Genomic DNA, 67,460 nt, shown 5'->3' with positions numbered 1-67,460 from the left:
TTTAGATATGAAAAAACAATCATTAAAACCAATGAAATTAATATCAGAGGATCAAGTGGAAAGCTTAAACTGCATAAATCACTCATTATTTTTCCAGGATTTCTAGTACTTCTGTCCCACTATAGCTTGGCAAAGTTGATAGGGCATTCAAAAGATGAATGCTTTTCATTTTTTTAAGAATCCAAGTTTTTTTCTGCAAGTGTCAAAATATCTGGGGGCTGCTGATGGGACACAGCTCTGCAGGGGAGGGATGGCCAGGGTACAGAAAGGACCCAGCACCGTGCTGGCTGCTCCGGGACCCCCCAGATCCACGCAGGCAGAGTCAGCTCAGGGGGGCTCGTAGGTTTTAGGGCACTTTTCAAAGCTGCTGTTGCTCCTGCATTATGGTCCCTTTTGCAGATTTTTCTATGTACCCAGCTAAAAATCAGTAGGTTTGTATTTTTTATTTAAAATGACTGTTTTCATCTCCCAGCCATTCAAACCTCTCTTTTGTTCCATGATGTGGTGGGTTTTTGTTTGGGGTTGGGTTGGTTTTGGGTTTTTTTCCTTCCCCCCATCACTTTTCTCCCCAGAAGTGATGGGGAGGCAGACTGGAACCCAGCTGGGGGCTGGGAAAAGGGGGGACCTGTGGGGTGAGGGTGCCCCAACGGGACCCTCCACGCAGGGATTTCTCCGCTCTTTGCAAAGAGATGCCCCAAACCAGCCTCTTTCCCCAGGAAAGCCCAGTGCAAACCAAACAAAAAAAACCCCCATGCTCATTTTGGCTATTTGCAATTTATTTACGATTAGCCCCAAATTTCACAAAGATGACAGATTGAAGGGGGGAAAGCAATTCAATTAATTTGTAATCTTACATTTCATTAGAAAATGCAAGAATAATGATTGCATCCAGCAGGCGGGGGGGGAAATTATAAACGGAGATTTCCCCCTCCCAAATCAGATTATAAAATAAGCTTTTTTTAATTAAATTAGTTGATGTGCAGTTGATCAGAATAACCCCAGATTATGAGCGAAGTAAACAGAACTAACAAACAAATAGAAATAACAAAAGGACACCAAGTTAACGCCTCTTTTTTTTTTTTTTTTTTTTTCCTTGCAGCCGGGGGTGGGGGGGGAAGGGGGGGTGGGGGGAGGGGTCCCGAAGGGGGGTACGGCTGGGCTGGGGGGGCGGGGGGCAACTGGCTTGCAACAGGCGACCCGGGGCAAATCATTCGTTTGCAAACAGAGTTTTGCCGGCAGCTAAAAGATCCGTGTTGAACTCGTGGGCGCTGAGTTGTTTTAACCCGGGTTAAAGCCCCAAAACTGCAGAAAAAGGGGGGGGGGGGCGCTGAAATGTCTCCCCCGGGTTTAGCACCTTTGGCTAAAAGCGCAGAGCCCGGTCACACCGGCTCGTCCCTCGTTTTAAAAAAAATTATTGGCATACATTTTTTTAAAAAAATATTTTTTTCTCCTTCCCCCCTCCCCGCCCCGTTTGTCCCGGGTGGGTTTTGCTCCCCGACGGCTGGGCAGGGGCGAGCGCTGCTGCCGGCGCGGGTCGGGGGGGACACCCGTGAGAAAGTCCCGAATAACCCCGAATTCCCCCCAGACCTCCCCCGCCAAACTTCAGCTTCGTTTTCTGCCCTTTCCCCCATCAGTTTTCCATACCAACACATCGGCAAAAAACCTTCTTGGAATTGTCTCGATGACGGGTTTTTTTTTCCTCTAAAAATCGTTGAAGGCGAATTATCTCTTTCAAACCCCGGGGCTGGGGGGGTGGGGTGGGGGTGGTTTTGGGGTGACATCGGGTGGGTTTGGGTCTGGGCTCGGGTTTGTGCGGGAGGGAGGAGGACATCTCCCCTGCCACACGTTCAGACAAAGCCGTCTTGTTACCCGGGATTTGTCGGGTCAAGCAGGATCCCGTTTTAAGCCAGTTACTAAATGTAATTCTCCCACTTTGCCTCTCCATTTAGCAAACGAAAAAAATACTTTTACTACCGGGGGCAGAAATCGTAGCTATCATTTTCCCCCAGAAATTAAAAAAAAGGGGGATTTTACCCATGTTGTTACTACTCCCACTAATATTTCTTCATTTCTAGCATGAGCAATGTTGGAGGAATGCTTGGACATGTGAAAATGTCAGCATTTAATTAGAAATTAGTCTGATAAAATATTGTATTTTAAATTATAATTTTAAATGCCCACATTTAAAAAAAAAAAATTAACAAGGCTTTTACAGGGTCCTGAGCTGGTGGGAACCAATTTAGCTCTATTGCATAGCATCATCCCAGGGTATTTCCTATTATTCTTAGGAATTTGGATTGATTCTTTATTGTGAACTAAACATTTTCTTAGTGCTCCCTGAAAAAAAAAAATATCCTAAAGGAAAATGTATCAAAATAAGGCTGTTTTGAGACTTATTTAATGCAAATACAGAAATATGAAATCCCAGGTGTGTGGCTGAACAAGGGTTTTTAAACTTGGGTCCATCCTGCTGAAAACTAGTTTTGATTGCAAAACAGTCCTCGAAACTATCAGGTACAAAAGCGTAATCAGTTCCAAAGCTGGCTGAAATTTTCAGAATGCAATTAAAGCACAAGTATAACAAGTGCAGTGAGTTTTCACTTTTCAAAGACAAGTAGTGTCTTTTCACCCTCCCTGCTCGCCGGTTTTCTGAACCGGTGCAGCTTGCGCAGCAAAGCAATCGCTGCTCCAGGACTTGTGGAGCTGTTTAAATTGCAAACACTTTTCTTTCCAGTTAAGACAAGGGGAGAGAGAAAAAAATAAAATACTAAATGGGTTTTGAGAAAGCTTCTTGGAAAAATGCAAGTATTCCTGGGGATTCAGCTGGTCTTTGCTCCAGCCGGATTTAGCTGCTTAGAACAAGAAAAAATAGTGGTTACTTTTATCACACACCCCCAGCACCATGGGGGGCCTCTCGGAGGGATGGGTGACTTTCAAGAGGATGGGTGCTGGTGCCCACTCCCCCAGCCAGGGCAAGGTGATGGCCTTGGAGCTCTCTGAGTTGCCCTCTGCTCTCCAAGCATTTTAACCCAATTTCAGGCCACTCTCCTGGTGTTTCCCAGCTTTTGTTGGGTGTTTCCCCACTGCAAAGGGTTCTAAAAGCTTCAGCAGGCTTTGGGCAAAGGGTGGTGGTTTCCAGTTGTCTCTGGATACAGGTTTCACCTGGCACAAAGGGCTCCCGTGTCAGCCGTGGCCATGGGACAGCAGCAAAACTGTTACTGCCACTGCTGAGGATGAGGATGGTGGTTAAAAATCTCTCCAGCTAGGTGCAATCGTCCCCACTTTGCACAGAAGTGAGGCTGAAGGATCGTTAATGTATTTAACTTTTTATTTTTTTTTAAATGTGGAAGGCGAAGGTGGCCTTACAAGCCACCCCACTCCCTCCCCCCCCACCTCCCTCAATTCCCCCACCCTTGCGCGTGGGTACCGGCGACCAGCATTGTGCACTGCTCTCCAGCCCCGCTTGGCCTTTTGTCAGCCCCCTTTTCTGTGTCAATCAGATGGCTTTTGTCAGGTCCCAGACATGTTGTGTCCACACGCACACAAATATCCCCGCGCAGAGCGTGGGGAACGCGGCGCACATTCAGATCATGCACCGCACCCTCCCATGCACAAACGTGCATGCACGCGGGGTGCACACGCATACTAAGCAGTCGCTGTGTCCTCCTGGGGGTGGTCAGAATTTGGGGGCTGGGGTGGGAAGTGGTGAGGATGCCCGTTCTCCAGGCGATGTGGTGGGTGCCTGTGCATCCTCAGAGGCTCTATCCCACTGGGGGGCTGCTGGCACTTCCATCCCTTGCTTTAAGGGTGTTGGGTTCCCCCCCCCCCCCCCGTTGCTTTACTCCATCTGTGGCTTTGAGCTGGTTTTCTTCAGTTTTTCCCCCATGTTTCACAAGCCAGGGGGTGGCGTTTGATTGAGTCCTCAAGTTGTTGCTAGAAAATATATATTTCATATACATATATACGTGAGGTTTTGTGTAATTAGTGGTGACAGAAACCACAACTTAGGTTCAGGGTGGGGGGGATGCCCTGAGCACCCACCCCATGTGTCTTCATTCCCCCCCACCCCCCCCCCCCAACTCCTGGCTCATCTCCATCCTCAGCTGCCCGCGGTGCTGTTGGGACTCCAGCTTGCTGCAGCTCAGCGGGCAATTTTGGGCTACAACCCAGCATTTTGGGGACTCTACCAGGCTGGGCTGAGGACACACACAGCAGTGTGACAGCCCTGCTGAGGTGGGGCCGTTTCCCAGCTGGTCCCTCATAGCATGGTCCCCTCCATTTCCCTCGCTGAGAGGAGGCTTTTGCCTTGTCCCCATGGTGTGGCCATAACCCCAGGCTGGACTAGGCCTGGTGCCACCATAACCCCAGGCCGGACTAGGCCCAGCCAGGCTGCTCGGTCTCCTAGCAACCGCTTGGCTCTGATGGTGCCCGCAGGCCTTGGTAGTACCTACAGGCCCTGATGGCCCCACAAGCGTGGCAGGGAGAGCAATGGAGAGAGAGGAGGCAGGAGGACAGCATGGCTACGGGTTCTATATGTGGAAGAGCCTGCAGCAACAGCCGCTTTCCGCGGGCATCAACAAAATGGCGGCAGGGGCTCCCAAATGGCGGCGCCTGTCCTGCGGGGCCTGGTGGGGAAGGCGCCGGCGCGGTGCCAGGGCCGCTGCGGAGGGCACAATGACTGGCACATAACGGCCCCTCGCCGCGGCCGCCCCTCCACCGTGGCAGTGCCAGCTGTAGCCCCCCTCCCTCCGCCTTGGCACGGGCAGGCGGCCCCGCCATGGCCGCCTCTGAGGAGGATTAAGGCCGCAGTTGTGTCTCCCTCTTTCTTTCCCCCTCAGTGGCTGAGAACAGGAAACATGAACCTATCTGAGACTAATTGACTTGCAAATTAATCGTTTGTCCCTGTGCCTGATAATTAGTGCTAACGATTTTTACACCACCACCACCCCCCTTTTGCTCTCTCCTCCTCCTCTTTATTTTAAAGGGGGCTGTTTTGCCTTTCCCTTTCTTCCCCCTCTCCATTTTTTTTATCCAACCCCTGGCCCCAGTTCTTCCCTAAGCCTCCCCAGCTGCCCCTGCCTTGAGGTGGGGATGGCACCGGGTTTGGGGGCAAAGGGGCCTGGCGGGGCGACCGCCCTGTTCCAGCACCCACAGCTGCTTGTTTGCTTCCCACGACTCGGTGCCAGCCTCCATGTCTGCCCATGAAAGACAATAAATGGGGTTGGGAGAAGGGGGTCAGGAGTTAGGGGGGCAGTGGAGGGGCTGGGAGACAAGTGTCAGGAGTTTGGGGGGCCGTGGAGGGGCTGGGAGATGGGGGCGTGAGTTTGGGGGGCAGTGGAGGGGCTGGGAGACAACTGTCAGGAATCTGGGGGGCTGTGGAGGGGCTGGCAGATGGGTCAGGAATCTGGGGGGCTGTGGAGGGGTTGGGATATGGGGGAGCAGGGCTGCCTAGGGACAGGGCACCTCTTTGGAGGTGGCTGCAGATTCCTGCATTTCCAAACTTCCCAAATACCCAGGGAACAGGCTTAAGGAAAAAAAAAAATATTATTAAAAATCAGTGTAAAAGGAAGCAAAGGGTTGGGGGTTGTTTTCTCCAGTCTTCCCTCTTCCTCTGGCTTTATTCCAGGGATACATCTCGTTTTTACAAGTCGGAAGAGGTTTTTCTCATGAAGGAGGGCAGCTCAACGGGGATGTTTGAGGCTGGTGGTTGAAATCCCAAGCGTTGGTGCTTGTGGCTTTGTCCAAAAGCTTCGCCTCGAACTGGGGTGCTGCTGCTGGAGTACGGGGAGGTGGGGGCAAAGGGGGGGGTTTGTGGACGTTTTTGTGGTCTGGGGCCACGGGGTGCAGCCCAACGGGGTCTGTTTGTGCCTGAGCCTGGGAGCAGCTTAGGGTTGGCAGGAGGCAACGCGTTCAGTTCGTTGGTGATATGTAAATGTGAAAATGCGGTTTTGTTGAAATCGACACATTTCACAGGAATATTTCCCTGTCGGCTGTAGAACAGCCCTGCTAATACATTACTGCAATGCTTTTATTGAGAGCTGGTAACATAAAACACCGGAAAGTACCTTTACTTTGGTTGTTTTGTTTCCATAAACTTTTGCTGTGTATCATGTCTCTAGTGAGACCGTACCATGTAAATAATTGAAAATTGTGCACATAATTGTCATGTTTTGATGCAATTCAAACCAAAATGCCTTGATGCTCCTATACTGGAATACTTGAGAAATTCCATGTGGCAAATTTAATTTTTTCTTCCCTGTTAGGAGGAAAAGATGTCGTGGGGGGGGGTGGGGGTGCACTGGGGTAGAGGGGGGGACCCTTTGTGGTGTTGAGCCTCCCCTTTGGGTGGTTTGTGGGATGGGGTTTGCATCCTTGCAGTGCCAGGTGAGGCAGGAGATAAAGCAGCCCCTCTGCACCCACACTCAGGACCCCAACCAGCCTTCGGGCCGTGGCAGAGCCAAGGTTTGTTCCCCCTGTCCCCAACCGTGAGTCGGGCTGTGGGTGGGAGCCCCATACCCAGCCATCCCGCTGCTCCCCTCCAGACCCTTCTGCCTCTGGTGCCCAACCGTTGATAATTAAAGGGATCCTTTTCTTTGCAGCTCTCCTCCCCAAATGCTCCTGGTGCCTGACACAATTTGTCAGCCGTACCCCTGCTGTAATCCTATTTTTGCTCCCCCCATCCCCCCCCCCTCCGGCTTTGCATCCAGGGCTCTTTTTGCGTCTTGCTTTGCAGCTCCCGCTTCCCTCGGAGCCGGGAGTCTATAAACCCTGATGATGCTCTTAGACTCCACGCTCATGAACTCGGTCTGTTTGGTTTGACCAGAGTTAATTGCACACAAACTCCGGCCTGTCGGCACACAGGGGCTCTTTGTTCCCGCAAGAATCACTTGCCCTTCGGGGTCACTGCGGCCGCGACCTGCCATCCCCGAGGGTCGCCCCGTGACATGCACTGTCAATTTGATCCCTGCACCGTGGCGGAGGGTGGGACGCTGCAGGTTGCTGCGAGGAGAAAGCCGAAAAGGGGAGCGGGACGGGCAGGGGGAGGCATTGGTGGAGCCTTTTTGGGTCAGACTCATTGAAGTAATGCGATGATTAGCAATGATTGTTGAGCTTTATAGCTGGGGAGGGGGAGAGAGGGTGAAAGAGATGTTAGGGGTGGATTAACCCCCGTCAGACCTGTACAAGAGGTTTCCCAGATTAAATACAAGTTCAGTGGTCTGTAAACGCTCCCCTTTCACCGGGGTGCTTCGCCAGAGCAGCTCTGGAGTTAATGAAAGCTCGCAGCTTGCGTTCAGGGACCAGACTTTCATGGCATCTCAATTCCTGCTTGTGCTCGCTGGGCCCGCAGCCTCGCAAAGGGGGGGCTGGGCTTAATGCCCCTGAATTAACACCCCTGTGTCTTTAAAGACCTGAGCCCCCCAGTGCCAGACTAACTGGGTACTTGGTTCTTGTTAGCTTTCCGAGCCACTCAGAAGCATCCAGCGAACTTTTATTGGGCTGGTGGTCCCTCCAGCAGGCTTTGGGTGATGGTCCCACCTGTACCGTGCTGGCACCACGGGCACTGGACGTGGTTGTAGCGTGCCTGGCACTCCATGGCAGCAGAGACCCTGGGTGAAGGCTGGTGCTGCTCCGAGCTGAGTAAATCAGGCAGGGACAAGTGACTTTGCTCTCCTGCCGGCTCAGCTTTGCAGAGGGGCAGCGGGGTCTGATGGTGGTACCAGGGCAAGGAGCGCTGATGCTGGTGGAAGGCTGGAGACAGCACTGAGGGCTCGGTGGCCCCTGAGCAGGACTGGGACCTCCACGAAGACCTTTTTGGACCTGCTCCTTCACCCAGCTCTGCCCTTCGCTGCCGCTGGGGAAGGCAATCCCTTTCCTCTTCAGCATCTTTCAGGGTCCACCTGAGTGAGACCAAAAGATGAGTTACAACTCATTTCAGAGGGTGAACGGGCTGGCAGCAGCAATGGAAATGATGCCCTTCAAAGCTCCCCAGGGTAGCAGAGGACCCCTGGGTGCTGGGCAGTGCTGGGGGAGAATGTTCCCACCGACCATCTCATCCTCGGGTCCAGCGCACAGCTCGGGCAGGTGGGAATGTGTCCTGGAGGTGGGCAGCCCCGTGCAGACCCCTCTGTGCTGAGCTGGGCCGGCTGGCGAGACTCTGCCTCGAGGCGGTTTCCCAATCCTGCGCACCTGGTACTCTGTCAATGCAGCCACTTGGCTAAATGTGGGTCATTGTAGGAGGGTGCAGCCACTCGAGCAAACAAGCCTCAATTGCCCACTGATTGGGGTGGCTGAGAGCACCATCACTGAAATTTCTGAGGGGGGAGGCATTAATAATCCCCATTCTGTCTCTGCTCCCCTTGCCCCCTTGTTATTTCCCTCTTTGTGTCTTAATTTGGCCCATTATTATTATTTTATAAAAGGGCCTTTTCTCCACCCCCTCCCTCTTGAAGACACTCCTTAGACCGATGGGAAAATGGCAAGGAATAATTATGAAAAACATCAGTGGAGAGAGGGCCATCTGAGAGGGATTAAAGGATTACAATTAAAACTCATTTTAGGGAGGTGATGTGACATTAGCGTTTTCATTCTTCCCTCCCACCCCCCTTCCCCAAACACCCTCCAGGCTATCTGGGTCTAAGTTGATTAAATGACAAACTCCAGCTCAGAGGGAAACAACAACAAATTAAAAATAGAGTAAAATGAAAAACAACAACCCAAAAATGATTTACAAAATTAAGTGAAAATGAGGTCACTGAGAATTACTGAAAGTCTAGTGGCAGCTGGAAATGGGGTGGACAAAGCACCTGCTGCTAATAGCAGGTTTCTGATGGTGGGAGCATCTCCCCTCTGCCTGGTCCAGCCGGCAGGTGAAGATGTTTGAGCTCTCTCCTCCGGGATATGACCAGAGTGAGTTTTAGTTGGGCTGTGGAAATGCCTGCTTTTGGCAGATTGCATTGCAGGCTTGGTGCTCACCATCTTTTTGTGTTTGCCAGCCCTGCACCCTGCTGAGGTGAGACAGGGCTTTGCTTTGGGAGCCTGGTGCAGACCCCGTGCTCCTTTTTCAACAACCTAAAACAGCTTTGCAGCAGGAGGGCACGACCTGGGAGGTGCACCAGTGCAAAACCGGTGCTGGAGCAGCAGAGCCGTGCTAGCCCTTGTTTCTGCCTCGGCGCATCTTTTTCTGGCATGGCTCTGCGGCCCATTTTCTCAGCTCTTAGTGCTGCTCAAACTCATATTTTGCAGCTCCTACTAGTGGCTGGAGCCAGCCGGACCCTGCCTTGCCACTCGGACAGGCTTCGTGTTGGCTGCGGCACCATTCCCAGAGCTGGAGGTGTGCTCTGACTCTCCCTGAGTAAAGCAAAGCAGAGGGTGATGCCTACAGCACAGAAACCTTCCCTCTCTCCTCCTCATCCATCAAGACGCTCAAAGGTTTCTGCCCGTTAGAATCCTGACAGGGCTTCCGAGGATGGGAGCTTCTTATGGCGTCATTAAAATTCAGTGCCATCGTAAAATCAGGGGTGGTGGGAAAGGCAGAGTGCTCGGAGCAGGCTGCTGTGGGGAGCTGACGTTTCCAAATGGAAACCCACACCCAGCTGGGACTTTATTTTGGTAAAGGAAAACAAATTCTAGGGTGCTTGCTGGCCGTTTCAGCTAATGGTTATGAAGCCTGGGACGACGGGGATTTCCCTTTATAAGTCAAAAATGTCTGTAAATTAAATGATTCTGATGAAGTGGATGTCTAAAACAGCAGCCTCGCTGGAAAGGGGGCTGCCGGGAAGATGGGGAGGCAGAGGTGTGGGGCTCGGGCTTGGCAGTTCACGGTGCTTAGGAAGTTTTGGCTGCCGGCATCTGATCTGTAGGTACCTCGATAGCATCAGTGGGACCGAATCCACCCCCCTGCCCTGAACACACGGATCTTACTACATAAACTAAACCAACAAAAGCCTGCAAGCACACGGCCTGGGAATGCTCTTCCTCCTCATGCATGTGTTGGGCAGAGCACGCAGCTTTGGGCATGCAGGTCCGGAGCAGAGAGGAGCTTCTTTCTTCTGTCTCCTCCTCTTTCCCTGGCCGAAGGGGTCAGGCTGCAAAGCCAGCCTCTCCCCTTTTGCCTCCATCCCGCAGCCTGGCATAGCTGGGCATCTCATCACGTGGCTGCACACGTGGGCGCAAGCGCTCGTCATGTGAGATGCCATATAGTGTCTCATATTGGGAGGCAGGGAATGCTGCAAAAAGCTTAACGGAAGGGAAACTCCCCCTCCTCCCCACCCACCCCCCCCACCCCCACCCACCCCAGATCCAGCCTATTTTCTTTCCTCTCCTTTTGTTTCTGATTTCCGGAACTATGCGGCAAAGCAAAGCGTGGGGAGAAGAAAGAGGCTGAAGAGAGCTGGCATCTGGCAGGGAAAAGAACAAAATAGCAGAGCAGGGCTTTGCTAGGCAGGAGCAGCGAAGGTGGACGGTTTGCAGGGTCCTCTCTGCCTTGGTGGCGGCTACCACCCAGGACTTGAGCAAGCCTTGGGAAAATTTAGGGTCTAACCACGAGGCAGGCTCCCTGGCTGGTATAAACTGGCACAGGGCTTGCTAGTTTACTGCAGTAGAGGAGTCAGACCAGTGGCTGGAGTTTTAACCTGCTTGTGGCCATCTTCCTGGCTTCCCAAGTTGCCAGTATTCATCCCTTGGTCTCCCTCATGCCATAAGCTTCATTCCCCCGAGCATCCCAGCTCACCATCCCAGCAGTTAATTCCCTGAGGACATGCACTGCACCTCCAGCAAGGGCACCGAGAGGCTGGTGTGCAGCAATACAGCCCCATCCCCTGCTTTGTTTGCAGAAGAGAGGAGGTCGAGGTGGAGATGGTTCTCCTGTGGCCGCTTTCTCCAAGGCTGAAATGATCGAAGCGGTGCGCTTCTTTCCGCGATGTCCCTTTTACAGTCAGGGCTGGGAGATGCCTGAATATATTTTATTCCTGTTTTTCCCCCTGTCCCGGCCAGTACAGAAAGAGGTCTTTGCATACAGACCCAATGAAGATAATGTTAATTAGGTAAATTAATTAAGACCAAGATGCAGTGTTTTCCCCCTGAGGAGGAAATACAGTAAACTCCATTTTTGTGAGCTGTTTATTCAGCCAGGGGGGTCGAAGGAGAATAGCAGTGTCAAAGAAGCTGCCATTTTCAAGGTCCTTGTGTCCCTTCTGCACCGCCCTAGAAAGGGAACAAAACTCTGTTGACAGCAAAATCTCAGCAGGAGCCCCTGGGCTGGGGGGCACCGGGAAGCAAAGTGGAAAGGGTGCCAGGTTTCCGAGCGCCTGGAGGGAACAGGCTTTGGTCTCTGGCATTTCAATGGGCCGGGGAAAGCAAATCAGCCCTTTCAAGGCCAATCACGCTGTTCTGGAAGGCACACACTGGAGACAATGTGCCGTTGGCAGAGGGGCAGGGGGAAAGGGACTGGGTGGCCATGGCAAGGGTGAGGGGAGGAGGGCTACCAGGGGCCAAGAGCCGCTGCCGTGTTCCTGCTCCATCCATCCCACCTTCTCGGAGCCTTTTGAGAGGTGCTGGGACCTCCTTAGCCCAATGCATCAGGAATACCCCAAGGAGGCTGTTGGAGTGGGGGACATGGGGTATCTGTGGGTGTTTCTCTCTGTATTTTGTAGTGTCCTTTGAGATGCACGTGGCTCTTCCCTCTCCACCACGGCCTGCATGGTGAAGGAGCACTAATGCACCATGCTGGCTTGTGACCCTCTTCCCGCTCCGGCCTTTGGTTTCCCACTCTTTAATTCATCCCACTCTGAAAGCCTGTGACCAGGAGAACCTGATACCAGCCCACGCACTTGGTCCAGTGTCTTTCCCAGCCATGGCACATTTCTGAGCGGGTCAATACCCACCCTGAGACGTGCTGTGGGACGGGACAGGGTCGTGGCTGCTGTTGAGCATTGGTAGGTCCGGGTATTTTCAGGCTGTATCTCCTAGAGAGGAGCAGGACTCATTTTGCTGACTCTTTCACAGCCTCTCCCAGCCCAGCACTCTGCCCACAGCACCATCTCCCGTCGGCATCGCTCCGGCTCACAGGGGCAGTGCATCCTGGGAATTTCCTTCCCCTGTGCCAGAATACCTTCACCCCAAGCCCGATCGTGCAGATGATCTTCCATCGTCATATTTAACCCCCCCTCCCCATCACTGACCAAAGCCAGGATGAAAGCGGCGGGGTTTTTTGCCTCTTTCTTTCTTTTTTTTAATGGCGTTTCATTAGCCTCCAAATCAGACAGGCTAAACAATGGTGTTCTGTCAGCGATGGGCTTTCGTGCTGATTTCATCTCCTCTCTCATCCGTATGCAAACCAGCCTCCAGCAGGCTTTGGTCATGCCATGGAAACCGAGGTGCAGGCCCGGAATGGGGGTTCTCGGAGTGAGAAATCTCCTGTTCGCTTTTTCCCATTTGCATAATGCAACTTTTCTTCCCCCAGACACTGAGGCGCTTTGTTTATAGAGAGCCGAGAGAAAGGGGGATGCCAGGGACAGAGGAGGGACCGCGGGGAGGGGGGAAGCGCCCGGTGGGAGTGGGGAAGAGGAGGGCAGCTCTCGCAAAAGAAGAACAGGCAGAGAAAAGTGCGGGGTGACTGGAAGGGAATATATATGAGGATGGGGACTGGGAAATGGGGGCTGGGCCAGTTCCCCGTGATTCTGGGACCCGCGGACTCCTTTGGCCTCTCGGTACCAGCCAAACGGTGTCAGGGGGACTTGGCGGGGTGGAGGATCCAGCTGGGTGCCTGGATCTGCGCTGAATTAAAGCCGCTTGTCATGATAATGCCCCCCAGAGGAAGCAGGAGCCTTTTCAAGCCCTGCATGACATACCTCAAAGGGTTTTGTCCAAGAAGCCCCCAAGAACCTCAACTGGTTGAAACCGAAGGTTGTTTGGAGGAATAGTGACCTGCAGGGAAGGTGGCTAAGTGACAGCCAGCAGAGCGTAAGGACCCAGCTGTCCTGGGAGGTGGGGAGAGAAACTGGGGGAGTGAAATCATCCCAGATTTATTCACAAGGGTGTGTGGGGCTGGAGGGGTAAGGAGGTTCACTCAAAATTGCGGTCCGTTTCTCTCCCTTGGAAGCTGGCAACCTCCGAGGTTGCGTGGGGAGGCAGGAGGATGAAAGGACCGGATAGTCCAGTCCCCACCAGTGCCTCTGGTTTACTGGCGTCATCGGAGGCAAGTTACCTCCCACCTGTACCTCTCCTTTGGCAAACTGGTGATCTGGTTCTCTTGCAAACCGGTTTGAGATCTGCTAATGGAGGGAGCAAGGGGTTGCTCTTACGGGTCTTGCCATCTCCGATGGCTGCACCTTCTGCAAACGAACGCTGGTTATTGCTGCCTCCATCCTAGTCAACGGGGTGTTTGATTTATTAATTGGATTGATGCATGGTTAATAGTAATAATAACAATGAAATGTATTAATCAGTGACAGATGACAGGCATGAAACCTGCAGTTAAAATTATTTTAGGATATGTAAAAATCCCTGTAAATGATTTGCAAATGAGGTACAGACAGTAAAGCTGGCAGCAAGGGGGCTATTTTGGGGTTTTGCCTCAAAGTGGGGCAACTCCATTTTTAAGGTGCTTTACCACGAGTTGGATGTACAGACATCTGCTACCGAGGGAAAGTCTCCTGTTGGTGCTGTAAAAATGTGATTGATGCTTCAAAGCGTGGGGCCCTTCACCAGACCCGGCGAAGTCCTGCAGGATGGGCTGCAAGGGCAGGGCCAGCAAAACCACGGCTGAGAGCCTCGGTGGTTCACAGGCTCCTGCCTGCACGTGGAAATCGCACGGGTTTAGACTGGAATTGGTTCAAGCCCCACTTGTGCCGTTTGCGCTTTGGGGCTCTGGTTGCACATGGGACCAGACGTTACTCCTATCCCCTTTAAAGAGCAGCTGGGATTCATCGTGGATGATCTACAGAACGTAAAATATTAAATATCTACCTGTGGGCAGGAAAACTCTGCAGTCTAATCTCGGCATCTGATGATTACAGTATTCTGGGACAGGAGGAAAAGTGAAGGGAAAATATTAGTGCTTTGGAGGATTATGCTGTAACTCCGCAGAGTCCCTTTAGCCAGCAGTAATACCCACCTTGACATCCATCTCGGGTGCGGTGGTACCTTCGTGCAGCACAACTCCGGATTGCTGACATACCGCGTGGAGCGGCTGGGATGCGGGTAATGCTCCATAAAAGGGATGGGGATTTTGAGGCAGCTGATTTGGGGCTCTTTCTCTTTGTTTTTAGTCTGGTTCTGCAGAAAAAGAGATTTCTGTTGTCACAAAGGTGCATCTGTCATTTCTCACCTCCCTCCCGGGAACTTCTGAAACGGGATGACTTCAGCCCCATTTGGCTCAATGTCAGTTTTTGATGCCCAGGCTGTGGGGAACTGCTTTGGGGCTTTGGTTATATTTGTTTTACAGAAGCTCATTTCTACTCTTGGCTCCAAAAAAGCAGTTTTTACTTCAAAATAAAAGGCTGGTGAAATGTCGTCACCCTTCCTTTCGGTGAGGGAGAGGAGAGGGGTCTGTGTGGTGGGAGTTTGCCAGGGTGCAAACTGCAGATGCCTCTGCCTGGGGCTGTTGAGCTCTGCGGTTAAGGAAGCATTAGAGCATCTCAGTCGAAGGAGTCTTCAGCCCAAGTGGCCATTTCTGAAGGATCCTCACACCTCTGCTCCTGCCCACGTTGAGCCAGAGTCGGGTACTTGCCTGTCCATCGTGGCAGCTTTTGGGCAGTGATGTGGGGGAAGAGAAAAAAGCAGGCTGTGATTGAAACACTCAGCCTGGGTGTAAACCGCTTTTCAGGTGGCTCATGCCGGGATGGGAAGGGGCAGCGGGTCGGTCTCTGCCGGAGCAGGGAGAGGGGCTTCCCGGCATCGCTTCCACGCTTGCCCTCCAGCCCACTGGTCATGCCAATTTGTCACCAAGCTGGGCTTTCAATTAAACCCCGAAAGGAGGGGTCAGGGGTTATGCAAACACGGTGGTAAAGGCCACTCGCCTGGAGGGCTTTCCCGGGGCCGCTGGTGCCGGCCCCTTGCTTTACACAGTCCCAATTGACCCAGGCTGAGGGCCGACATTGTTCCCCGCGCTCCATTCAAGAGGCGGTTTGTCAATAAAATTGACCTCTCAGCTCCCAGGGATGCTGCCACCTCCTCTTCCTCCCTTTCCCACCAGGTTGGCCGGAGCAGAGCTAACAGTCCCTCCACGGTCTTCACGCCCCTGGACGTGCCGAGGGTGAGAGCAGGGATGGGAGCACCAAGACCACGTGCAATCACATGCGCCCTGCAGCAATCACGGCACCTTCTTTTCCCCTTGTTTCTTTTTTTATTACTCTGCCCTTTGGTCTTTCGCATCTGAGGGTGGTTTCCAGCCAAACCACTCAGTCACATCAGCGCAAATGCCGAGTTCATTCATCCTCTCCAGATCTCGTTCTCCTTCCACAGCTCTTGCAGCCGCTCCCGTGAGCATCCCGCAATGGTTTGCTGTCCATCACTGCTCGAGTAGGGTTGATGCAGGGACCTGGAGGCCTTCTCCAGCAGAACCAAGCCCCATTGTACCTCCCCATTACACAACTGAAGCCCTACGCAGAGCAGCATCTCTCCCTACCGAGCCCTGTGCCCACTGGCACATCCACCTGCTCCAGGCACAATCCCATTTTTGGGGAGGTGCGAGGCTTCCCGGTGGGTTTGGGCGGTGGGACCGCATTGGCCGCTGCTCCTGCATGCTAATTGTGCTGGGCAGCCCTGCAAACAAGCAGTGCTTGAACCTGCGAGCCTGAGGAGGCCATTTCAGCTGCAAGATAAATGGGTGTCGCAGAGCAAGTGGCAATTAGCGTGGGTAAAGAGCCCCTTAGTGACTGTCCCTTACATAACACCTTTGTTCCAGGCCCTTCACTTCATATTCAGTTTGTAAATAAACTTGACTCCCCATTTTCCTGGGGCCCTTATTCCCTTCTTATTTTATTTTATTCTTCTTTTGAACCCAGTGAAGAACGAGCCGATTGTTCACCCGTGGGGAGATGCGGTGCTTTGAGGTGCTGCCCAGCCCTGGCGTTGTCTGCTCACCCCGAAAGGGGTGCTGGCAGCAGTGAACGGCAGAGCCACCCACGCAGCCGCCACGCCAGCGATTTTAATTGCTTTGCCCCCACTGACGGTGCCTGGAGGCTCATTACGCTGCTGGTGATGAATGGGGGCCTGAAAAATGGGGCTTTGTCACCGCAGTGGTTTGAAGGTGGTGGGGGCTTTCATTGGGGGGGTGGCTTGGCGGAAGGACTGAGCTCTGCCCCCCAAGTTTGGGGTCAGGGAGGGAGTTTGGGGGACTCTGGATCAGCCCCAAGGCAAAGACCCATCTCTAATTCACACTGTATAACTCGCGGGTGCTGGGAGGCTTTGTCTGCACCCACGAGTGGCCTCTGCCACGCTGGCAGCGAGAGGATGCTCCGAGGCACAGTGGGATGCACCTCGGTGGATTTGGGGTGCCCGGTCCCAGGCTTTGGGGAGCAGGGCTGGATGACTTTCCTGCCTTTAGCCTGCCCTCTCAAGCTGTGGTTTGCTTTTCCCAGGTCCTTTTCCAAGGGCCGCTTAGGGAGTCATCGAGGTGTGTAGTACCATGAGCGGCGGCTCTTCTCCACTGCCTGGGCTCTTCCCTCGCTGCGGCACGGTGCTGCCAGTCTTTCAAGCAGCCCAATGCTGGTGCTGGTGATGCTGTGCCACGATGGGAAGCCGTTGGGCGCTGCTCTTTGTTTGGCGCGGGGATGGTCGGGCCCCTGCTCCTCTCCTGAGCCTTCCCTCTCCCATATGGTGCCCATTATTAGACGTGTGCACCAGCCTCGTCTGACAAGGAGCTTTACAGGTGTCGCCTGGATAACGATTCACACTCTAACGAAGGTGGGAAAGACGATTAGCTGGCTTTCCATCAAACAGCACGCAGCATCAGCTGGTCCGGGGGGGGGGGAGGGGAGGTTGGGGGGGGAGGGCTGCGGATTTGTAAGGACACGTATGCAGGGAGCTCAGGGAGCCGGGGCTTTGTCCTGCCTCTAATTCCAATGGACTCTCAGGCACCTCTTTGTGTGCCTTAGTTTCCCCAGCTGTAACAGATAGATGTTGTTATTGCTTTTCCTTGTAAAACACCCTTTGAGCAGCTGATTGAGCTTCTGCATTAGCAAGAGGTGATTTAGGCAGGTCTCTCGGCAGCTGGGCTGCCGCAGGAGAGGGCAAGGGAGCTGTCAGTCAGGGCTCTCAGGGGACAAGGCTGGCAGAGGGGAGGGGGCATGAATTAAATGAACCCCCTGGAAGCCGGGATGCGGTGTGGTGTGTCTGGAATGTGTCCTGCAGGCTGTGAGAGCCCCGCGGCATGGGGAAGGGGACCCTGGTGCCAGTGTGGCAAGGGCAGGTGGGGAGGGCTTGCCCTGTGCAGATGTGTCCATGCCCTCCCCTGCCTGCGTGGTGGTGGTGGGACCTTGGGCTTTTCCTGCTGACGTATTTTATATAAAGACTCGTGTAGCAGGCAGGTCCCAGCATCACCAATGCCACATGAGCACTGTGCACCCAGCCCCTGCGAGCTGGCAGAATTTCTCCTCCAGCTCTTTTCACATCTTGAATATTTCTGGAGGGAGAGGCGGAACAGGAACGTGAGAATAAAAGCGAGGGTTTCTCAGTTACCCCTTGCTCTTGTGCTGGGAAAGCGGTGCTGTCTCCCGGTACGTCAAGCTGTGATCTGAGGGCGAGCCCTGCTTTGAAAAGCCACAGAGCAGAAAGCTCCCCTTGGGGCTGGGGAAACTGAGGCACAAGCCGCGTCTGGCACCCAAACCACCCTCAAAGAGGAAAAGGTGTGAAGGGGGGGGTCACCCAAGCTTCTTGCACCCTGCCGGGGTGCGATCATCACCCAGCCCCTGCCTTGACCCACCGTGTCCCGGGACAGACCCCCGGAGCTGTGGGCAGAGCCAGCGCTGCCTCTCCCCGAGCTAGCAGGGCCGGCGGGATTATCTGCTTAGCTGCACCATCTGTTCCCCAAACTGCCATCATTATGTTCAACTTGGGAAGAAAACGGCCCCTACAGAGAAGCAATTTGTTCACTGACTAAACCTTTCAGGCTCTCGCCGTCCGAACCTCTACCCTCACCGCTGCACGGGCGAGCTCTCCGCTCGCGGCCGGCTCGCTTAAACAATCTGCGGGGAGAGCGGCGGTGCACAAGCTGGTCGTGCTGGTAAATGGGAGTGGGGAGGGCGCAGGGCTCCCCTAATCCGATTACAAAACATAACAGTCTTTCAGAGGGGATGGGGGAGAGGAGGAGGAGGGAGGTCCATTTCACACCTGACCCCTACGTCTGGAGGTCTCGCAATGATCTCACTGGAGGGGCTTTTCTTCCCGGCGCAGTGGGTTGCTTTTGAAACGTGCTGCGAGGAGATCAAAAAGGGGAAAGGGGCTGTCTGGGAAAGAGAGGGAAGAAGGCTGGGAAGGAGGTGAGGTGGGGAGGGGGTGGTGCGGGGCTGGGGGTGGTGATGGAGCCTGGCACCCACTTGCTGGGGCACCAGCCCTCGTGCCGCTTCTCCATCTCATATTGTTCCCCCACGACATGGCACCGGGCAGCGGTGCACGCCACCGGGATGTGGACACACGGGACGCGTCCTCCTCTGTGACCTCAGCGTGGAGTGGGGCTGGGGTCTCCTCACGGAGCGGGGACAGCAGAAACCCTCCCCAGGGCTTGCATTGGCAGCAGGGATGGAGCCCCGCGGCCCACTTCCCTCTGTTTTGCTGTGGAAACTCAGTGGCACCAAAGCATTTAGCAAATGTCTTGGTTTCACCAGGTTTTCTGTGACAAACAGCTGAAACTGGAAAAGTTAAAGCGATGGTTTGGCTTATTTCGAAGGGAGACGTTTTTGCATTTCTGCTATGGAGCAATGTGTGGGACTCCATATTTTCTCTAATTTGATTTAATTCCTTTTAGAAAGGATAAAGAGCCCTGTTTAAAAATGATGTTTTATGATCAGCCTGCAACCACATGATTTTTTGATTATTTTTTTTTTGCATCTTAGAAATTATTTTTTTAAAAAAATGATTACATCAATGTTTCAACAGCAGCAGGTATTACAACAAGACAGTCCCAAATGTGACCGCTTTGGCTGGGTAGCAAACCACTTACCCCAAACCTTGCTGCACTGGCCCTGAACCCCTTGTCCCCGCTGCGTGGGCTGGGGCTGTGGCCCCCTCCCCGGGGGACAGTGCTGGCAGCTGGGGACACCTGCACCCACGGGAACCCCACATGGCGAGCGCCAGAGTCTGGCACTGGAGGTGTGAAAGCGTCTGGCAGCCTCCCTGGGTGTGCTGGAGGTGGGTACCCCCAGGGCCGCCTCTGACCGGGGACCCCCAGCACGGCCACTGTCCCCCCCCGGGGCTGTGCCCCTGCTCCAGGTGCTGCAGGACACCCCCTTGGTCTCGCTCAGGCTGCTACATTCCCAGGGTGCTCAAACCTGCTCCGGGGTGCTGGGTGCTACTGGGGGTCCTGGAAAGCAGGGGCACCTGGGGGCTGCAATGACCACAGGAGCATCCCTTTCCCAGTGGCGGTGCATCCTGGGGGACGCTTTCCTGTTTTGAGGAGGGGGGCTTTTTCTTGGTCCCAGTCCCTGGTGCAAGGTGGTAAGGGTCCTACGCTGGGGACCCTCGTGCCACCCTGGTCTCACCCCTGGGTGCTGGCTGCTCTGGGCTGTCGCAGCTTCTGGTGGCCAAAGCTCCAGGAGAGTCCCCCTGCCTAGGGGAGAGGGACAACTGGGATGCAGCAACCCATGAAACCCACCGCAGGGGCACCAGTCTTTAGGGTGAAGGGGGGTCTTGGGGGCTTTGCTTTCCTCCCTGGAAAGAAACCTGAAGGAAACTCAGGCAGCAAAGCTGGGCAGGTGCCGCATGAATTCACCAGCAAATCCTGAAGCTACAAAAGATCTACGTGGTTTAATTGTGTACAAAAATGTCTGTAGAAAGTTTCTGCTGCTCTCTGGGGAGCCTGGTATGCCCCTTCCCCAACACAGCCCCCCTCATGCCCTTCCTCTCTTCAGAGAGCAGTCGATGGGGAAACTGAGGCACGGAGCAGAGCTAAGTCCAGACACCCTGAGGTGTCCTTGGAGCAAGCCAGGTCGCTCCTACAGCAAGGACCTGTATCACTGCAGCATCTCTTCACCCTGCAAAGACCTGTGGGCACCCACCTGCTCCCAAAACCGCTGGGACCAGGAGGTGGCTCCTGCATGGGGACAAGCCTGGCTGTCTCCGGAGCAGACTGCTGGGACATTCAGGCTGCCAGAAGCTATCTGGCACTGGTGATGCTGGTAGAGGGTTGAGCCTGGTGGTGCAGGACCTCACCGGTGGGGTCATTAGACCAAGGTGCTGGTGCCTGGTTCCTTTTCGCTTGCCCTGGGGTCACATCCTTCCTCGGGCACCTGCACCGACGCAGAGACATGGAGAAGGGCAGAAATGGGCCTCGTTTGGGGCAAATCGGGACTGGATGAGGGGGGCCTAAGGGGCTTCAATGAAGCCGTCTCCCACCCTAAATGCTGCTGTTCAGAGGAGGGAAGCGGGGGAAGCATCCAACCCCTGCTGCCTGAGGGCTGTAAAGCTCTTTGGGGGTGGGATTTTTTTTTTGGTTTTGGGGTTTTTACCAGCAAGTCCTCAGCTTTACCTGCCAGAGGACCGTATTTTCCAGGCACGGCGTGTCCGGGGGAGATCTCAGCCCCTTCATTTTCAGGACGGCTCCTGAGGATGCCGAAAGCCGGGCGAGGGCGTCTGAGAGCGGGGCGGCCGCCCCAGCCCGGCTCCTCTCACCGGGCTTCCCCTGACATCTAGCGGCAGCGTGGGGCTGGGCTGCTCGAACCCCGGCCCTGGGGGCAGCCCCAGCCCCGACCCCGGCCCGGAGGGGACCCCCAGCCCCCGGGGACAGCACCAGCCCCAGCCCCAACCCCAGGGGGTTTGCGCAGCACCCAATCCGCTGCGCTCTGCCCGCCCAGGTTAATGGGGAGGGTCCAGTTCGGGGCTGGTCTTGCTTTTTCCCCCCCCAAGTCCTTCAATTCCTCGGACCCACCGGGGGCAAAACTCACCCGTGAGGCAGCCCCCGAGCGTGGCGAGCAGCAGGGTGATGGGCAGGGCGCAGAGCTGGCAGAGCGCCTGGCCGCGGGGTGTCCGGCTGCCCTGGGCCACCAGTGGGAACACCAGCTCCAGCCTGCAAACCGGAGCGGGGACAGGGTTTTGGGGAGGCAGGGAAACGGGGGGCTCCGCTTGTGGTTCTGGGGGATGTGCTGTAAGGGGGTGCGTGGAGCATCGCTGATTTCAGGGGTCGTGGTGGCCCCAGCTTGGCACATGGAGTCACTGGCACCCCTGGTTCTGCCTCTTCTCACCTGCCACCGTAAGCATCTGCGGTGGCCAGTGCCGCCAGCAGTGTCCCCAGCAAGGCGCCCAGGATCCCTGGCAGCCCGTGGACGTTGTGAACCCCACACGTGTCCTGGATTTTCAGCCTGGAGCACAGGACGGGCTGGGAAGAGCGTCAGGAAGAGCCAGGGTTCGGATGGGGGCTGCTTGCCCAGGGATGCTGTGCTGCAGCTCGGTCTTTGGAGGGTTGGGGAGCTGCACGTTGGCAGTGCAGCCTCCCCCAAAGGCGGGTGGTCCCCCGACTTGGGACCGGTGTCCTCGGCTGTCCCAAGGTGACTCACCGTGAGGAATCTGAAGCCAAGTGGGGCGATCAAGCCGGCCAGAAACCCCGCGCTGAGGGCCCCGAAGGGGGTGACCAGCATCTCCCCAGCCATACCCATCACGGCCGCACCAGCCAAGGCGGCATCCTGGATCTGAACCTGGTGGAGCAGGATGTGGGCAGGGGGATTGGCTGCGTGGAGGACACCAGCATGGGGCTGGGGTAATTTGGGCTTCCTTGGGGATCACACTGGGTCTTAATGAAGCTAAGAAAGCCTAACGAGCATCCCCTTTTGCCCCAGGGTGTATACATGCTGGCTGTTCCTGTAGGACGGGATGCAGGTAGTGCATGAGACCTGGGTTTGTCCCAGGAGAGGACCTACCGCCCACAGGGTGCTCTCCTCGTAGAGGACAGGTGAGAGGACAAAGGTGGCCAGGGTGCTCGCCGCCAGCGAGAAGTAGGTGTTGAGCACTGCCCAGGGCTCAGGATTGTCACGGATGGTGGTGGCTGAGGTGAAACTGGGCCAGAAGATCCACAGGTAGATGGTTCCTGTGGGGAAAGGGAACAGGTTTTGATGTTAGCTATGGTCCCTCCACCATGTCTCTGACTCTGATGTTGTAGGATTTGAGCTCTGTACCGATGACAGCAAAGATATCTGGCTGGTGGCCTGTGTCTTGCTGCTCTTTCCTCTTGGCCGTATGGGGCTGGTGCAGGATCCGTGAAACCATCAAGCCGAAATAAGCACCGAAGGTGTGGACGGTCAAGGAGCCCCCGCTGTCGCTTACCTGGTGAGTACAGAAAAACACTGTGCAAGAAGCGGGAAGGTGGGATTTGTCTCTACAGACAAGGCAGGTCCTGACCTGAGGACTCTAAACCCATGGCCACCTGCTTTCTGGTGCCACCCCCCCACCCCCCCACCCCCAATCGGTGACTCACCCCCATGAGGCTGAGCAGGATGTATTCATTGAGGGTGAAGAGGGTGACTCCCAGCAGGGTCAGCAGCAGCAGCTGGGCAGGGTTTACCCTGCCCAGAACAGCTCCGGTGGAGATCAGCACGGCCGCGGTGCAGAAGTCGGCGCTGACCATGCTGGGAAGGAGAGGGAAGGTGTGGGGCTGGACCCAGTGCTGCTGGGGGGTGAACACAGGAGGGGAGAGCAGCACTGGGGGGGATGGGAGCTGAGCCTGCAGCCTGGACCCTGCATCCCACTGCTCCTGCGAGCTGAACAGGCAGCCTGAGCCTTGCGATGCTGGTGACGAAGGGACAGCTGGGGCCAATGTGCCCCCCTAAATGCCTGGCTGTACTTCCATGACCCTTACTAGTGTGGTCCCCAAATAACCCAGAAGCCTGATCCTCCTGGTCCTCACCATCCTCCTCCAAAGCAGAGCTGTGAGTTTTACAGAGGAGGGAGCCAGTGTGCCAGGGCTGGACCCAGGACGATGGCAGCTGGGAAGCAGCAGCTCCTTCCTGCCTTACCTCTGAGCTCCCACGTAAATTTTGCCATTCAGGAAGAAGGAGAAAAAGCCCTGGATCAGTACAGCCCACTGGATGGCGAAGGCCACGATAAGGATGCTGATGGCCACGCTGCCTGGCCCGTAGCGGCCAAGGAAGGCCACCAGGAGCCCAAAGCCAAGGAGAACTTGGAGGTGGACATTCCGGAAACCTGGCAGAGGAGAGGCAGAAGGATGGGTCTGGAGATGTTGAGGGCAAGCAGCCACCCTCCTTACTTGCTAGTCCCCCCAAAGGGGCTCTGACACCCCCTGCTCCAGCAGGTTTTGGGGACCTGAAAGTTTCAATCAATAGAAATCAGCCTCGCTCCACCTACATGTCTCTGGAACCGTGGTGGATCTGGCCTTGGATCTCCCTTGGAGATCTCTAGCAGAGAGCGCGTGCGGGTGTTGCTTGTGCAAGTGACAGGTAAAGGCCTCCCCGCCTGACTTGGCCCCCACCAGCCTTTGCGGTGGCACCTGGCCACCCCATTCACAACCGCCCTGTGCAGATACCTCGGTACACGCACGTGGTTCACCCTGCAGCCCAGAAACCTCTTAGGGTGGCCAGGAGCCTTTTGCACCCATTTACACCGGTGCAAAGGTAGGTCTGAGCTATCAGCCACCCCCCTGGACCTCTCTGCCGCCCCTGAAAACAGCCCGACCCGCTTCAGGGGGTAAGAAGAACAAAAGGGTGAACGGAAAAATGTGATGAATCTGATGGCAAACCAGAGGAGGGGGGATGTGATTCTCGCTTGGGCTAAATGCCCTTTGCACCCTTCGGCAGTGCTGAGGGTTGTGTCCCATCCTTTACCGTGTGCCAGAGCTGTGAGTCACTGCCTGTGCCGGGTGGGGTTACGTGGGCAGGTGAAACCGGGAGAACCTGCCTGCTGCTCGCTGCCTGCCGGGAAGCTCGGCTCGGCTGGGCTCCCCTCCCTCTGCCAGGGTGCTCCAGAGGCTCCTCTCCACTCATCTGCCTTGCCCTTGCCTTGGAAAAGCCAGGGTCAGTCCCTCATTCCCCAGCTCGGGATGGGCTTCACAGCGATGCCCACCTGCAGGAGGAGGGTGCCAGCGGGATGGCCCTCCAGCCCCAAGTTGGATGCTCTGGCAGCATCGAGGGAGCCAGATCCTCCGTGGAAGGAGCCCAGTGAAAATCCCTCAGCACTGCAAAACCCAGCAGGTCAGTGGGAAGGTTTGCAGATCCCCAAAGCTGCTGTGCTGCCCCCCTGGGGGGTGGGGGGACAATCCCAGGTTTATCACTGGGCTGAGTGGTCCCCTCTGTGCTCCAGCTACTGAAATGCATCTTCCAGACCCAAATATTTGGGTCCTGGTTTTGTCCAAGCACGTAGGAAATCCTTGCAGCACATCTGCTTTCCACCCGCCAGCCCCTCCTCAGCGGGATGCACCGTTATCCCAACCCTGGCGCTTGATGCTCCCCCTCCTCTGTTCTACTCTGGAGCTGGATGCTGTGGCAGGTCTGCAGCCTGGTGACATCCCATGCCACCCCCTCAGCAGCACCTGGGGACCAGGGAGAGCCACGCTCTGTGCCCACCCGAGGCTGGGGTACTCACGAGGGTGCTGAAAACCCGAGTCCTGGTTTCTCCAACTGCAGTTCAGCTGCTGGGAGCAGAGGCTGGGGCTGCTCTCTGGGCTGTACCGGACAAAGATGGCAAAGAGGATGATGGTGAGGATTTGGAGGAGGAAGCACAGCCCGGAGAGCCGGAGCCTTGAGGCAGCAGTGTGCTCAGCCATGCCATGGGGTGCCCAGGGCAGGCAAACTCCCTGAAACTGGGGAGACACGAGGAGAGACGTGCTGGGGCTGCAAACTCCGCCTGCCAGGGCGGCTGCCAGGTCCTGCCCTCGCCTCGGTGCTTCCCACAGTTGGAAGAACCAGTTGGGAGCGGGACAGTGCTGCCAACACGGAAACCCCGGGCTGGCCGCCCTCACACACCTTGGCACCTGGTTTTGCCACAGCAGGTGGCTCGGGCCACTGTGCCGGGGAAGGACGCAGGGCTTTTGGTGTCAGCATCCATCTCGGCGGGGTGGGATTTGGGATACGGGGGGAGTCATGGCTGGGGGACACCTGAGGTTTCAGCCTTTCTGGAGGTTTGGCACAGGAGAGACGTGATGGTTTTGGGGGACTGGGGCAGGCAGAGGAGATGGAGGCTGGTGCAGCAAGGGTGGTGGGATAGACCTGCTGAGAGGTGCTGAGCTCCGGCCGGCTCAGCAAAGCCAGGTTTAAACTCCCTGGTCAGTATGAAAAATGATGGTTGAGGAGCCTGTCGGTGCAGGGGTTACCTGTGGGGCTGCGTGGGGAGGAGAAGAAGCTGAGCCTTGATAAATGAGGGCGAGGAGCAGAGCCAGAAGCTAACAGCAACAAGTCTGGGGGGAGCTGGAGCACATTTGCTTTTCTTTGGCTGCTTCTGCTGGTGCAGAGAGGTGTTTGTAACACACCGAGAGCGGGTACAAATCCCAAAAAGGGAGAGGAAGAGAAAAAGGAGCCGAGAAATAAAGCTTGGCATGTGTTTGGGAAGTGACGGGTCACTCCTTTCCACAGCGCCAGGCCAAATGATGATCTCAGATAAGGAGCATCAGGCTGGGGTCATGCCCTGACGCCAACAGGACCGGGAAGGGGAATGAGTCACGTTTGGAAGCCCTGGCAAGTGTCCTGCGCCGGGCTGTGGTTTTGTGAGAGCCAAGGGGTAGAGCTGTTGCCTTCACTTGGGAAAAATGCAAGAAACCACTCAGCTCATTCGTGGTACCACGGAGCTGGGAAAGGGCATCCACGTGCCAAGGAGCCCTGACTCAGCCCGGGGCTGAATGCTGCTGGGGGGCGAATCGGGATCCACTTTTGCAGCAGCGGGCATGGGAAGCGTGATGGAGGGAGATCACGGGTGCTCTCTGAACAGCCACGGACCCACAGAACAACTAGGGGGAGATGCGGGAGAGGAGCTTGCGGTGCTGCTGCACTTTCGCCTTTCTCAGCATGGGGGGAGGAAAGCTCTGATCACCTTTTGCTCATTAAACTGAGCCAAAGCACTGACCGTTTTGAGCTGGGAGAGCCTCAGAGGCTTCCAGTCCAGCCTGCTGGCATCAAAGTTAGGGCAGGTTGTTGCACTGAAGTCTGTACGAGCGGCCAAATTGGAACAGGGGCTGGGGGCAAGGGGCCAAGGAGCCAGCCCCCACCCTGGTGCTGCTTTACCCCCCAGGGAGGTTTGTTTTCTGTGCCGTGCGTGCCACGGAGAAGCTAAGGATCACTGTGTCCTTTGGTGCCGGGGACAGACGCTGCTTGTCTTGTGTTTCCTTTGAGAAGAGCTTCCTCCACCCTTGGAGATGGACCCTGGGGGAGGGAGAAGATAAGGGAGCCCAGAACACAGCCCCATTGTGTGGCCCTGTTTTGCTCCCGGCAGCATCCCGGCCCTAAGGTGATGACGGTGAAGCCTCTGTGAGGTCTTTTGAGCAGGGCAGGATAACACCGGTGGGGTGCAAGAGCAGTGGGCCCCCCACTTGCGCAACCTGCGGGAGCCCCAAAGGATGGGAGCAGCATCCCCCCATCAGAGACTCATGTCTCCCCCGCCATTCCCCATCTATTAACCCTCGCCCTGATGTCTGCAGGAGCAGAGACCACCCGGCGCTGGGGGCCGATGCCGAGGGGAGGCTTTGCCAGCCCAAGGGGGTGCCGGAGCCCTGTGTGGTGCTGGCGTTTTCCCTGAATCCCCCGACACTGTGGCTTGGAAATAAAGAGATGTTTGTTAGCCGGGCGCGCTGTGTTTTGCCGAGCAGAACAATAAAGAGAAAGACGCTCACAATGGGAAATTGTGCTTCCTCCTCCCTGTGCGTTCCTCTGGGAGGTGTTGGGGGGGAGGGGGAAGAAAAAAAAAAAAAAGAGAAGAAAGCGGGAAGAGACAGCGACAGGGCAGGGAGCGAGGGCACGGCCGGTGCTCGCCGCCCCTACGCGCCATGGGAGCGGGCGTCAAGGGACCGTGGGGCCGCGGGGCTGTGGGGACATTGCCCACCCCAGGACGGTGACAGGGCAGAGACCGGCTGGGAGCACCCGCTCGCCACCTCCCTGTGTCCTCTCTTCCCAGATTTGACCTTTCCAGAGCCTTCGGCCCCACCATGGGGTGGCTGTGACGGAGAGGCGACACAGTGGGCAGCGGGGCAGGACGTGCGCTGGAGGCGTTGGATGGGAACGGTGGCTTCCCAAAGGACACAGCTGGGGACGGTAAGAGGCACGGGGGTGCCGGGGAGGAGGGTTGGCGTGTTCTGTTGGCTCGATGTCCTGCGAGATGTCCCCTTTGCACAGTAAATGGGGGTGAGCCCCCAACAGAGCAGGGCCACCCATTGGCCCCGTGGCATCCCTGACAGCAAGCACTGCAGACGTGTCCTCCGGTCCCCACCAAAGCCGGGATACGTCCTGCTGTACGTCCCTGACCCCTGCCCTCCCCCCCAGGCACCGTCCTGCCCCCAGCTCTAAGGATGCACCGGCTTCTCCTGCTCAGTTCCCTCTGGCTCTTGGTGGCACTCCCAGCATCAAGCATCTTTCAGCGGCCGACGGGGAGCCCAGGTAGGGAGCAGGGCCCAGGGGGAGAGCAGGGTGCTGCTGTTTGGGGTGGGTGCTGGAGGAGGGAGGTGATTCTGGGGAGGGGGGTCCAGCCAGGGTAGGGGCTGAGCTGTGCATCCTGGCAATTACAGAAGGGGGGAAAACAAGCCAGGATGGATGATGGAAACCAGGCTGGAGGCACCTATGAGGGTTGAGGGGTGGTGGGGCTGCAGCAATGCTCCGCAGTAAGCTGACGCTGAGGCTGCCCACGTGTGCCGCAGCCCCCTCCCACCTGCAATACCTGCTGGAGCCCCTCCACACCACGGTGCACACGCAGCGGGGTGCCACGGCCACCCTGCCCTGTGTCCTGCGCGCCCTGCCCCGCAACTACCGGGTGAAGTGGAGCAAGGTGGAACCAGCCAACTACCGGGAGAACATCATCATCATCACCAACGGGCTGTACCACAAGAACTACGGGCCACTGAGCCCACGGGTGCACCTGCGGCACAGCCACCGCTACGACGCCTCGCTCACCATCACTGATGTAACTCTGGAGGACGAGGGACGCTACCGCTGCCAGCTCGTCAACGGGCTGGAGGATGAGAGCATCTCACTCACACTGCACCTCGAAGGTGAGGCTGGGCTCCCTTCTGCCATATGCCCTGGGGATTTGGGGGAGAGCAGAAAGGGGACCCTGGGCTGGACTGGGGGTCCATGGCTGGGTACCTCTACCTGTCGTGCCCCCTGTTGCAATGCCCCATACCCCAGCTTTATCTTCAGCACTAAATCCCCGGGGATGATAAGTCAAAGCCTCCTCGGGGAGAGCATCTCCTTCACCTTCCATCCCTGTCCTCGTGTCCCCAGGCATCGTCTTCCCCTACCAGCCCAGCAACGGGCGCTACAAATTCAACTACCACGAAGCCAAGCGAGCCTGTGAGCAGCAGGACTCCCGCCTCGCCACCTACCAGCAGCTCTACAAAGGTGAAGCATCAAAAACAACAAAAAAAATACCAACCCTCATCCGCACCAGAACTCTCCTTGTTGGGCACAGGAGTGGGGAGGAGGGAGGTGCCGGTGCTGAGCCACCTCTCGCCCTGCAGCCTGGACAGAGGGTCTGGACTGGTGCAACGCCGGCTGGATCCTCGATGGGACTGTCCACTACCCCATCATCAACTCACGGGAGCCATGCGGTGGCCGCCTCCTCCTGCCGGGTGTCCGGACCTATGGGGCCAGGGACAAGCAGAAGGACCGATTCGATGCTTTCTGCTTCACCTCTGCTCTTCAAGGTAGTGCTGGGGTCCCCTGTCCCTCCCACTGTGGCACTGAGCCCCGATACCCACCTGGATTTGCATCCAGGCTTGTCCCCAGGAGGTCATCTGTGGTGGCCGCTCACCTGCCGTGTCCCCATCCATCCCCAGGCCAGGTCTACTTCATCCGGGGCCACCTAAACTTCAAGGAGGCTGGGCAAGCGTGCCGCAACCATGGGGCTGCCATCGCCAAAGTGGGGCAGCTCTACTCTGCCTGGAAGTTTTCCCAGCTGGATCGCTGTGATGGGGGGTGGCTGGCGGACGGCAGCGTGCGGTACCCCATCACCACCCCCCGTGAGCGCTGTGGGGGGCTGCCGGACCCCGGCGTCCGCAGCTTTGGCTTTCCCAGCAAGGAGCTGCGGACCTATGGTACCTACTGCTTCGTGGGGAAGTAGGAATGCTGGGCGGAGAGGTGGGCTGAGCAGAGGGGATGGTGGTGGTGGGATGCTGGCCCTCATCCCCCCGGTGGAGGGCTTGAGGGGGCTATGACAGGGGGGGTCTTCCTGGGATTTCAGGTCGTTCGGGCATCCTCCAATGGAGCAAGCGATAGAGCTGAGTTTGGATGCTTGGTGCATCCTCTGCTGCAGCTGCTCCCCATGCCCCAGCCTGCTCCGGGGCTCCTTGGGTGCTGGGGACTCGCTGGAGAAGCCAGACCCATTGCTGGGCCAGGAAGGGGGTCTAATCCAGCCCCCCAGCAGGCAGCACAGGCTTCCCACACCCCAACCCCGGTGCATCGCTCACCCCATCCTCACTCCCCGCAGCCACAAGGACTCTGGCTGGTGCAAGTGTGCTGGAGGGCCGGGCATTAACGAGCGTGACTAATGGAGTTTCGCCTTCTCAATTAATAAAGCTGCACAGCAAAGCCACGCTTTCACCTGGCCTCCGCCCCCCAGGGACCATCTGGCCCCTCAACGAGGGGAATTTGACAAAGACTTGCCATCTCAAGCAGGGGGGTAGCCAACCTGGCCCCCCCTGGCCACCCTGTCCCAGGGGTTATCAGTGTTCCTGGTGACGCACACCGGGGGTTTCTGAGTTTTGCTGCTTGACACAGCCAGGGAGAACTATAAAAAGCACCGAAGCTGGCACGGCACAGGGGGAAAACCAGCGTGGGGAGATGCCAGCATCCCCTGGCACCTGCGAGATGTCCCCCAATGTGCTGGCCAGGAGCAGCACCCCAGCCTGAGCCCTGAGCGATCCCAGTCCCACCAGGATGCAGGGGCACTTTGGGCTGTGCCGCCCCATTTCTGTGGTCCCTGGGGATGCTGCTGTGCCAGGGGTGATCCGGCTCCACGGTGCTGGTGTGTGCTGCCATGGTCCCCAGTTTGGGGCTGTGCAGCCTACCCTTTCGCACCCCCGTGCCAGAGCTGCCCCAAATGACCAGGCCACCACTCTGCACCATCCGTTTACTGGTTTTAATACCCACAGAGAGGGGGGGTTGGGTGACACGGACCCACTCCAAGCCCACAGCAGCAGCTTCTGCCTTTGCTGGGAAGTGCAAAAGCTCCCCCGCACCCCAGGGTGGGGTGCTGAGCTGCAGCACCGTTGGATGTCCCCATGTCACCTCCCCGCCAGGGTGTCACAGGATGAGGATCCTTGGGCCAGAGGTGGGAGAAGGCAGCTGGGGGTGATGCTGTCACATCAATGCCATCACCGTGGTGTCGGCCCCCCGTCCCCCGTCCCCCCCCCCCCGCCTTGATTTCGATTCTGTTGTGACTCCAGGAACAAAACAGCCCTTGTGCTACATTTCGGGTGGTTGTCGGTTCCTTTCCAGGGGATCTTTAGTTATTAGGATTTCTTTGTACAGATATAAAACAAACAAGGAGGCAGACACCATACAGTGAGGTTTCACGCCACGCTGGGGTCCACGCTGGAGTCCCAGTGCTGTCCCCATCCGCACCGGCTCCAGGACCCGGGGACGTGGTGGCTTCTGCCCAGGGGACTCGCTCAGTCATGGGGGTGCTCAACCAGGCCTGGAGGGGGGACACGAGAAGCCCCAGGTGAAGGGAAAGCCCTAAAGGCAGGTGAGGGGGAGCTGGGGGGAGCCCCGCGCTCACCAGGGCGGCAGGTTAGCTGGGGCAGTTCCCACGTCCCATCCTCCTGGCACCGGATGATGGGTGAGCGGCGCTGGACGAAGCCGCGGCGGCACTGGTACCGCGTGATGGAGCCGATCTCGTAGCGCTGCTTTGGTTTGCCGAAGGCGCGAGCGTTGGTGACAGAGGGGGGGTGGCCCGCACTGCACTGGGGGGGGGGAGGGAAGAGGGCAAGGGGGTGTTGCAGCCAGCCGGGGGGGGCACCCCCAAACTGAAGCAAACTACCCCCCTGATAAACCCTGAACAAGCTGAAGGTCCCCCCCACAGGACCCGTTTCCCCACTGCGGGGATGGTGGGGTACCCCCACTTTGAGATCATGGAGGGGTGTAGCCCCCCTGCCTGGGGCAGGGGGGCAGGGCTGAGGCGGGGGGGGGGACACGGCTTACCCAGCCCCATTTTGCAGGTGTAGGAGAGGTGGTAGTTGCAGGGCACGTCGCTCCACTGGCCCCCGTCGTGCCACACGATGACCACGCAGTTCTCCCCGGAGAGAAAGTAGCTGTCGGGCTGCCCGTGGTGCCAGTTCTCGTAGAGCTGGGGGGACAGGTGGGATGGGGTGCACAGGGCACCCCAGCACACCCTTTAAGCCAGGCAGGGTGGGGGGGCACACCAGCATGCACCCATCCGCAGCCTCCTGGCCGTGACCCCCCCATCAGGAATGGGGTCCCACCTCCATGCCCCTTGGCATGGCCTTGGGACCCCAAACCCTGGGGTCTGGCTCAGCGCTGGCACCCCTAAGGATGCTCAGACCCATCCCGCCGGCATGTTCCCAGGTGATGGAGAAGGATGACGAGGTGTCTGACAGAGGGGGGATGTCTTCTCCTTGGGGGGGGCACACGAGGGCTGGCAGCCCGACTTACCAAAGGGCTCCCATCGGACCACTGGAAATCCCCCTCGATGGTCCGGTCGTTCAAGCCGATCCACTGGTACTCCCTGTACTGGTCTGGGGGGGCAGGGGAGTGTTGGGGGTGGGGGGCACAGCCAGGCCCCCCAACACTGCCTGTCAGGAGGGGGCTCAAGGCAAATGGAGGCTGAATTCGGGGAGGTTGGGGGTGAGTGCGGGGAGGTGGGGGTGTCCCCATCTGGGGGTGCAGGGAGGTTCTGGGGACCAGGGGTCACAGCGGGACCCCCCCACCCTGCACCCCCGGGGAGCGGCGGAACGGGGCTGGCCGGGAGAGGGCGGCAGAGCCCTGTGTCCCCACAGCCCTGCCTGTCCCTGCCTGTCCCTGCCTGCCCCTGCCTGTCCCTGCAGGTCCCTGCCTGTCCCTGCCTGCCCCTGCCTGTCCCTGCCTGTCCCTGCAGGTCCCTGCCTGTTCCTACCGGCCCCTGCCTGCCCCTGCCTGTCCCTGCAGGTCCCTGGCTGTTCCTACTTGGCCCTGCCTGCCCCTGCCTGTCCCTGCAGGTCCCTGACTGTTCCTACTTGGCCCTGCCTGCCCCTGCAGGTCCCTACCTGTTCCTACCTGTTCCTGCCTGCCCCTGCCTGCCCCTGCCTGGCCCTGCAGGTCCCTACCTGTTCCTACCTGTTCCTGCCTTCCCCTGCCTGTTCCTGCAGGTCCCTGACTGTTCCTACTTGGCCCTGCCTGGCCCTGCCAGTTCCTGCCTGACCCTGCAGGTCCCTGACTGTTCCTGCCTGGTCCTGCCAGTTCCTGCCTGGCCCTGCAGGTGTCTGCCTGTCCCTGCCTGTTCCTGCCTGTCCCTGCCTGTCTGTCACCCTCACATCCCTCCAAGCCTCTTCGCTCTCTGCCCGGTCCCCACCGCCGTTGTCCCCTGCTCTGCCTCACTCTGCATTCCCCCCCCCCCCCCCGCCCCTCCGCCCACATCTGCTTTCAGGCAGGTTGTGGCTTTGACTTCAAATTTATTTGCACGTGTCCAACCCTCTGCCAGGTCTGTCCACCCATCATGGATCTATCTGTCTGCTCCCATGTCTATCCATGTATCCATCTGCCTGCTCCTACATCTATCTGTGTAGCTATCCACCTGCTCCCGTGTCTATCCATGCATCTATCCATCTTCTTTTGTGTCTATCCATGTATCTACCCACCTTCTCCCATGTCTGTGTATCTATCTACCTGCTCCCATGTCTATCCATGTATCTACCTGCCATGTGTCCATCCACATGTCCATCCATCCATCCTCCCTCAGTATCTACCTGCCATGTGTCCATCTACATGTCCATCCATCCATCCTCCCTCAGCCCAGCGATCCTGCTCTCTGTCACGTTTCCCCTACCTCTCACTAGCCAAGTGGCCAGTGGGCATCTAACCACACTTTGGTCAGCCCATCGTATCTATTTCCTTGATTCTTTGCTTTCTTTGCCTTCCCTCGACTGTGCCTGCCTCCACCTCAGCACAGCGGGGCAGGGCTCAGAGTTTAAAACTCAAAGCCCAGCTCCGAGGGATGCTGAGGGTCCCCTGGGCAGAGGGCTGGGGGTTGGGGAGGGGGGATGCAGCAATGTCACTTACCGTTGATGAAGTCCTGCTCTTCGGGTGTCAGGATGGTGGCCAGGTGTCCCCCATAATGCCTGCACTGGCCCTCCGCATCCTCCCAGCTCCTCCGGGTGGAGAAGTGCTTGTAGCAGGCTCCCTGGAAGCTGTCCCAGCCGGGGCTGCACTTCTCCAGCGCTGAGCCACAGCGGGGAGTGAGGAGGGAGAGAGGAGAGGGTCAAGGGGAGGGAGCCCAGCTCACCAGCCCAACCCCAAAACCTCATTTCCCCACATTTATGTCTCCTGGGCCGAGGCTGCAGCAGGGGCTCGGCAGGGGCCGCGGTGGGACTTGGGGACTCACGTCTTTCGCAGCTGCTGCCTCCGTAGCCGGGCAGGCACAGGCAGGCGAGGCGGGCGCCGTCCTCCGTGCAGGTCCCTCCGTTCAGGCAGGGGTTGGGGATGCAGCCACCTGCAAGGCACACGCAGCCTTCCTCACCACGGAGCTGGGGACATCGTTAGTGCCCAGCATCGTTAAAACCTCCTCTCTGTGCTGAGGAGCCCCATAGCGATCAGGTCGCTGATCTGACCACTGAAGGCACCAAGTCTGGGGCAGGAGAAGGACTCGGTGGGGCACACGGTGATGTGGCCAGAGCCGTCCCGTCTGCCCTTGGTCTATGGGATGCGCACAGCTCCACCGCCTTGGCCCAGAGCTGGAGAGACCTGGGGCTTTGGCCTCCCCCCAGGGCACGGGGACATGAACTGGATGCTCTTGCCCTCCGCATCAGTGGGCTCGCTGCCGTGCCAGCCCCTGGCCTGCTCCTGCCACCCAGAGACGGCTCCTGCTGTCCCCTGGCACGATGAAGCAAATGTGTTTTAGGAGGGGAACGTGCAAAGGACAAACCCTTCAGCACATCCCGGCCGCACGTCCTCAGCCTGGCAGCAAGGTGAGCCTTGCGCCTGTCCCTCTCTTGTCACCTTCAGCCTGGCCAGGGCTGATAACTCAGCCGGCGCCGTCCCCAACCCGCACATCTCCATCAGCCCGTAACGGTCATTAAGGTGCCCGGAGCACATCGTGTGCTCCCAGCCCTGGCTCAAGAGCGTGATTAAGGGCTGCCGCCAGCGCTGGCAGAGTGGAGATGGAAAGTCCTTGACACCCTCCAGCCTAACGATGCCCCATTTCATGGTCCTTGGCTTGGTGGGGCTGTGCCAAGGACAACGCTGCCATCCTCACCCATCCCCGTGCACCACCACCTCCCTGGCGGGGCACTCGGGACATCCAGCTCACCCCCAGCAGACCGAGGCATGGAGCGGGATGAGCTATTTAGGGCTCTCCCACCACACAAACGGCACGTTCTGAGCATCGCTCCTGGCCAGGGCAAAGGCAGCCGCCCCGTGATCCGGCCACCCGCCACGGAGCATCCTCGGCGCCACGGCACTGCCAGGCCAAGGGGAGCAGAGACCCCGTGCAGTCCCCTCGGTGCAGGGAGCTGGGAGGGCAGATGGGGCAAGGGCTTGGCTGCTGTAAGAGGCACCGGAGCCGGGAGCATCCCAGCGTGGGCGCTGGGGGGTGGGTGACACCCGCTTGTGGCGGTTTGTGCACCCACAGCCCGCCTGTCTCAGTCCCCATGTGGGGGGAGCAGGGCTGGGCCGGGGGGGGGGGTGCTGCACTCCCTGGGGGGCCACAGCAATTTCGGGGCACTTGGCCATCAAGGACTGCATGAGGCGGCTGCTCTTGGCGGGGTTCTGAACCCCATGACCCATGGGTGCCCCCCACAGCTCCGGGGGGTAGGAAGCCTCCCCCCCCTCCCTGGCTCACACCACTCAGCCCTTGTCCCTCCACCTGGGGCAGCACGGGGGGAGCCATCCCCGGAGGGGCCACACGGAGGATGCAAAGCAGCCGCATCCCACCCACCCCCTTGACACAGGGTCCCAGCCACCCCGCTCCCGGGGGACACGACGCAGGTTTGGGGGGGCTGGGGGATTAGTTCGTCAGTGGGGGAGGCACGTGGGCGGGCAGCGAGGCAGCAGGCGCAAGGACGAAGGGAAGAGCTAGCCGAGATGCTTGTTCTAGAAAGCTTTTAATTCCCTTTATTAGTATCACTGTTAGTCAGAGTAGGGTTTGGGGCCTTCTTTAGATTTTCTTTTTTGTTGGTGTTTTTTTTTTTTTGTTTTTTTGTTTTTTGTTTTTTCATGGAAACAGTCATTAAAACACTTCACAGAAGTAGAAGAGATTTAAGTGCATGCGGAGCTCGGACCAATTTGTTTGACAAATATGTGCTTCTCCGGACCTGTAACCTTCCCTTACCCAGCTGAGGAGGATGGAGAGAGAGAGGAGAGACAGACGGACGGACGGACGGACAGAGGGAAGCGCAGCGTGAAGGAAAGGTCTTGGCTTTCTCTAGTGCCACAGAGCAGCCAGGAGGGCTGCCCCGAGGGCAAGGGTGGCACGGCGGGGACCCCCGGCCGAGCGGCTGCCCGCCCCGACACTGGCCCGCTCGGTGGGGAGGGCAGGCAGGGGAGCGGCCGTGCTGGGGGCTGGGTCCCCCGATGGGGTCCCAGCCAGGGTCACCCCGGAACCACTGGTACGGGGAGAGGTGAGGCCATCCCTGCGGGTCCCACCTGGTTCTCCGGGAACGGCTGCAAGGAAACCCTCCACGGTTGCAACGGAGGGAGCGGGTTGCCCTTCCTCCGCTTCCTCCTCCTCCTCCTCCTCTTCTGACGATGCAGTGGGCATCACGCTGTCAGTACCGGGGGGTCGTGGCACAGCATCCTCGCCTCCCGTGGCCGGCACGCTGCTGCTGCCAGGCACCTCCTCGTGCCACGGTGTGACCGCTGTTGCCTCTGCCACGGGGACAGTGCTCCCGTCCCCCGGGGCCGCAGGCGAGGGGAGCCACAGGGCCCCCGACTGCTCCTCTCCCTCCTCCTGCGGCTGCGAGGGGGCAGGGGGCAGTGGGGACACCCCAAGGCTTTCGACCACATCTCCCGAGAGCTCAGCATCCTCAGCGGTGGGGGTGCTCACCCCACCGGACTCGTGGCCGTTGCGGGGGATCCCACCAGGCTCTTGGCTATCTGTCGAGGTGGCAGAAGTGGCACTGATCGGCAACGTCACCCGGTGCCCAGGTGCCCCGGGGCTGGCAGTGTGGGCTGGGCGCCCCACAGCATCCTGGGGCCGGTCGGGGTGACGCGTGGGGTCAGTGGGCTTGGGCGGCTGGGAAGACCCTTCGGAAGGTTCTGCATCACCTGCTGTGGCCCCCGATGGGGACGGGGCACCGGTGGGTCCCTCTGCACCCGCCTGGGGGGACATGGAGGGTGTCTGTGTGCCAGCAGCTCCATCCGGCTCCGTGGGCTGGCTGGGGTCTTGCCCTCTGCCGGGGGTCTCCGCCGATGTGCTGCCAGGGTCCCTGCCCAGCGCTGCTCCCTGTTCCTCCTCTGCAAAGGGCAAGGCAGAAAGGCGGTGAGACACCGGCACCGGGGAGCCAGCCAGACCGCGGGGCACCGGCACCGGCATCGCCCGCCAGCGCTGCAGATCCTGCCCACGGTGGGCAGAGCTGGGGGCAGGGTGGCGACGCCAGCGCAAAGATGCCCAGGGAGACAAAAATGACCCTGAGCCTGCGTGACATTGTCCCCGCTGAATCGGCACGGCAGACTGAGCTCTGGCTCGGCCACTGCCAAGCCCAGCCCTGGCACAGGCTTCCCTGTGGCAGGGCCCACACTCAGCCCCTCGCTGCCGCATCTGGCCTCCTCTCCCTGCGGCCACCATCTCCCTGCTCCGGCTCTTTACACGGCTAAACCACGGTCCGGCGCTGACCCTGCATGCTGGACCCCGGCCGAGGGAGGGACAGGCAGATGTCCCCACACCAGGGACTTGTGCACAACCCTACACCAAGACACCGGTGCCCTGGCCATGGGTGCTCCGGGACGGGGATGGCTGGGGTGACCCGAGCACCCATGGGTGCCTCTGACCTCTCCTTGCCATCCTGGCACCTCCATCCCTGCTGCTCTTCTCTGCACCCCGAACCCTGGCACTGGCTGCTTGGCTTGTCCCCAGCTGTCCCTGCCACCACAGGGGCTGGGCTCCCCAGTTTTGCAGCACAGCTAAGCGGGACGCCTGGCTGGGGGACGGCCGGGGCCGTGGGGAAGGGGGACGCAGTGGGTGACCTGAGGACACGGAGGTATCTAGCGGGGGGTGCTGGGCCCCTGGCCCTGGTGCGTCTTCGGGGGACGGGCTCGGCTTTTCCAGCTCAGGGTCCTTAAAGAAAGGGACGGCGTATATAGCCCCTCGCGACTCAATCTCCACTTGCGCTTTGGGCAGCTGCAGCTCCTCCAGCTTTTCTGCCACTGTAACAATCTCCTGGAGGCCCTCGGGCTCTCGGGCTCCGTATTTTCCTGCAGCCTCAGGGAAAGAGTTTGTCCCTTCTGTGGGCAGAAAGAAAGTGGGATATTACCGCCCTGGCCTGGCCCCGTGGCAGGCAGAGATGCCCTTGCCCCGGCGTGGGGCTGGAGCCCTGGGGACAGCCTGGCACCCGGGCGGGGACCCAGCTCTCCTCGACCTCTTCTTTCCCCTCTAGCAGGGTCAGCACAGGGCAGGATCGGGCCCTCCCCAGGCACTGCGGGCTGTGGGGCTTGGCAGCAGGCAGCAGGGTCAGACCCTGAGCCCTGTTTCCCCGAGGCGATGCTGATTTACACCACTTGCGCTGGCCCCAGCGCCATGCTCCAGTCCAGCTCCCCCCACAGCTGCTCCAGTCCAGCTCCCCCCACAGCTGCCGGACCAAGGCTGGTGGCTTCGGCAGGTGGCCAGGCAGCGCCGAATTTTACACTCGCAGCATTTTCTGCTCATCCCTGCCCTTCCCGACAGCAGCTCTCCCCTCTTCTCCTCCTCCCCCTCCAGCAAACCCTAAACCTCAATGCACGCTGGCACCCCCACCCTGGGGGGTCCTTCTCCACACCCCCATCCCCGTCTCAGGGAGTACAGACGTGCGTGGGGAGTTAGTAGGTTACAGGGGTGGCGGCTTCATGGGACGGGTCCATCCTGCCTAACCCATGGGTTTCCCTGCCAAGAGGTGGGGAAACTGAGGCACAGAGATGCGTGGCATCCAGTCGATCCAGGGGAGAGCCTCCCCACCCCACCAGCCCCCGAGGGGATGCACAGAGATATGGGACCAGGGGATGCACAGAGATGTGGGACCAGGAAGGAGGAACAGAGGAGCTGCTCTTCCTCCCTCCCTGCCCGTTATCCCTGCCTCTCTCCATCCTTGCTCATCACCTCCTGGCTTATCGCTCACGGCCACCAGCGCGCAGGGCACCCCGGCAGCTCAGCGCCGCTGCCCGCGGGTCTCGGGTCCTTGTCACCGCTGGGACATATTGCCCACCAGCAGCCTCGCAGGCTGCCTCCAGCAGCTCGCAGGGACCCAGCAATGCCTCCCTGGCCAGCATGAACCATCCCGGAGCCATGCCCACGCAGCTCACATAGACCAACAGTGCCACGCAAGACATCCCTGTTCTGTCGCGACAGAGCAGTGTGCAGTACTGAGGACATGCAGGGCATCCCTATTCTGTCGCGATATATCAGCATGCACTATTGAGACCATGCAGAGCATCTCTCCTCTATCACAATCTATCGGCATGCAATATCAGGACCATGCAGGTTATCACTCCCCTGTCACGATATAGTGGCACGCAACATGGAGACCATGCAAAGCATCCCTAACCTGTTATAGCAGGCTGATGTGCACGACTGAAACAAATCACCCCTGCTCTATCGCAATATCACGGTGCATGGCATGGAGAGCACGCGGGGATCCCGATGCGATCCCAAGCCTGCAGGACCTCCCAGCTCTGCTGCACCCCACGTGCAGCGCATGGGTGGGCTGGAGCTGGCACCCTGCACCCACCGGGCACCCAGACCCCTGCCCGGAGGCTTCCCGAAACCTCACGCTGGTCCCTGCCTGGGAGCACCCATGGGGCTGGGGGTGCCCCTCTTTACCTCGGAAACAGTATGCATCGTATCTGCTCTGGGCATCGGGGAATCCCGTCTGGTTGCGGAAGAGGAAGATGGTTTTGACGCCCGGCAAAGCCCCACCGCAGCGTTCCCGGGGGGTGACGATGGGGTAGCGGACGCTGCCATCGGCCAGCCAGCCGGGGCTGCAGGCGTCCAGCCCCGCGCTCCAAGCGGCGTAGAGCTGCCCCGTGCTCGCCAGCTCCGTGCCCAGTGCCCGGCAGCGCGCCGCCGCCTCCTCCAGCGTGAATTTGTCTGGGGCTGTCTCCAAAAAGATCTCCCCTGCGAAGAGAGGAAGGAGACAGGCGTCAGAGCTGGGGAGGGGGGCATGGGCTCAGGGAGCCCCCTCGCCTCCTCCACTCTCTGCACGACCCCAGGAGCTGGCTTGGAGTTGGAGACCTCCAGCGTGGTCCTCACAAGGAGAACTGGGGGCTGGAGGGCCCTACCTGCATCCCTGCCTGCCTCCGGTCTCCTGGCACATGCACACAACAACAGCAGCGTGGGCACGGCTGCAGCCCCCGTGCCACACTGGGTACCTGCCCTCGCTGACAGAGCTGAGACTTTGAAGCATCCATGAAAAGGACTGTAGAGGAGCAACTCGGTGCCCTGAACAGCGCAATCCACATACTGGATATTTCTAAAGGGACCTACAAGCCCAGCAGACCCTGTGGTGGCGTTTCATGCTGAGAAGGGATGGAGACCGCTATCCCAAGGCACGCTGCGTGCCAGACCCCATCACTGCACTGGTGTCCCCATCCCAGCGCCTCTCGCCCCACGCACCGACTGCACCGCATCCCTGCCTGGCATCACCCCAACCAATCCCACAGCAGCCGTTGGAGGGGGACCCCCATCGGGGCCCGAAGGAGGGACCAGCCACCCCACACACAGCCAGCCAGGCAGGATGCAGGACATGCAGCACCCCAGTGCATGCAAAACGCAGTGTCGGCTTGCCCGAACCCCAAAACACCACGCAGCGCAGTACCCACGGCACACTGCCAGCCTGGCTGAGCACCCTCCAGCCCTGAGGCCACAGATGGGCACTGGCTGGTGGGCAGGACAATCCCGCATCCCGCAAAACCAAACGAGAGATGCTTTGGGAAGCAGCGCGGCAAGCCCCTGCGCTTGCATGCATCAAAGTGCCCAAAGTTTTGCAGAGCTCAGAGGTTCTGGAGCCAACGCCTGCAGCTCAGAGCAGCTTTTGCACTTGGGTTTTACAGCGGGTTATGGGGGCGAGTTAGAGCAGCCACCGAAGCGGGGGAGGGCACACAGGGCTGGCGGCACCGCAGGTACCTGGGAGGTCCTCGGCGTAGCAGTACACATCGTACATGTCCTCTGGGTCCACCACCCCGTAATTCCTCACCCCGGGGAAGCCATTCATATCTCCGTAACAGGCCTCACGGGGTGTGTGGATGGGGTACCTGGGGCAGGAAAGCAGAGGGGAGGGCTGGTGACTCGCGGGAGGATGGAGAGGGAGGCAACAGGCACGATGCCCACACAGTGGTGGTGCCCACCTGACGGTCTGGTCAGCGATCCAGCCAGCATCACACTGCTCGTAGCCGCCGAGGTAGGCAGCGTACAGCTGCTCGGGGGTGGCAATGTGGGCGCCGATCCTGGCACAAGCTTCCTGCGCCTCGGCGAAGGTGTAAGCGTAGCGCATGGAGCCCTCCCGGTAGTGAAACACCACCCCTGTGGGGAGGGACATGGGTGTGGGCGAGGGGCTTCACGGCAGCCCCCACCCACAAGGGTGCACCTGCACCCGGGTGCACCATTGCAGCAGCCCCCCAACCACACACGTGCATCCGCATCTGCGTGCACCATTGCAGCAACCTCCCACTGCATGGGTGCATCTGCACCCGGGTGCACCACTGCAGCAGCCCCCACTGCATGGGTGCATCTGCACTCAGGTGCACCATTGCAGCAGCGCCCCACCCACACAGGTGCATCTGCACCCAGGTGCACCTTTGCAGCAGCCCCCCACTGCATGGGTGCATCTGCACTCAGGTGCACCACTGCAGCAGGGGCCGTGTGTGTTGTCCCCCCTGCATGGGCGCAGATGCACCTTTGCAGCAGCCCCCCACCCAGACGCGTGTATCTGCACCTGGGTGAACCATTGCAGCAGCACAGCCCCCACTGCACCCAGGTACACCTTTACAGCAACCTCCCACTGCATGGGTGCATCTGCATCCAGGTGTAGGAGGGAGTTGCTGAGCCAGCAGAGGACACCTGGGTGCCCCCCGCCCCGATTCCCACCGCTCCCCACCTTGAGGTACCTTTGACTTTGACGTCAAGGATGTCGTGGCCGTCCTCGATGCCATGCTGCACGTCGCAGCGGTAGATCCCCGAGTCATTGGGCCGCAGCTCGGTGAGCAGCAGGGAGGCGTTGGTGTAGCGCTGGTGGAAGATGGGCAGGGAGGCACGGAGGCGATAGTCCTCGCTCACCTTCACCCTGTCCCCCCGAGCTACCAAGATCTCCACCTCCCTGCCCTCAGAGATGAAGGTCCACTTGACCCGGGGGGTTCCCAGGACTGCGCGGCGGCCGGCAGTGCCAGGGGTGGGCTGGGGGCCGAGGTAGGTGATGAGGCAGGGGATGGTGATGTCGCCTGCCAGCACGGCGTCCAAAACTGGGTGGCGTGGGATGGAGACCTGCAGCGCCTTGAGGTCCTCTGGGTGAGAGAAGAGAGGAACCATGAGCAGGACCAGCATGGGGTGTTCATCCCCGCCCCCCGCCCCGGGACCCCTGCCGCAGCGCACCCACAGGGCAGGGAGCAGTGCATGATGCCGTGATGATGCCGCATTACCTGTGCCATCTCCAGGGCCAAACACCTCCGAGACCACCGTGGGGATAAACACCCAGAGCAGCAGCAGCGGAAGGGCTGCGGCCATCCTCTGCCCTGCAAAGGGAGGAAGAAAAGCCACCAGCTGTGCTTCAGATCCAAAGACTCATCAAAAACCTGAATTTTGTCCCTTTGCTGCATGAGGAGGAGGGGTCCAGGAGAGAGCCCAGCCCACGCGTGTGGGGATGGGGTGGCGGGGCACAGAGGGAGAGCCTGGCACCAGCACGGCCACAGAGTAACCTGGACTTTGGATGGTGGAAAGGAGAGGGAAGAGAAGAAAATGTGCCCTGCTTAACAGGCGGAAGGAGACATCATGACCAACCAGGACCATTGGCTGGGCGCCACTGGGTCCCATCCAGCCCCACCAGTCTTCCCAGGGAGGTGGGTCCTCTGGAGACAGCAGATCCCAGCCTGGCCCTGACAGCGCAGAAAGTCTGAGCCCAGAGCCTGGCCCTGGCCAGCAGGGAGGCGATGCCAGACCGGGGGCTGCGCGATCACCGTCAAAAACCTCCGCAAGATTGTGTTGGGTTTTTTTAATAGCTGGTGTTCAGCAGGGAAGAAGCAGCGAACAGGCTGGGGAGGCGAGCGTGCAAGCAGGGCGTGCGTGTGCGCGCTCGTGCTCCTGCATGCGTGTTGCAGCCTGCACACGTGCAGGCGTGCACATGCGTGTGCGTGAGCTCGTGCACGTGCGGGGGGACAGGGACGGGGTGTGTAGAGGGGGTTGAGGTCAGCGAGCTGCCGGGGGGATGGCTGAGGGCACACAAAGCGTGGGGCAGAGGGGGGAGGGAAGGAGCAGGAGGGGTTCTCTTTGCCATTCAGCTCACGCCAGAGGTTCCCCGCGCGCAGGCTGGGAAAACTGGGACCAAGCAAAGCAGCCATTATGTCCCCGGCCTCTCCCAAGGCTGCCTGGCACAAAGGGCTCTCGCCAGCGGGCTGGGGACCGGCGCTGAAAGGAGAGCCCAGTGGCTAGTACTGCTGTCCCCAGCCCTCCGTGGGGAGCGGCACAAGGGGCTGCTGGGGACACTGGGCATGTCCTGGAGGGGGTCCAGCTGCCCACGGCCTCCTGCAGACATCTGGACAGGAGGCTGATGCTGGGGATGAGGGGAGATGCCCCTGCATGGTGCAGGGGAGCACAGCCCCCATGGTACCCCCTCTGCAGAGGTTCCTCAGGGGGCTGGGGGGTTTCCCCAGCCCCCCTGTACCGGGGATGCACCATAAGGTTCCCCGGGCCGGGAGCGCAGCAAGTCGGCGACTCGGAGCAGCTTTTGAATTTATGAGCTCTTTGTGCTGCATTGATTTCGGCAGCCACAGAAGCGGATTTGGCACCTTCACAGCACTCCCTGGGCCAGGTTGCTGGCTGCCAGGGCCAGCCAGCCTGATGGGAGGCTGTCCCCATCGCCTGCCTCCCTCTGCGAACGGTCCTCCCTGAGCTTGCCCATGGGACCAATGCACCAGGGCAAGGCTGTGAATACAGCCCCCAGCCCTTGCACCCACGGCCCCTGGCCCCATGAATGTACAGCCCCAAGCACCACAGGCATGCAACCCCTGCCCCCACGCACCAGGGACCTATGTCCCCTAGCACCATGCATGCACAGCCCCTAGCACCATGCACCATGGGTGTACAGCCCCTAGCACCATGCACCATGCATGCACGGCCCCTGGCACCATGCACCATGCATGCACAGCCCATGGCACCATGCACCATGCATGCACGGCCCCTGGCACCATGCATTATGCACACACAGCCCCTGGCACCCAGCACCATGGGCATACAGCCCCGAGCTCCATGCACCATGAATGTACAGCCCCTGACACCAAGCACCATGCATGCACAGCCCCTAGCACCAAGCACGATGGGCATACGGCTCCTAGCACCATGCATGCATGGCCCCTAGCACCATGCACCATGCATGCAGAGCCCCTGGCACCAAGCACCATGGGCGTACAGCCCCTAGCTCCATGCACCATACATGCATGGCCCCTAGCACCATGCACCATGCATGCACAGCCCCTAGCACCAAGCACCATGGGCGTACAGCCCCTAGCTCCATGCACCATGCATGCATGGCCCCTAGCACCATGCACCATGCATGCAGAGCCCCTGGCACCAAGCACCATGGGCGTACAGCCCCTAGCTCCATGCATCCACAGATGTACAGCCCCTAGCACCACCACCATCATGTGGCCATAGACCATCATGTGCCCACCATGGACCACCCCTTTCCCAGCAGCTCAGCAGGGGCAGCCAAAGCCCCATCTCCCAGGTCACGGCCAGCGGTGCCAGAGCCAAGCCAGGACTTTTCTCCGCATGGGCCAGATCATTTGAATTCAGCCCCACAGCTCTGGAGCGAGGCACAAAACCCTCCCGCTCGGTTGCCCATGGCCAGGGTCCAGCGCGGGGGGGTGGCTGCCATCCCCCCGGGCGGCCAAGCGCGGAAGACTTTTGCCGCGGGTGCCTTTTCTTACCGTTCCCAAGGCACCGCAGTGGTGCGAGCAGCAGCCATGAAGCCCCAGGGAGGCAATTCTAGTGCTAAAACTCGGCAGGAATGGGCCAAACTGGGGTGAGCAGGTGTCTGCCCCCATCCCATGCCTATCCCTGGCACCGGGAATGGGATGCAGAGAGAGTTAAATCCAGTTTCACCCTGCCCGTGGGCGATGCCCTGAGATCCTGGAGTCCTGTGATGGCAGGAGACTCTTGGACCATGTTTGGAGTTGGAATTTTGGTTGTTTTTTTGTTTTTTTTTTCCTGGAAAAGTTTTCAGCCCACACCCTGTGAAGGAAAAGCTGGGAGCAGGACTAGAGAAAGGCAGACAAAAAGGTCAGCGGGGGGGGATGGCAGCAGCTCACGGGGCTCCGTTATCTCCGAGACCTCGGAGCTCTGGAGCTGCTGGGGACGGACCAAGGCGCAGGCACACGGGCGAGCGGTGCGGCCATCTAACCTCCATTTCCATGGGAAACTAGGTGGAAAATGGAGCTGAAGTCTATTTTGGGACAGGAGTCATCTTCTGTTCTCCCCTGAGCTCAGCCCCGCTTTCCAAGGCAGCTCCTTGAACACGGGGCCGAGGTGATTTGGGGCTGCAGCACCTGGTCCAGGGTGAAAGGCAGGAGATGCTGCAAGGGGATGGCCGAGGGTCGGATCCCTTCCATTTCTGGCGAGGGGCTTTCTCCTCCCCAGCCCCCTCATCCCCTCCACGTGATGGTTGCTCATCCCGGCTCACAAGGTGCCCTGCCAGCCCGCAGCGAGCCGGAGGGGGGGCAGGCAGTGGAGCGGTGGCTTTCCAGGGATGCTCAGCTGCAGAATGAGTCAGCAGCCACAGGCAGCGCCTGGCCCAGCTCCAGGCATGAGCAGGCAGCCCCATCCCCACTGGCAAAGGCCTTCGGACACCCCACCGCCACCCCCAGGATGTACCGACATCCCCATCTGTGCCCTCACCATCCCACACGTGGCTGCTGCCACATCGGTTCTCCTCTCTTGCTGCAAACTGGGGTCCGGGAGCCAGCCCCTCCCCTGGATGTCCGTGGGGTGCAGCTGTGCTCAGAGGGGTCCCCAGAGCGAGACGGTGCCGGGGGACACGCCAGCTCCCCTGGGAGCAGTTGATGCAGTGGGAAGCAGCCGGCAGCCTCTTGGCAGCAGCCGCTGGCAGAGCTTAAAAGGCCGGAAGCAGGTGGGGGGAATGGGGGGGTCCCTCCGGCTGCTGGAGCCACTCAGCCCCCCATCCCAGCAGGGAGAAAGGGGTTCCTTGTTGCAGGGCTGGGATGTGGAGACGTGCACCCCCTCCCCGCAGCAGTGGGGCCGGGGGAGCCCAGGGAGGGTGCCTGGGGCGATACAGCCCCCCACGAAGAAGTGAGGGTGGGGGCAGACCCTGGAGGAACCCCCAGGGACATGTGAGCACATGTTGGGCAAGCATGTTGCACACCCACATGAAGGTTTGCACACCCATCCCTGCCTTTCCCGGCTCTGGGGCTCTGGTGGGGAAACTGAGGCATGAGGTGGGGACAGGAGAAATAGGGGGTGGAGCATGGGGGGGGTCCCCAGACCACCAGCAGCACTACCGCTCATGTGGGACCCACTAAGCCGGGACTCCACAGCCCCTCTGCACGCTCACCAGTGGACTCGCAGTTCCTCCCTCCCAGCACAGGATCACCCAGTCTCCCAGTTTCCCCAGTCTAAACCCATTCCCTGAAAAGCAGCCCTCAAGCATCCTGATCCCCCTCACGCTGCCGTGCGTGCACCCAGCAGCTGGAAAAGGCTCCAGGCTGGGGCAAAGGGAGTTTTTTCCCACCCCTCCGGCAGCTGAAAGGAAGAGCAACAGGTCCTGGGTTGGACTGAGATGGGAAAAGTCAGCGGGATGGGAGAGGAGGTGGCTTCGGACAAAAACGGTCCCCGGAGAGGATGCTCAAGGGCAGCCCCTTCATCCCGGGGACAAAATGCTCCGGCTTCGGGAGGGGGACTGCAGCAAACTACCCCAGCCCGGGGCACCCCACGGGGGCTCTGGGGTTCACACGGGGGCTGCTGGGCAAGGAAAAGCCATGAAAATCCTGTAAAATGTTTCTATTTTCCCCCAGCCCCCCCTGTCCCCTGCAGCGGGACACTGGCAGAGCTGGGGGATGGAGCCAAGAGCCGGGGGAGGATGGGGAGATGCAGCGGAGCCCTGCAGCCACCCCAAACTGGGACAGGGCAGCTTTATCCCTGAAAACGTCCCCATGGAATGGGAGCAGGCAGGAGAGGGGGGAGCCGGACCCCTGCGCCTCTGTGCAAGCCTCTGCCCAGCCCTGTGCCTCAGTTTCCCTTTCCACTCCTAACCTGACTGCAACCTCCTTGGGACAAGGACCCAGCCGGAGGCTCTGCAGGATGGATGGGGAGGGCTCCCCCGTGGTGGGACACCCCAGCCCCATGCTGGACCTCCGACCCCTCTGGCAGCTGTCCCCAAATGAGGTTTCCGTGGGAGCAGCTGCTCAAACAACCCCCAAAATCCCCCTTATCCCCAGCACCTTTGAGCCCAACTGCCAGCCGGGCAACGGGACGGGCTGGGCTCCAAGCTGCAGTACCAGGCAGCAGCAAAGTCCTTTTTTCATCCAACTTAGCAAGAACACCCCCCCCACTTCAGCCCCCACTCTGCCTCCAGCGCTGCAGAGTCAGCACCGCTACAAGCTGATCCGCTAAAAAAAAAAAAAAAAAAAAAAAAACACCTAAAAACTTGCAGCGTGATGCTGTCCTCCCGGCGGGGTCGGTGACAAGGACAAACCTCCCTGTAGCAGGACCAGGGGGACCACCAGCTTTAAGCATCCACCGCTGCAGGGCAGGAGGATGCCCTGTGCCCCCTGTGCCTGTATCCCATGGGAAAAAGCTCTGGGCATCCCCATGCCGGCTCAGCTCTCCTCTTACTTTCCACCGGTGCGGAGGTGAAATGGGATATCGAGATGAAGAACGCAGTACGGCAGCATCTGCCGCCCGGCTGGACCACGCGTCGCCCCGTGGTTGACCATCGGCCAAACCCAACGCGTTCCCCGCATCCCACCTTGCTCCCTGCGTGGCGGCAGCCCCGCGGCGGCCCTTCTCCTGGGCGGTGGGGGGAAGAGCAGCGTGGAGGGGGGGGTCCCCACGACCCCCGGCTGGGGTTGAGCTGCGGGTTCTGCGGGGCAGTGCAGGCAGCGGTCGGCAGCAGGTTGGCAGGAGGGCTGGGGACGAGCTCCACCAGGCATAAGTGCAGGCACCAAGAAAAGAGGAGTCTTCTGTGTGTGTCCGTGTCCTCGTCTCTATTTTTTTTTTCTTCCTTCCCCTTTCCCTCCTCCTTTTATATTTATTCCTTCCCCTAATTAAGAAAAAAAAAAAATTATTACCGTGTTGGCAGCCGCTTCGTCCCTCCCCTTCCCTCCCTCCTGGCAGCTGGCAAACCCAGCACGAGATGCCGAGCGGAGGATGCTCAACCCAGGCACGTTATTTAACCCGATGCAGCAGAAGTGGAGGAGCAGCTGGCACTGGCTCCTCTAGACCCAGCCAGAGAAAGGGGTCCCCTCACCATGACCCCTACCCCCCCAGCATTTGAACGCCCTTTGGATGCTTATTTCTAATATTTGGCAGCTTCAGCTGGATGGGGAGGGGGCCACGGGCGGGGGTCCCAGTAGCCAGCGGAGGCTTTGTCATGCAAAATCCCCTTTGCCAGCAAGGCCATGGGTCCCCACGTGGGTAGAGGCACCGTCCGGGGGCTGGAGGGACCCTGGGGCTTCGCCAACCCCAAAAGGGTGGTGGGAGCAGCCAGACCCAACCTCGCGGCACAGCACCCACAGCCAAGCTCGGTCCTGCAGAGAGCACGTGCCGTGCCTCAGTTTACCCACCTTGCATCCGTGTCACAGAGGGACCAAGATAATTAATGCATCTCTAGGCTTGGTGGCTTGCAGCTTGCTCCTGGAGAGATCGGTCAGGACCTGGGTGCCCTGGGCACCCAGTGGGGTGCAGCCTGCAGCTGGGGACCCTCATTTGCAGACCCAAGCGCCTCGGGAGAAGGGCAGCACCCATGAGCCAGCATCGCGGGGTGGGGGTGTCGGTGTTTAACCAGATCTCCCTCAAACTTTCTCTGGCACGGAGCATCCTCTGCCCCGGGGGGGCCAGCACGGAGCCTGCCAGATAATTGCTGGGGTGAGTTTGCAGAAAGCCGCAGCTCCTGAGCAGAATTAATCATTCGTCGCCCTGGGAAATAATTACGGGCAGCGGAGATGGTCTTGTTAGCAGTGCAGTCCAGCGGGCGATGCACGCCGCAACGCTCTGCAGCCGCATCGTGGCCATGGGGCTGGGCTGGACACCATGATGGGCAGGGGTGAAACCCACCGGCTGCCCCCCCATACCCAACCCATGAGGTCACATCCTGCACCCGGCGCTTTTGCGGCAAAAGGCTGAGGGCTGGGGGAAACGCAGAGTGCCTGCTCAGCAAGGAGCATCCCCCAGCCTAATTGGGAACAAATGTTTGCAGCCTGGCCGGGGTTTCCTTGCTGGCTCAGAGTAAATCTTCCAGGGCTGCTGCTCTCCCTGCCCCTTCCCAGGGCAGCTCCTCGTCCCTCCTGGCCGGCAGCATCGGTGGGGCAAAGCCCTCGGGACATCCAGCTCCTGGAAGGAGCAAGAGAGGAGCAAGGCGGCAGCAGGGCACAACCCCTATTAGACATCAGAGAAACCCCTTCCCTGCCTGCAGCCCCAGAGATGCCAGGGGCCACCCAGCCCTTCCCATTGCCCCAGGCCCAGCTCCAGCAGCTGAGGGCATGGGAAGGGGTCTGGCCCCATGGGGACCCCAACCAGCAGCTGCAGCCCCTGGCCCCAGGCAGTCCCCAGCTGTGTCCAGGCTGGAAGGGCCACAATGCCCAGCTGTGCTTCCTCCTCCTCCTCCTCCCTCCTCCAGCCCTGCTCGAAGTCACGTAGCAGTGCCTGCCATGCACCCAGTGCCAAGCTCGCTGGCACCCTGCTGGGCCCCCACCCTGGGGCAGCACGCACCACCAGGGGCTGGGGGGCTGTGGCACCCTCAAACCTGCTGCCCCCCTCAGTCCTCTGCTGCTGCCAAACAGCCACCCCTGAGCACTCCGTGGGGATGGGGGGGACACACAGATGTCCCCATCCTGGGGGATCCTGACCCCAAGCATCCCCAAGGGACGTGGATGTCCCCACCCCAGGGGATTCTCACCCCAAGCATCCCCCAGGGACGTGGATGTCCCCACCTTGGGTGGCTCCTGTCCCTCAGCATCCCCCAGGGACATGGATGTCCCCACCCCAGGGTGTCTGACCCCAAGCATCCCCCAGGGACATGGATGTCCCCACCTTGGGTGGCTCCTGTCCCTCAGCATCCCCAGGGACATTGCTGTCCCCACTCCAGGGTATTCTGACCCTGAGCATCCCTCAGGGACACAGATGTCCCTACGCCAAGTGACTCCCAACCCAGAGCATCCCACAGAAGGAAGGGATACACAGATGCCCTCACCTTGGCGTGCCCCCCCAGCCCTGCCCCCAGCCTCCTGAGTCCTCCCCGGACTGCGGGGTCCCACCGTCCCTGGTGCTGGCTGAAGGAGAGGGGAGTGGGCACATGGAGAAAAGGCAAAGCAAAGGTATGAGGAGGAAGAGGGGAGCAAGGCCAGGGAGGAAGGAAACGCTCACTCGGGCACTTCCCGGTGTAGCCGCAGGCACCGAGGGCCGCCTTGCGGCAGACACCAAAACTGGGGGCCAGCACCCTCAGACAGCACCCAACAGCATGAGGAAACTGGGAGCTGGTGGAAAAGCCCAGCAGTCAGGCAGCGGGACCAGCCAGCTCAGGATAGATGTGTTGTGGAAACGAGGAGGAGGAGGAGGATGAAGGCGCACGGCAAGGCTCCATCGCCCCACTGCCCAGAGCTCTGGGGACCTGGAGCTGAATTACCCGGTCCCAGCGCTCCCTGTGCTGCTTAATGGCATTTCAATCCTGGCTGGAAGAGGCAAACCAGAGCTGGGACCAGGGAGCCAGACAGGATGTCTGGCCGGAGATGAGCTGGGAAGCCGATGCCTTCGGGGACCCCCAAGCCGGGGCATCCCCCCCTTCCCACCAGCCAGGCACCGAGACAGATGTGGCAGCACCCGGGAAAAAAAAAAAAACAAACAAACAAACAAACAAAAAAAAAAAAAAAACACCCCCCTGCCATGCAAAGAGTGGCTGGGGTCCCTGTTATTGCTGCTCCCAGATGTGGGGGACGTGGGGATCCCACCAGCTCCCAGAGGGTGCAAGGCTGGAAGGAGCTCTGGGTGGCTCTGGGTGGCCTTTGCCAGCAGAGGGGACTGTTGCTTGCCTCTCCAGAAGAGCTGGCCTGGAGTCCATCCCATGGGACAACTCGGGAGGGGACATTTACTCTTTTCCTCCTCGCCCTGGTGAGGACAGAGCTGGGACCCTCCCGTGGGAAAACCACCATCTCTCCGGGAGTGGGAGGACCTGAAGAAAAAAGTGGCCACAATTCTCTCCCCAGATGCTGTTTTCCTGCCTCTTTTGTTCACGGAATCCTCCCCAGTTTCAATTTTTAAACCTCCTCCCTTTGCCAGCCCCGCTGCCTTCCCCCCCTAAATAAATGGAGGCAGGGAAGGCGGCGGGGGCGGGGGGGAGGGAGAAGTGAAAATAATAATAATAAAAAAAAAATTCTCACCCCCACATGCTGCCCACAAAGCGATTCATAACCCCACCGTGACAGCTCGGCGGTGCGGGTGAAGGCTGTGAATGAAACCAAATGTTGAGCCGGCGCTTGCCAAATTTTGGAGGCTGCCGGCGAAACCGGCCGCAGGTCCCTGTTGGGCTCCCAGCTCTGCTGGGCGCATCCCCCGACACCCATCTGGAAAGCAAGGAGATCGCAGCTGGACACAGCTGGCTGCAGCACCCCGAGGCGGGGGGGTGGCGGGGATGATGCCCCTCCTGTCCCGTGTGTCCCCCGCCCCCCCCTCGAGGTGGTTGTCCCTGTGCAAAGGGATGATGGAATGGCTGGATCCTGGGCACCAGTTCAGCCATAGCTTGTGCTGGGGCCAAAACTGCCCCGGCCACCGAGAGCCACCGGTGTCCCCCGTGCAGCCGTCAGGACTGAGACCCCCCATGGGCTCCACCTGGGCTCCCCTGGCCCCAGATTTTGGAGCGGCGTGAGGTCGGTGAGCCGCCGTGGAGGGGTGCCTGCAGCCGAGCCCCCAGGCATGGGCACCAGCCACCCCCATGGACACCCCCAAGCCCACCGGCAGCCTTCCTACACCCCGGCACGGCGCTCAGGCTTGGGGGGGGTGGGGGTGGATTTTCCCAGCTGAGCCATGCCAGCGGGGGGAATCCAACCCCTCCAACCATCCTCCCAAAGCGTGAAGAGACACGTTGCCCTTCCCCAGGGCTGGGGAATCGCGGCGGTGTCTGCCAGAGCAGGGCTGGGCGTCGAGCCCATGTGGGCTGGAGCCAGCCCGGCTGTGGAAGGGTTAAATCCGGCTGCTCGCCCGGGTCTCAGGGGCCTCCCACTCGCCCGGTGGTGGAGTATGAATAGCTGCGTTCCCCTCCATTCCCAGCCACTGGCTTCCCTCCCTGCCTTCTTCCCTCTCCTCCAGAGCCCCAGCATCCTCCCCGGCATCCAGAGCTCCGGCATCCTCCAGAGCTCCGGCATCCTCCGGCAGCGCCGATGCTGAGCACGGAAAGTTTCGCTGGGGCGAGAGCCCTGGGCGAGGAATCACTGCAGATGTGGGACCTCAACAAGCGGCTGGAGGCCTACCTGGCCCGCGTGAAGTTCCTGGAGGAGGAGAACGAGGTGCTGCGAGCCGAAATCCAGAGTGCCAAGGGCAGCCCCGCGGGGGACTCGTGGAGGGCGAAGTATGAAGAGGAGCTGCGGACCCTGCGGGATGCGCTGGATCATGCCTTCAGGGAGAAGTGCACAGCCGAGCTGGCCAGGGACAACCTTTACGAGGAGGTCCAGCAGGTGAAAAGCAGGTGCCAGAAGGAGCAGGCGGCCCGAGAAGAAGCCAAGAAGCAGCTATCCCTGAGCAGGAAGGAGCTGGAGGAGGAGAGGCGAGCGCAGATCTGGCTGAAGGAGAGAGCCGTGCAGCTGGAGAAGGAGGTGGAAGCCTTGCTGGAGGTGCACGAGGAGGAGAAAGCGGGGCTGGACCAGGAGATCGCAAACTTCTCGCAGAGCCTGGAGACCTTCCGCTGCGCGCCGGTGGCTTTCCAGCCAGTGGAGGTGGAGGACTACTCCAAGAGGCTCTCGGAGATCTGGAAAGGGGCGGTGGAGACCTACAAGACAGAGGTGTCACAGCTGGAGGGTTCCCTCTGCCAGGCCAAGGAGAACCTCTGGAAGGCTGTGGAGGACAACCAGCAGAGCCAGCTGCAGCTCCAGCACCTGGAGAAGGACCTGGCGGGGCTCAAAGCACGGAAGGAGATGCTGGAGGAGAGCCTGGCCCGGCAGTGGCAGGAGCAGCGCGGGGAGGCAGAGAAATTTCAGGTGGGCAAAGGCGGTGGGGAGACACTGGTCCCCTGGGGAGGGGGAGAGCAGGGTGCTGGGGGTGCCTAGGGGGGTGCCCAGGGCAACGGAGCAGAGGGAGGGAGCAGACCCCAGGGCAGGGACGGCTGGTGGCCCTGGCTGAGCTGCAGATGGGGAGGAAGCTGGGGAGGGTGGGAGGAAGAGCAGAGCAGCTCGGGGACATCCTTGTCCCCATCACAAAGGGGACCTGGGGCGAGCAGCAGCCAGACACCACCTCCACCCCCCCACCCCCTGCCCCACGTCCTGCTGGGCTGCAGAGCCGGGGTCCCGCTGCCCCCCCAGGGCCGGCTGCGGGCAGAGGCTGCGGCGGGGTTGTGGGGAGGAGAAACTCTGAGCGACTTCGCTGCAGCTGCAGCCCAACAGCTGCAAAAGTCATTGAGGGGAGGGAGCTGGCGGAGGGGGGGGCGACGGGGCTGGGGGCCACCGCAGCCACGCCTGGGGAAGGGTCCCTCTTTGTTCCAGCCATGGGCGCACGGAGCAGGGGGTGCCACAGCCCCCAGAGATGGTTCTTTCCCACGCTGGCCTCCTGCAGGCCTGGATACCCCCCCAGCCTTCCCTCCCTCCCCCAGCAGCTCCCTCCCCATCGCCCCCCTCTCCCCATCCTCAGCACCCTCCCCGAGTAAACACCCAGTGGCCAGCACCCCTCTCCCCGCAGCATCCTGCGGGGTGCTGGGTGCAAGCGAGAGCCACCTGCGTGCTCCCACATCTGGCAGGGGTCTGGCAGGGCTGAGGTGTCCCTGACCCCCCCCCAACGCCCCCCACAGCTGGCAATGGAGGCCCTGGAGCAGGAGAAGCAGACCCTGCGGGTGCAGATCGCCCAGGTGCTGGAGGACAGGCAGCAGCTCATGCACCTCAAGATGTCCCTCAGCCTGGAAGTGGCGACCTACAGGTGAGGTCCCCAACGGGTGCGGGGGGGGGGGGGGGGGGGGGGGCGGTCTGGGGAGGTCTTGGGGACAAGTGAGGGGGTCTTGCCTAGGGGCAGCCCTGCGCCCCTCTTCCAGCCCTTCCAGATGGCCCCAGACAAAGGCAGGCTGCCAGGGGACTGGGGGGACAATTAGCATGAGAATAGGGGCTGTCCCCAGCCCAGGCGAGGGGCCTCCCCGGCAGAGCATGATGTCACCCGGCACAGCACGGACACTAATCCTGGGGACGGGGGATGGGAGGGGAGACAAGAGCAAGGGGGGGTTGCTCCGGTCCCCCCCAGCCCCTCACCGAGCCAGGCCAGGGTAACCAAACCACCCATAGCCCCTCCGTGCCTCAGTTTACCTGCAAAGGAGCCACCGTAGCCCAGCGGGGCAGCTGGGCTCTCACCGTGGTGCACCCACCCACCCCTCCCCAGCACCCAACCCCCAGCACTCACCCCCCAGCACCCACCCCGCTCCTCTCCTTGCAGGACGCTGCTGGAAGCGGAGAGCACCCGCTTGCAAATGCCAGCTGGGGAATACAAGCTGGCCAACGGCTTGCGAGGTAAGGGAGCACCAGCCCCAGCCCCAGCACCACCACCACAGCACCCCGGGGGGGTCGGGGGGTGAGGCTGAATATAGACATGAGCATTTTCCTGGCAGCAGTTGCTCGGCCGCAATAGGAAGGTGCGAACAGCGGCCGGGGGGCTCGAAGCCACCACAGCGCAGATAAGGGCTTATCTACTTCTTAGCCTCTTTTTTTAATTCAGCCCCCCTGCACGGGGAGGGCAGGAGCGGATCCACATGCCCAGCAGGACCACAGGCTATTAAGAAGCTCAACATTTCTTTTTTTCCTCCAAAAAATTAACGAGGAAAACCTGTCACCTGCACGCTTCCCCCAGCAGCGGGACCCGAGCGCGGCTGCAGCTGGGCAGAGCATCGTCCCTGCGTGATGCCAAATTCCCCAGGAGCATCAGCGTCGGCTGCACTCCAGAGAGGAATTTCCCACTTTCCATTAAGGGGCTGTTTAAAAATAGGAGAGGGGGCAGCGAGAGGCAGCCAGGCGGGCAGGGGAGGGCTGGGGGAACCACGCGAGCGGCTTTCCAGCACGCTCACCGTGCTCCTCCTCGCTCTTTGCAGATCTCAAGCTGGAGGTGGGCAGCAGCAGCAAGCTGGCACCGGTGAGCATCGAGGCCAGGCGGCTGCTGCCCTGGGACCACCATGCCAGCCCCTCCATCTTCCCCAGGGCAGAGGGGAGGGGGCCGACAGCAAAAGCCCAAAGTGACCCCCTGACACCCAAAAGCCAGAGCCCCGGTGCCAGGGAGCTCCAGAAAATCAGCTCAGTCCTCCATGCCACGGCACCACCGGCTGCCAGCATGGCCAGGGAGCCGGGTGGTCCCAGCTGCCCCACGCCGAGCCCCTCACAGCCTGGCAAAGCTGCCCCTCCTCTCTCCCCGGAACCCCCCAGCCCTGTGCCGCCAGAGCCAGGGAGCCCAGGGGGAGAGGGTCCCGCCTGGCCGGGGGGAGCCAGGGGTGAGATGGGCCAAGGGAAGGAGCATCCTCTGCCTGGAGCCATGGTGGAGACCCACGATGCCAGCGTCGAGCCCCCGGGAGCAGCAGCCCCCCCCAGCCTGCAGTTCCCAGCCCAGCTGGTCAGCGAGGCGCTGGAGGATGCTCTCAAGGAAATGAAAGACGATGCTCAGCCCAAAGAAGAGCCCACGCTCAGCGCCACATGGGCCCCCCGCGCCACCCATGCCCCTAGCCCCATTCCCCCCATCGATGCCTGCAAAGGGGCTGTCACAGAGGGGGTCAGGGAAGAGCAAGACCCCTCCGAGGGTGCCTGGGATGACGAAGCCCCCGAAGCAGAGGAGAGGGCTGGGGAAGCCGTGCTCCAGGGGCTGGCTGTGGAGAGCAGAACCCTGCGGGATGGAGCCACGTCCCCACCAGGACCACATCCCTGTGGCACAGCTGCTTGCCTAAGCGCTGCGGTGAGCCGGGAAGAGATGGGAGCATGGGAGGAGGAGATGCCCACTGCACTGAGCCCGAGGGAACCCGAGACAGTGGCCCACGAAGAGGCCATGAGTGGCCCTGGACAGATGGGGACCAGCTGGGAAGAGCGAGAGAGAGGGGAGGATGAGGCAGAGGCCCCAAGCATGGAGGCATCGCACCTCTCGGAGGATGAGAAGGAGAGGGGACCCCACAGCCCCCGCGGGGAGGAAGGTGATTTCCAGGATGAAAGAATGGATGCACAAGAAGGCGAGTCCCCCCAAAGGGAAGCTGAAGCTGCTCAAGCTGTCCTCATGGAAAGCCACCCAGTTTTGCCCACGGAAAGTCACCTGGAAGAGGACCTTGTTGATGGAGAGCAGGAGAAGTTTGAATATCGGGAAATACCCGTGTGCGAGATGGATCTGGCTGCAGAGGAGGAAAGGGGGCTGGAAATGCACCCAGGGCAGGAGACGTGCCCAGAGCAGGAGCCCTCGAGCATCCCTGAGGCCATCCCAGCAGAAGAGGCTTTATTGGGGGCTGAAGAAAATGCTGTGGAGAGGGAGGACCCAGGCAGAGCTAAAGATGGTGAGGGAGAAAAGGGAAAGGCCGGTGGGGAGCCGCTGGGAGGAGAAGACCCCTGGGCAGGGGAGGCTGTGGGACCCGAAACCCTGGGACAGGAGAGTGGAGCCCAGGAGGAGCCCAGGGACCTGCAGGAAAATGGCTTTGCAGGAGAGGTGCAGGAGCAGGAGCCGGAGCTGGAGCCAGGAGAGGAGCCCTGGGGCGGGGAGGGTGATGGCAACGGCCAAAAAGCCCATGCGGAGGACTGGGAGGTGACAGCAGAGGACACAGAGGGGACTCTAGGGACAGAAGAGCCAGCCTGGGCAGATGACACCCCGACAAGTGCAGGAGGGCTGGAGAGTGAAGAGAGAGATGGCACGTCGCCAGCAGAGCTGGAGGAAACCCAGGAAGATGATGAAGAAGATGCTGAGAGCCAGGGGATGAGCCAGCAGCAGCCGCCGCCGGAGGCTGAGCCAGCCCCAGAGCTGGCAAGGGCTGAGCAGGATGGGACCGCGGGGCAGCCTGCCCAGGCACCCGCAGATGCCCCCTGGCACGGGGACAGCCGGGAGGCAACCGAAGCTCCGGAGGAGCCATGGGAGGTGCAGGATGAAGATGCTGATGATGAGCTCGGCTCAGAGCCGGGACAGCCAGAGAGCAGCAGCACCGGCCTTGTGGCACTTCAGCCGGTGCCAGGTACCAGCAGGGAGAGCAGCGAGTTGGCGGAGGAGGATGCTGAGCGCTCGGAAGAGCTGGACCCAGCATCTGGGATGGGCAGGAGGATGGAGCTGGAGGCCACGCTGCCCGACAGCACGCCCTTGGACCTCTCCGAAGGGGAGATGCTGGCCGCGGGCGCACCCAGCCAAAACCCTGCGGAGACTGAGGAGCCCACAGAGGCAGCCCCTGCCTCTGGAACAGCTCCGGAGGAGGAAGGGTGGCTGGAAAGGAGGGACAAGCCACCAACTCCCACCATGCCTGAGAGCCAGGAGGAGGAGGCAGGGACAGAGGCAGCCCCTGCGGCAGAGGGTGTTGAGGAGGAGGAAGGTTATTTCATGGTCTCTGCTCCCAACCAAGAGGTGTCCAGCTCGGAGGAGGCTGAGATCTCCGAGGACTTTGAAGAAATCAAAGTTGAAGCAACCGAAGCCAGCAAAGATGAGCTGGAAGCTCCGGGAGAAGCATCTCCGGTGCCAGAGGATGAAGGGCACTTCGAGGCGTTTGTTGGTGAAGCAGAGGAAGACCTGAAGATGCCCACAGAAGAACCTGAGATGCCAAAGGATGAGGATGAGGATGATGCTGGAGGTTTTACTGCTGAGCTGGAGGAAGACCCGGCTGTGCTTGAAGCAGATCCCGGCTCCCCCGGGGCTGCAGGGCAATTAGCAGGTGGCACTGATGAGCCAGCCCAGGGTGCCACGGGCACCGGCGCGGGTGAGGGACCGGCACGCTTGGAGGGTTTGGCTGCTGAATCGGACGAGGAGATTCCGCTCGCTCTGGAGAGCGATGCCGGCAGCACCAAAATGCTCCCTGGCTGCAACCTGGGGCTGGTGGGGCAGGAGGAGGAGGAGGAGGAGGAGGAGGAGGAGGAGGAGGAGGAGGAGGAGGAGGACCCCGGCACAGCTCCCCATGACACGGCTGTGCCCATCCCCCCAGCACTCCAGACCCCCACAATGCCCGTTTCTTTGCAGCCTGACCAAGCAGAGCAGACATCGGATGAGCAGCCACCTGCGGAGGAGGAAGCACTGGAGGGTGACAACCCTTCCCCAGCCGGGGATGAGGAGCCCCCCGAAGCCGACCCACCTCGGCCGGGCTCCCCACCGGAGCAGGGAGGTTTTCCAGAGATGATTAAAGAAAGCCTGAGCGCGGCTGATCTCTCTGCAAAGGTGTCGGCAGACGTCATGAAAGACTCGGATATATTGGAAATAGTCGAGCAAGCCCTGGAGTTCAACCAGGAGCTGGTGATGGGAGTGAGGGCGGCTGAGGGTGGGCAACGGGATCCCGGCGGGACTGAGCTCCCCCGGGACACTGGGGAAGACTCCTCGCCTGCCTCGTCCAGTGAGGAGGAGCCGACGGTGCAGGAGGCACCGGCAGATGCGGCAATGGCAACAGAGGGTCCGGTTCGGGCTGAGAACGGGCTGCACCGGGAGGCCAGCCTGGAGGATCTGACTGAATTCACCGAGGAGGTGCTGAACGGCATCACCGATGCCCCACCGGCACAGGAGTTCCCCACCGAGACCGCAGACCCCACCGCGGTGATGCCACTACAGCCCTCAGCTCCTGGAGATGTCACCCCCGCCACCAAGCTGGCCGATGCCACCCCGCGTGGCAAGCACGGCGGAGCCGACACCGGCCCCGTACCGTCCGCTTTGGGGGGGGACGTCTTGTGCCTTGCACCCGACCAGCCGCCAGCGTGCCGGCTGAGAGCTGAGCAGGAGCCCTGGTCCTCAGGGGACGAGTGATGGTGGCCAGGGGGGGACCCCTCCGGTAGCCCCCTCCCTGCCAAAACCCAGCCCCCTCACTTTACCCACCCACCCACCTAAAGCTTCTCCATCTCTTTATGATTTTTTTTAACACCTTTGTGTGGATTTTTTGCACCCCTTGTCAGAGTGAAGAACCACCAAGCTCAGTTCCCTGCCCAGCCCCCCCAAATTCGCATGCTTGCTCCGGGACCCCAGCCTCATTTTCTGCCCCCTCTGGGTGGGTTGCCGCGGCTGTATTTAATTTAAACCCCATATTTCCCCCTTCCTTGCAATCTCCCCCCCTTCAACCCCCCAGCACACCTGCCCCAGGAAGCCCAGCTGGAAGCTGGGGACCCCCACAGGCTGTACCCCCAGACCCAGCGCCTCGGGGTGAGGGCACCCCCGGGGTCCCCTGCCCCCACCTGCCGACACTCGTGGGGCTGACCCATGCCAGATGTATTCGCTGCCTTGACGTTAATTTAATAAAGCCTCGTCCTCCCACTCGGACCCGCTGCAGCCCAGCTCTCCTCATTGCCATGGCTAGGGGGCTCGGGAGGGGGGGCTCGGGGGGGGGGGGGGGGAGGTGCTCGGGGGCAGCAGCCCTGGGGCACAGCTTGCAGAGCTTGCACTTCCAGGCTGCTTTCCATCAGGAAAACGCACCTGGGGCTGTCCAACAGCACGGGCTGGGGACATGGTCCCCAGGATAATGCTCCCCCATCCCTGAGGCAGTGCAGCCCCCCGGGGCCATGCTACCCCATCCCTGGGGTGATGCAGCCCCCTGGGGTGATGGTTCCTCATCCCTGAGACAATGTTCTCCCATCCCTGAGGTGATACAGCCCCCCAGGGCGATGGTCTTCCATCCCTGGGGTGATCCAGACCCCCAGGGCAATGCTCTCCCATCCCTGGGGTGATGCAGACCCCCAGGGCAATGTTCTCCCACCCCTGGGGCAATGCAGCCCCCCTGGGTGATGCTCCCCCACCCCTGGGGTGATGCAGCCCCCCACGGCGATGCTTTCCCATCCCCAGGGCGATGCTCCCTCACCCCTGGGGTGATGCAGCCCCCCAGGGCCATGCTCCCCCACCCCCAGGGCCCCACAGATGCCACTCAGGGCTCGCTGCCGGGCAGACACTTCCCTGACCTCCGCCTGGACCTGCGGGTGGGAGCAGGATGGGATCCCAGCCAGCCCAGCCCCGTGCCAGCGCCTCCAGCCATGAGCCAGCACAACCAGCCGCTATTCCTGCCCGGATGGGGCAGGCTGCCCACCCCCGGGAGCTGCCGGGGACCCCACGTGCTGCGGCGGGGACCCCGTCATCCTGGCAGATGCATCTTTACCCCTTCTCCCAAAGGGTGCTGGGCTTCGGGGGGGTGATGCGAGGAGCCGGGGGGGGCTCAATCACCCCGTTGTGTGGCCAAGCGTGGGGCAGGCACGGGAAGAGCCGCATAAATCAGCCTCCGGCCAGAGAATGGGCTCCTTTATCCTGAGCGAAGGGCTGAGTCACCCTGGGCAAGGGGACGAGGGGACCCAGGCGGTGATGGCATCCCCTGGGGACCGAGCGCCGAGCACCCACGGGTGTGCTCAGCACTGCTCCTTGGGTGCCCAGGGACCGGCCGCCCGCCTGGCTGTCCCCACTGCTCGCCCACACGCCGGATTTAGCCCAACCATCCCAGTGCCAGCACCCGGAGATGCTGGGAGCCAGGGACCGATAAGGACCCGACGTTTATCTGCCTTCTTCCATGCGAAGCCCCCGGCCCCCTCCCCTGCCCGAAGGCGACGGTTTCCTTTTAAGGCTAAACTCCAACAGATCCAAACACCGTAATAAAAAAAAAAAAATAACCTCTCTGATTAGTTTAATCAGGCGCTGAGTCTGCGTTTAATCAGCCTTTGGCCCCAGCACACCCCTCCAGTGGGGCCTGGGCAGCATCACCCGTCGGTGGCCGATGGCAGCTCTGGCAACATCCCCCCCTCCCCCCCCCAAGACCCCCAGTGTGTCGTCCCCCCCCCCAAGCGGTCCCAGGGTCCCCAGAGCAGGAGGGATGGTGGCAGGATGCTGCGGAGGAGATGGCGGTGAGGCAGGGGGTGACATTCCTCCCGAAATTAATCCACATTCCAGCCGGTGCTGACAAAGCGATGAGGGGGGACAGATGGCGGGGGAGGGGGGGGAGGGGGAGCCCCTTGCTTGCCCCGAGGAGGAGGAGGAGGAGGAGGAGGAGGAGGAGGAGGAGGAGGGTGGGATGAAGCTGCCAAGGGGCTGGGGGTCACCCGGTGGGGTGGGGATGGCAGCAGCCCCCCAGGGCGGCAGCCGGGAGAGCAAAACACCAGCAGGGCTCGGCTGCGGGAGACGCGCGAGTGTGTCCCCAACAGCACCGAGTGTGTCCCCATGTCACCAAGTGTGCCCCCAATGGTACCGAGTGTGTCCCCATGGCATTTAGTGTGTCCCCAATGGCACCAGGCATGTCCCCAATGGCACCGAGCATGTTCCCGATGGCACTAAGTGTGTCCCTGATGGCACCAAGCATGTCCCCAGTGGGACTCACTGTGTCCCCAATGGCACTGTGTCCCTGATGGCACCAAGTATGTCCACGATGGCACCAAGCGTGTCCCCAACAGCACCAAGTGTGTCCCTGGTGGGAGTCACTGTGTCCCCAATGAGACCAAGTATGTCCCCAACAGCACCAAGTGTGTCCCCGATGGCACTGTGTGTCCCTGATGGCACCAAGTGTGTCCCAAACAGCACAAAGCGTGTCCCCGATGGGACCAAGCATGTCCCCAATGGCACTGAGCGTGTCCCCAGTGAGACCAAGCGCATCCCTGATGGGACGGATTGTGTCCCCAACAGGAACAAGCATGTGCCTGATGGGACCAAGCGTGTCCCCGATGGGACTGTGTGTGTCCCCAGTGGCACTGACCATGCCCCTGGTGGGACCAAACGTCCCCAGTGGCACCGAGAGTGTCCCCAATGGAACAGAGTGTGTCCCCAGCGGGATTAAGCATGTCCCTGATGGATTAAGTGTGCCCCGATGGGACCAAGTGTGCCCAGGTCCCCCCATACGTGACCCCAGTGGGGGGCTGCAGCTCAGGGACCCCCACCCCCCCAGACCCAAAGCCACCAGACCAAAGCAGAGGCTGTCAGCCCCTGTGGCCATCACCCCCCCACCCCCCCCAGTGCCACCCATCCCATTTTGGGGACCACACTGCTTTTGGGGGACAGAAGGAGAAGCGGAGGTGCCAACCCCACTCCCAAATCCTGCTGGCACGCCCGGATGGAAGCACCACGTTGGTGCACGCACGTGTGCGAAAGGGTGGGCAGGTTGCAGGGGGTCCAGGGGTGGGAGAGGGGGGTCAGGCGTGGGGCTGGCCCCCCCGCAGCCCCCCAAAGCCTGGCCCCCCGCCAGCCAGGGAAGGGTTTTGTTTCCTTTGAGGCTGGAGAGGGGGATTTCAATGGAGCCCACACAAAAACTCCCTGTGGGGTGAGTCCGCGCCAGGATGGGGGGGGGGGGGGGGGGGAGCGAGGCGGGGGGGGGGGGGGGACGAGGTGGGATGACCTCAGCGATGACTTCATTCCGCTCACAGCTCCCAAAAAATCATGGGAACCTTATAAGGGAAGGACTAAAAATACAGCTGGAGGGGCAGGGGCAGCCTCCGCTCCCCCTCCCCAAAATGAGCCCTCGGAGATGCTAAAAGTGGGCCAGCAGGAGCCACGCTGGGGCCACCGCTCCCCAAGGGGGGTGCACGGTGGGGGCAGTTGATGGGGGGGTCAACACCCCCCCCCCCCCCCGGGACAGGTGGGCTGGCCCCCCACGCGAGACCAAGGCAGGGATGCAGGCAGTGGTTGCCCCCCCAGCATCACCATCCCCCCCCCCCCCCCAGCATCATCCCTTCAGCACCCCCAGCGATGCGCTGGGATGAGGGGGGGGGGGCTCGCCCTTCACCCGGGTCAGCCACCCCCCAGGAATAGCTCCCGCTAGCTATAAAAAGCTCTGGCCCAGTTTGGGGGGCTCTCCCAGCTGCCGGGTTGTGACCCCCCCACACACCACCACCAGCGACAGCTGCTCCCAGATCCCAAATCGGGGTGGCAGGGATGCCTGCGGCCAAGCCCCAGGACCGGAGCCCCGCCGGGAATGCACGCCTGGGGCTGTCCGTCACGGGGGGGAAGGGGGGGGGGGGGGCACAGGGTCCCTGGGGCGACGCTCCCCCCCCCCCCCGGGGTGATACACCCCCATTCCAAACCCAATTCCGCCCCGCCGCAGGTCCCACCCCCCCAAAACGCTCCTTTGCACCAAAACGCTTGGGGGAGGACAGGGCACCCCCAACCAGCACCCCAGACCCCCTCCCCAGCTGCGCCGCGGAGGGTCCCAGCACCCATCAACATGGTACAGGATGTGCTCCCTCCCCCCCTCTCCCCCCCCAGCATCACGAGGGGGTCGTGGGGCAGGAGCGGGATGGGAAAAGGGCTGTGGGGTGGGAAGCCCCCACACGTGTGTGCCAGCACCGTGCCTCAGTTTCCCTTCTCATCCAGCCTGCCACAAGGATGGGCAGAGAGGGAGCCCCCCCACCCCCGCCCCCCCAGGCCATCCCAGTACCACCCCAGAGCACCCAGTCACACCCATCCCATGTGAACTGGGGGGCAGCGGGTGCCGGAGGTGACTCACCCCCCCCGGACGCAGCAGCCGGAGGAAACGTCGACAAAAGCATCTCCTTCCTCACGGCACAACCGGTCCCCAGTACGCAGGTGGCACTGGGACAAACTGGGCTGTCCCCCTGCCCAGGATACCTGGCCATGGATCCGACCCCCAGGGCCAAACCGGCCACCGACATTGGGGTGCTGAACCCCCACCGAGCCATCCCTGGGGGTGCGGGGCACAGGGCCAGGCAGGGGTCACGCCGTCGGGGACAGGGGACAGGATGTGACCCGTGCCAGCCCTGAGTCACCACCAGCTGCTGGTGCTGGATCCGGCCCCGGGAGGGGACAGGGAGGTCCCCTGGCCCCAGAGCTCCTTGTTCCAAACAGCCCCAGCGTGGCCAGGGACCCCCAGCCCAGTTTGGGGACCTCATGCCCAGTCTGGGGACCATGTGCCCAGTTTGAGGACCCAGTTCCCACACTGGGGACCATGTGCCCAGTTTGGGGACCCCATTCCCACTTTAGGGACCACGTGCCCACTTTGGGGACCTCACTCCCAGTCTGGGGGCCACATGCCCAGTTTAGGGACCCAGTTCCCACTTTAGAGACCACGTGCCAGTTTGGGGACCCAGTTCCCAGTCTGGGGACCACATGTCCAGTTTGGGGGATTCAGTTCCCACTTTAGGGACCACGTGCCCAGTTTGGGGACCCAGTTCCCAGTCTGGGGACCTCATTTCCAGTCTGGAGACCATATGCCCATTTTGGGGATCCAGCTCCTACTTTGGGGACCACATGCCCAGTTTGGGGACCCAGTTCCCACTATTGGGGACCTCATTCCCAGTCTGGGGACCACATGCCCAGTTTAGGGACCCAGTTCCCACTTTAGGGACCACATGCCCAGTTTGAGGACCCAGTTCCCACTTGAGGAACCACATGCCCAGTTTGGGGACCACATGCCAACTTTGGGGACCCCCTGCCCCCTTTGGAGAACCTCATTCCCAGTTTAGAGACCCAGCTCCCAGTTTGGTGACCCCATGGCAGACCCTGCTCCCAGCCCCTCACCATCAGCCCCACTGCAGCAGCTTCTTGCAGGAATTCAGACCAAATCCCCACCCCCCACCCCCAGCAGGTGGGATGGGGGTCACTGAAACCCCAGTGGGGCGACAACTGCCCAGCGGGGTTGGGTTTCGGGGGGGGGGGGGGGGGGGGGGGGGGGGCGGGATTTATCACCTCCAGGCTTATGGGACCCCCCTGGCACAGGGCTAGGGGGGCAGGGCAGCCCCCCACGAGCCAGCGAGAGGCCTGGCTGCTTGTCCAAACATGGCCAGTGATTTTGGAGCTGGCTTGAAGGGGTGGCCACGGGGGGGGCGCAAGGGGCAGCCCCCCGCCATCACCTTCCTCCTTCTCCCCCCCAGGGTTTATTCCCATCTGATCATGTCGTCCCCCCCCCCGCCCCAAACCAGCCCAGCAGGGCAACACCCCACAGGATGGTGGTCTCTGCCTGGCAGCCCCCCAACACGGGGACATGGGGGCCCCCCAAACTCCCCCAGCTGTTGGCAGCCCCCCCAAATATTGGGAAGGGGGGGCCCCCGCAGCCAGGCACCTCCCGACTGGGGCACACCCCCCAAAAGCCGCTCCCCGTTGGGGGGCACCAGGGCCCCCCCCCAGGGACCCCCGGGATCGGGAGCTCAGAGCACCACGCCGCCCCCTACAGGACGACGGCAGCGTTCGGAATTCCCACTCTTTTATCCGATTGCTCAACCGGCTCCAGCCAATGAGAGAAAAGAAATCAGCCCGGGAGGCGGACCCGGGAGATAGCACAACCAATCGAAAGCCACCGAGACGCTCCACCTCCCGACCCAGCCCGGAAGAAGGAACAACCAATGAAAATCGAGGTGAGTGGGAGGGGGCGCGGCGGCGGGCGGGTGACAGAGGGAGTCGCGGCCAATGGGAACGGAGCGAGGGGCGGAGGGGGCGGTTCCCGCAGGAGGGTTCCCAGCCAATGGGGACCGCGGGGGGCGTGTCCCCGGCTTCCAGAGAGTTCGGAGACGGGGAGCGGAGCGGCGGCGGCGGCGGTGAGTGGGGTCGGGCCCCCCCCCGGGCCCCCCCCGGCCTGACGCCCCCCTCCCCGCCCTCCCGTCAGCGGCAGGGCCCGGCCCGGTGCTGGGGGCACCCCCGGGAGCGGGGCCTGGGCCTGGGGCGGGGGCGCCGGGGCCTGTCAGCAGGGGGAGGCCGGGCCCCGCCTGTCGTCAGCCGGTTCGGGGGTGGGCCGTGACCCCCAGGGGGTACCCGGTTCTTGGGGGGGGTGCCCCACGGGGGGGCTGCGGGCTGGCTGTCCCCACGCTGTCACGGCCTGGGGACCCGAGTGGCACCGCGGCCCAGCGGCCGCCCCCCGCCATGGGGGGGCTCGGGGGTGCCCGGGGGGAAGGGGATGCCCGAGCCCCGCGGGTCGGATCCAGCCCTGGTCCTGGGGGGCTGCCAGCCCTGGGGGGGCCGAGCTGGTGGCCTTTCTTAACCACTTATTTACCTCCTGCCAGGGGAGCCAGGATGGGCAGGGGACAGGACAGGTGCTTCCCCCCGTGTGCCCCCCCCCCCCCCGTGTCGCAAGATAAACACATCCACGCCCCGCGTGGGGCTTATCGACTGCCGGCACATTGCCCGGTGCGGGGGGGGAGCAGCTGGGACAGGGGACAGGGGAGCCTCCGCCACCCCACACCCCATGGGATGCTGCTGCTGTGGGGAAACTGAGGCAGGGCTGTGCGTGCCGGGCGCGGGGAGGAGAACGGGGATAAAGGCCTTGGTGAGTCCCATGGGGGGGTGGTCCTGGGCTAGGGAAGGGTGTTATGGGCTGGGGTGGGGTCCCGGGCTGGGGCTGACGGCCGCCTCCTCTCACAGCACATCAAGAGCAAGAAAGATGGTGAAGGAGACGGGATACTACGACCTGCTGGGCGTGCGGCCGGGAGCCAGCCTGGATGAGATCAAGCGGGCGTACCGGCGCCTGGCGCTGCGCTACCACCCCGACAAGAACCCCAGTGAGGGCGAGCGGGTAGGTGCAGCCCCCCCTGGCCCCCCCCAGCTCTCTGGCCCCTTGTCTCACCCCCTTTTCTCCCCCTTCCCCAGTTCAAGCAGATCTCCCAAGCCTATGAGGTGCTATCGGACGCCCACAAACGGGCACTCTACGACCGCGGCGGGGAGCGAGCCATGAAGGAGGGCGGCCTGGGGAGCCGAGGAGGGAGCAGCGGATTCGGCTCCCCGATGGACATCTTTGACCTCTTTTTTGGCGGAGGAGTGCGGATGCGTGGCCGGGCGGACAGGCGAGGTACCCGCCAGGACCCCAGGGTGCTGGGGAGGGGACTGACACCCAGGCACGGTGCAGTGCTGGCTCGGGGGGCACTGGGATCCGGTTGGTGGCCTGTGGGCCACCTCCCTCCCGCGGTGCACAGCCCGACGCGGTTCCTCGTCATCCTCATTACTTTCTCCATTTGCCCCTCTTCAAAGGGCCCTTCCCTGTCCCTGTCCCAGCTTTCCCCCGCCATCCCCAGGGCTGCGACTGAGTCAGCCCAGCGCTGCCCTTGGCTCCCCGCGAGCCCCGG

General features: G+C 60.7%; 5 protein-coding genes across 5 annotated transcripts in view; 3 read left to right on the top strand and 2 right to left on the bottom strand.

Annotated features, from left to right (window-relative positions):
* Positions 1–19,246: 19,246 nt before the first annotated feature.
* Positions 19,247–24,986, bottom strand: LOC101916761 (ammonium transporter Rh type B). Its single transcript, XM_055791834.1, has 10 exons — positions 24,742–24,986; positions 23,160–23,346; positions 22,622–22,772; positions 22,323–22,470; positions 22,068–22,234; positions 21,708–21,845; positions 21,396–21,529; positions 21,099–21,220; positions 20,684–20,757; positions 19,247–20,444 (listed from the first exon to the last, which is right to left on the bottom strand). The coding sequence occupies exons 1-10, from the start codon at positions 24,920–24,922 to the stop codon at positions 20,379–20,381; spliced, it is 1,368 nt and encodes a 455-aa protein (XP_055647809.1). The 5' UTR covers positions 24,923–24,986; the 3' UTR covers positions 19,247–20,378.
* Positions 24,987–27,085: 2,099 nt separating this feature from the next.
* Positions 27,086–30,704, top strand: HAPLN2 (hyaluronan and proteoglycan link protein 2). Its single transcript, XM_005236417.3, has 6 exons — positions 27,086–27,395; positions 27,624–27,737; positions 27,995–28,345; positions 28,578–28,694; positions 28,814–28,999; positions 29,132–30,704. Exons 2-6 carry the CDS (start codon positions 27,650–27,652, stop codon positions 29,413–29,415), a joined length of 1,026 nt encoding a protein of 341 aa, XP_005236474.2. The 5' UTR covers positions 27,086–27,395; positions 27,624–27,649; the 3' UTR covers positions 29,416–30,704.
* An 11-nt stretch (positions 30,705–30,715) lies between these two features.
* Positions 30,716–48,109, bottom strand: BCAN (brevican). The gene is given in 16 exon segments (XM_055791751.1): positions 30,716–30,990; positions 31,075–31,243; positions 31,245–31,258; positions 31,497–31,641; positions 31,968–32,050; positions 33,570–33,728; positions 33,892–33,999; positions 36,150–36,599; positions 36,771–36,959; positions 37,689–37,946; positions 39,514–39,807; positions 40,816–40,943; positions 41,037–41,211; positions 41,796–42,188; positions 42,324–42,416; positions 47,879–48,109. Coding segments are annotated over 16 exon segments (2,868 nt in total). The 5' UTR covers positions 48,063–48,109; the 3' UTR covers positions 30,716–30,964.
* A 4,301-nt stretch (positions 48,110–52,410) lies between these two features.
* On the top strand, positions 52,411–59,747 carry NES (nestin). Its single transcript, XM_055791747.1, has 4 exons — positions 52,411–53,312; positions 54,116–54,240; positions 54,745–54,818; positions 55,394–59,747. The coding sequence occupies exons 1-4, from the start codon at positions 52,500–52,502 to the stop codon at positions 59,245–59,247; spliced, it is 4,866 nt and encodes a 1,621-aa protein (XP_055647722.1). The 5' UTR covers positions 52,411–52,499; the 3' UTR covers positions 59,248–59,747.
* Positions 59,748–66,316: 6,569 nt separating this feature from the next.
* The window catches only part of LOC101916589 (dnaJ homolog subfamily A member 1-like), a 3,534-nt gene continuing 2,390 nt past the window's right edge, over positions 66,317–67,460 (top strand). The window contains 3 exon segments of the mRNA XM_005236383.4: positions 66,317–66,667; positions 66,763–66,913; positions 66,988–67,186. Of these exon segments, the coding sequence (XP_005236440.2) occupies positions 66,782–66,913; positions 66,988–67,186 (331 nt within the window). The 5' untranslated portion in view covers positions 66,317–66,667; positions 66,763–66,781.

Source organism: Falco peregrinus, chromosome 19 (genome assembly GCF_023634155.1).
Source record: "Falco peregrinus isolate bFalPer1 chromosome 19, bFalPer1.pri, whole genome shotgun sequence".
Lineage (NCBI taxonomy): Eukaryota > Metazoa > Chordata > Aves > Falconiformes > Falconidae > Falco > Falco peregrinus.
Note: the sequence above shows the minus strand (reverse complement) of the source record. Positions and strands in the feature narration are given on the sequence as shown.

What these genes read in the sequence shown, in the direction of transcription:
- LOC101916761 (XM_055791834.1), bottom strand. Translation starts at nt 24,922, where the DNA reads ATGGCTGAGCACACTGCTGCCTCAAGGCTCCGGCTCTCCGGGCTGTGC. An exon ending in CTCGGGTTTTCAGCACCCTC is followed by an intron (nt 23,347 to 24,741) that starts GTGAGTACCCCA and finishes CTCCTCTGCCAG; the next exon opens with GTTTCCGGAATGTCCACCTC. An exon ending in GCTCGGGGGCTGCCTCACGG is followed by an intron (nt 20,758 to 21,098) that starts GTGAGTTTTGCC and finishes CGGCATCCTCAG; the next exon opens with GAGCCGTCCTGAAAATGAAG.
- HAPLN2 (XM_005236417.3), top strand. Translation starts at nt 27,650, where the DNA reads ATGCACCGGCTTCTCCTGCTCAGTTCCCTCTGGCTCTTGGTGGCACTC. An exon ending in CTACCAGCAGCTCTACAAAG is followed by an intron (nt 28,695 to 28,813) that starts GTGAAGCATCAA and finishes CTCGCCCTGCAG; the next exon opens with CCTGGACAGAGGGTCTGGAC. An exon ending in CTTCACCTCTGCTCTTCAAG is followed by an intron (nt 29,000 to 29,131) that starts GTAGTGCTGGGG and finishes ATCCATCCCCAG; the next exon opens with GCCAGGTCTACTTCATCCGG.
- NES (XM_055791747.1), top strand. Translation starts at nt 52,500, where the DNA reads ATGCTGAGCACGGAAAGTTTCGCTGGGGCGAGAGCCCTGGGCGAGGAA. An exon ending in GGGAGGCAGAGAAATTTCAG is followed by an intron (nt 53,313 to 54,115) that starts GTGGGCAAAGGC and finishes CGCCCCCCACAG; the next exon opens with CTGGCAATGGAGGCCCTGGA. An exon ending in CTGGAAGTGGCGACCTACAG is followed by an intron (nt 54,241 to 54,744) that starts GTGAGGTCCCCA and finishes CTCTCCTTGCAG; the next exon opens with GACGCTGCTGGAAGCGGAGA.